Genomic DNA, 55,600 nt, shown 5'->3' with positions numbered 1-55,600 from the left:
CGCGTAGTGTGTTACTGATGGTAGGCTTTGTTACTTTGGTCCCAGCTCTCTGTAGGTCATTCACTAGGTCCCCCCCGTGTGGTTCTGGGATTTTGTTCACTGTTCTTGTGATCATTTTGACCCCACGGGGGTGAGATCTTGCGTGGAGCCCCATATCGAGGGAGATTATCAGTGGTCTTGTATGTCTTCCATTTCCTAATAATTGCTCCCACAGTTGATTTCTTAAAACCAAGCTGCTTACCTATTGCAGATTCAGTCTTCCCAGCCTGGTGCAGGTCTACAATTTTGTTTCTGGTGTCCTTTGACAGCTCTTTGGTCTTGGCCATAGTGGAGTTTGGAGTGTGACTGTTTGAGGTTGTGGACAGGTGTCTTTTATACTGATAACAAGTTCAAACAGGTGCCATTAATACAGGTAACAGTGGAGGACAGAGGAGCCTCATAAAGAAGAAGTTACAGGTCTGTGAGAGCCAGAAATCTTGCTTGTTTGTAGGTGACCAAATACTTATTTTCCACCATAATTTGCAAATAAATTCCTTAAAAATCCTACAATGTGATTTTCTGGAATTTTTTTCTCAATTTGTCTGTCATAGTTGACGTGTACCTATGATGAAAATTACAGGCCTCTCTCATCTTTTTAAGTGGGAGAACTTGCACAATTGGTGGCTGACTAAATACTTGTTTCCCCCACTGTATATACAGGGGGGTACCGGTGCAGAGTCAATGTGCGGGGGCACCGGCTAGTTGAAGTAGTTGAAGTAATATGTACATAGAGGGTAGAGTTAAAGTGACTATGCATAAAGTCAGTTCCATTGACCTCTTTTCCACATCTATACCACTTCGCTCTGAAGCCTGCAGTGTAGCCGACTCGTCAAACTGGCTATCGGAGGGTCTAATTAGCCCCTACACCCTCCATCATTTTCACTCCCTCAGCTTTGGGACACCTGTGCATATGGTTGAGGCATGCATAAATATGCAAATGAGGGGGTGAGCGGAAGGGGGTGATTTGGCAGTCAGCCGAAGAGAAGGAAGACAGGAAGGAGCCCAGGGAGGAAGCTCCTCCCTTATAACCGGCTACACAAAATACATACACACACACACACACATTTTGCCTGTCACACCAGTTTAAACTGATATCAAACATATTTTACTGGTGATAGATTTATCTACTATCATACTTGTAACCAGTACTAATAGGATCAACTAAATATTTTGGTGACACTGTTGGAGGAACAATGCGTTTTACTTCAAATGTCAAGTCATATGTTCTGCTTCTCATTGTTGGAATCTTCTTGCTTCTGGGGTATGTAAACCATTTTGACATGACTTCCAGTTTCTTTTTTTTCTGGGATTAAATTAGGGGCTTTTGTGATATATTTCCATATTAGATTGTAAGAGTGAGATGTAATTGTTTTGATATTTCTTGAATGTGAGTATGTTCTAATCTGTTAAGGGTTGGATGGATTTAAGAAATTAGATTTAACCAAGCGTAAAGGTATAACATACCTCTTGAAAACTGAAATGATAGGTTATGTAAGGAATAATCAACGAGGGGCTATGCGTTCTATGGAAAATCATTAACGACATGGAAGGTGTGTTCTACGGCGCGTTAGCGGAGTGGAACTAACTTTCCACAGAGTTGCATGATTTTCCAGAGAACGCATAGAGCCCCGAGTTGATTATCCCTTTTATACCATGGCTATAATTTAACACATTTGCCGCTCGAAATGTGTTCATTTGCAGGTAGAAATGTGTTCAACATCCACCGAAGTAGGTAGCAAGTTTACTAGATAGCTACAGTACTTTAGCTAACCAAACCATCAGTCCTAGCTTGCTATTATGAAAATGGAATTCAACAATGCCAATAATGTTTTCAATTCGACTTTTGCTTTCAAAAGCAGCTCAAACATAGAACTTGTAAGAATGACCTATAGCCATTGAATTCTACTGTGCTGAAATACTGCGCGTTATAAGGAAATAATGCACACTCTAGAATGCCCTTCAGAAACAAGTATTCAACAATGCCATGGTATAATTTACATTTTTGTACTTTAGCAGACGCTCTTATCCAGTGCATACATACTTTTTTTATTTCATACTGGCCCTCCGTGGAAATCGAACCCAAAAACCTGGCGTCGCAAACACCATGCTCTACCAACATCCCTGCCGGCCAATGGCTGTGTTATTTGACACTTTCTCCCTTAAAAAATATATATTTTTTAAACAGAAAATGGACACAGTTCAATGGATATTAATCATCAAAGACGTAAGAATATGTTAGGCTATAGCTGCATTGGGCGCATATGACTGAACTGCTCACTTATTTGTGTGTGTCTGCAGGTATACTGACGAGGAGGCTCACAAAGGTATATACAATTGGTATTGGTTTGTCTCATAATGTTATGCAGATCACATGTATCATCTACAATTAATTTGAATGAATTGTTTCTCTAAAACCTTATACAACTCAGTCACAGCAGCCATCTTCCTCCTCCCCTGCCTTTTCAATGAAGATCCCAGAGGCCTCTTCATTATGGGCAAGGTACTGTATGTGTATGAAAACCGTTGTCAAAAGTGAACCGTTTTTTAATTCATATAATTTTTACACAAACACCAAGATATGAATACTGTCCTGTGCACGTTTTGTTAATCATCTGTATAATTATATATTGTTTGTATTCCCAGACTTCACCCTCCCTACACAACTGATGAACATAACAAGAAACCTGTTCGATTACCACGCATTGCAAAATCATTCTGGCTATGGATAGTCTACAGAGGACATCAACATCAACACGCCAGAGGATATAGCTATTGGACTTGGGGCTGGGAGTGCACCTCATATTTAGATTGTTTATTCTGCTTTGCCACTACACTCTAAAAAGAAAAGGTTCCTGGAGTATCCATTAGGGATTCTTCAAATTGAAACTGTGGGGGAACCCCTATAAGTTATTTGAAGAACCCTTTAAAAGGGTCCTTCAAACAACTCCTTTTAATGGATCCTCGAAGAACACTTTGAATAACCTTTTGGGGGTCATTTTTTAACTACCCCCCCTCCCCTATTATTATTATTATTATTAATAATACGCATGACAATAAGAACAATAACACAATATTTTAGTTGTCAGCATTTATTATGATTTAGTGGCAAAGCAGAATTAAAAAATCAAAATATGAGGTACACTCCCAGCAGAGCCCAAGTGTATATCCTCTGGCATGTTGATGTTAATGTGTTGATATTCTCCGTATCCATAGCCAGAATGATTTTGAGTGCATTGTGATCGAACAGGTTTCCTGTTATATTCATCAGAGGTGTAGGGAGGGTGAAGTCTGTGAATCCTAAAAAGAGTAGTTATATAAATGATTAACAAAACAAGCACACAACAGTATTCATACCTTGGCTTTTGTGGTAAATGTGAATGAAAAAAACTGTTTTGATAATGGTTTTCATACACATACCTTGTCCATAATGTAGAGGCCTATGGGATATTCATTGAAGAGGTAAGGGAGGTGGATGGTAAATGTGATCTGCATAACATACCAATACCAATTGACATACCTTTGTACAGTATGCCTCCTCCTTTGTATACCTGCAGACACAAAAGTGAACAGTTCAGTCATCTGCACCCAATACAGCTAGCCTTCAACATATTCTTATAGCCTACATATTTTTACCTCTTTGTTGATTTGATATCCATTGAATGATCCATTTTCTGTTTTAGAAAGCCATTTTTACATCAGCAGATGTCACAAAGTCCTTATACAGAAACCCAGCCTAAAACCCCAAACAGCAAGCAATACAGATGTAGTCAGCAATAGGGGAGTGATTGCGTCCTAGAAGACCACAAAACATGTACATTTCTAGACATATTTGAAAAGTGAGTCAGGTAAAGAGCTTTCTTTTTTGTCTTAAAGGGGCAATATTGTATTTTGAGACAGGCTTGAATACGCTAAGTAGCCAATAGGCAGACGTTAGCATAACTTGTCTGATTCTCTGTAATAATGGTATGGGAATAATAATACATTTTATTTTTTAATGTGGGTTTTGCATCAAACAACACAAAAACATGTTCAGTCACCTCCTTGTCTGAAGGTCAAGTGGATAAACAGGTTAATGTCAAGCCCTGCATGTTTTTTTCAAAAGACTCATGGAATGTAGACCTACATTAAACACAACACATTGACTGCTACTGTAGGCTGAATGATAGAATAGCTATTTCCATGTTTAAATGCATTTCCTCCATTGCTTTTGATGGTAGGCCACTCTGGTAGGTCTACATTATGATCAAATAGCCACAGTAGCCTACTTGGCCACTGTTCAAACTGTAACTTAAAGCGGGTACAGTCTCAGTGTTCACAGTAAACAAGAGCTGGAAGATGCACATAATTTTCACAACGTTTAAAGTTTGTGCTCAGCAGACCTGAAATTAGCTCAGTGCCTAACTAAATTAGAGGGAACTTTCAATATTTGGTATTTCTCATCTCTTTATTTTTTCTTTGTTAAATATATGATAATACAGTGAGGGAAAAAAGTATTTGATCCCCTGCTGATTTTGTATGTTTGTCCACTGACAAAGAAATGATCAGTCTATAATTTTAATGGTAGGTTTATTTGAACAGGGGAACTTTCAATATTTTGAGGGAACTTTCAATATTTGGTGTTGAAAGATATCAGCCTAAAATGTATTTCTCTTCTCTTTCTTTTTTCTTTTTTAAATATATGATAATAGTAGCGTTAACTGTAGCCAATATATTAGGCAACTTCTTCACCTTATGCAGCAATAATATAATTGTATTGATTTTGTGTTGTATGCACATATTATATAATCTTGAAGGGGGTATACATAAGACATTTACTGAATCTACTTAAGACAATTTAGTTTATGAAACCACCTTTATGAGTACTGCATTATCATGCACAACAACCTTCATAACACATTTATTCAATATCATTCATAAGTCTTTTTCAAAATAAAAGTCCATTATCATGACATAACTAATTGAAGAGGGAGGGGACTGTTATGTCTGTTGTGATGAGTAACTTATTCATAAGACATAATAATTTTCAAAAAGGGTGTGAGGGTGATATGTGTAAGAATTTTTCAGGTAGGGTTATTTAATGCTGTGACGGTTGTGAATAACCATCCTGTTCTTTCCTTCTCCACCATGTTTTATTTTATGCTATGAAATGCGACACTGTTAAAAAGTTCCTGTAATTTTAAGGTAAACTATAGGCTACTGGTTGCAGTGAAAGTACCGTAAATAACAACAAGTTACAGAATTGTGTGTATTTGTGCCAATAGTCAGTGGAAGTGTTGTAACAGTTTAAATGGTTGATGGTTAGCACCACTTTTAACACTACCAGTTCTGCAATCTTTGTAAGAGCATTTGACAAAGAGCTGCAGGTGCTCAATCTTCAACAACACAATTATAAAACCAGTTAGACTGCTACACAAATTGGCACAAATACAACATATTTTAGACCATGCCCCCAAATATTCTAATGAGTCTCTGCCAGCACATTGCTCCCACCTACATTTCAAAGTGCAGTAATGATTATACCTTACATTGAATATACACTACATGACCAAAAGTATGTGGACACCTGCTCATCGAACATCTTATTGCAAAATCATGGGCATTAGTATGGAGTTGGTTCCCCTTTGCTGCTATAACAGCCTCTACTCTTCTGAGAAGGCTTTACCCTAGATGTTGGAATATTGCTGCGGGGACTTCCATTCAGCCACAAGAGCATTAGTGAGGTCGGGCACTGCTGTTGGGCGATTAGGCCTGGCTCGAAGTCGGCATTCCAATTCATCCTAAAGGTGTTCAATGGGGTTGAGGTCAGGGCTCTGTGGCCATGGAAACCCATTTCATGAAGCTCCTGACGAACGGCTTGGGCTGACGTTGCTTCCAGAGGCAGTTTGGAACTCGGTAGTGAGTGTTGCAACTGAGGACAGACAATTTTTATGTGCTATGTGCTTCAGCACCCGGCGGTCCCATTCTGTGAGCTTGTGTGGCCTACCACTTTGCGGCTGAGCCATTGTTGCTCCTAGACGTTACCACTTCACAATAACAGCACATACACTTGACCGGGGCAGCTCTAGCAGAGCAGAAGTTGACGAACTGACTTGTTGGAAAGGTGGCATCCTATGACGGTGCCACGTTGAAAGTCACTGAGCTCTTCAGTAATCTATGGAGATTGCATGGCTGTGTGCTCGATTTTATCCACCTGTCAGCAACGGGTGTGGCTGAAATAGCCGAATCCACTAATTTGAAGGGGTGTCCACATACTTTTGTATATATAGTGTATATATAGTGTATGTTGTATGCATGTTTGAAGAAATAAAAGTATATTTCTAAAAACAATGTTAAACATTAAGACATGACCACTTAAAATTACTAATCAGAACTACTTACACTTGATAAAACCTACAACATCTGTTCTCTATAAAATATATATTTGGATTTTCAAACTAGTTTTAATTGGGATGGGTGCTAAAGCATTTGTATCAAAAGCAATCACTTTTGCATGTGAAAACAGAACTCTGTGTTTTCACCGAAGCCGTGGGCTTTGAACGGGTCACCTAGCTCACGCCGGGAGGCAGCCCGGTTAAAAAAACGAATGCATTCATTTTTCACCCGGTGCAAACTCCTCCCACCGGGCAACCGAAGCCAGAAAATCGAATCCCCTCTATATCTTATGTGAAGTGTGCCAAAAACACGTTGGCACAATGATTTCACATGTGAAATTTCACTTGCACATGATTTCACAAATGTGAAGTATTCCAAAAACACATGGTTCACATGATTTCACATGTGAAATGTCATATTTTTAGTTTCATGGTTTCACATGTTGAAATGTTGCATCCCCATGTTACATTAATTTAGCTACACGGACTATCTGAGTTAACCTTGTATCCTTATTGACCTTTTATTTTTATTTTCTGTATGCGCACTCACAGGGCCCTACACACTCAAACAAACACTCAAGCCATCATCTTCTCACTCACACATACAGTGGCGTGCGAAAGTATTCACCCACCTTGGCATTTTTCCTATTTTCTTGCCTTACAACCTGGAATTAAAATGGATTTTTTGGGGGTTTGTATCATTTGATTTACACAACATGCTTACCACTTTGAAGAAAAACAAATATTTTTTCTGGTGAAACAAACAAGAAATAAGACAAAAAAACAGAACTTGAACGTGCATATCTATTCACCCCCCCAAAGTCAATACTTTGTAGAGACACATTTTGCAGCAATTACAGCTGCAAGTCTCTTGGGGTATGTCTCTATAAACTTGGCACATCTAGCCACTAGGATTTTTGCCCATTCTTCAAGACAAAACTGCTCCAGCTCCTTCAAGTTGGATGGGTTCCGCTGGTGTACAGCAATCTTTAAGTCATACCACAGATTCTCAATTGGATTGAGGTCTGGGCTTTGAATAGGCCATTCCAAGACATTTAAATGTTTCCCCTTAAACCACTCGAGTGTGGCTTTAGCAGTAGGCTTAGGGTCATTGTGCTGCTGGAAGGTGAACCTCTGTCCCATTCTCAAGTCTCTGGAAGACTGAAACAGGTTTCCCTCAAGAATTTCCCTGTATTTAGTGCCATCCATCATTCATTCAATTCTGACCAGTTTCCCCACAGCATGATGCTGCCACCACCATGCTTCACTGTGGGGATGGTGTTCTCGGGGTGATGAGAGGTGATGAGTTTGCGCCAGACATAGCGTTGTCCTTGATGGCCAAAAAGCTCAATTTTAGTCTCATCTGACCAGAGCACCTTCTTCCATATGTTTGGGGAGTCTCCCGCATGCCTTTTGGCGAACACCAAACGTGTTTGCTTATTCTTTCTTTAAGCAATGGCTTTTTTCTGGCCACTCTTCCGTAAAACCCAGCTCTGTGGAGTGTACGGCTTAAAGTGGTCCTATGGACAGATTCTCCAATCTCCGCTGTGGAGCTTTGCAGCTCCTTCAGGGTTATCTTTGGTCTCTTTGTTGCCTCTGATTAATGCCCTCCTTGCCTGGTCCGTTAGTTCTGGTGGGCGGCCCTCTCTGGGCAGGTTTGTTGTGATGCCATATTCTTGCCATTTTTTAATAATGGATTTAATGGTGTTCCGTGGGATGTTCAAAGTTTCGGATATATTTTTATAACCCAACCCTGATCTGTACTTCTCCACAACTTTGTCCCTGACCTGTTTGGAGAGCTCCTTGGTCTTCATGGTGCCGCTTGCTTGGTGGTGCCCTTTGCTTAGTGGTGTTGCAGACTCTGGGGCCTTTCAGAACAGGTGTATATATACTGAGATCATGTGACAGATCATGTGACACTAAGATTACACACAGGTGGAGTTTATTTAACTAATTATGTGACTTCTGAAGGTAATTTTGGTTGTACCAGATCTTATTTAGGGGCTTCATAGCAAAGGGGGTGAACACACATGCACGCACCAATTTTTTGAAACAAGTTATTTTTTTCATTTCCCTTCACCAATTTGGACAATTTTGTGTATGTCCATTACATGAAATCCAAATAAAAATCCATTTAAATTACAGGTTGAAATGCAACAAAATAGGAAAAACGCCAAGGGGGATGAATACTTTTGCAAGGCACTGTAACATGCACATACATTTATACTGAGTCTACACACACCCGCTCACATACAAGCTAATGCCACTCTGTTTATCTTATATCCTGTTGCCTAGTCACCTTACCCCAATACATACAGTCCCTTCAGAAAATATTCAGACACCTTGACTTTTTCCACATTTTGTTACGTTATAGCCTTATTCTAAAATGTATTCAATAAAAAAAAATCCTCAGCAATCTACACACAACACCCCATAATGACAAAGTGAAAACAGGTTTTTATAAATTTTTGCACATTTCTAAAAAAATAAACAACGTATTAACATAAGTATTCAGACCCTTTTCCATGAGACTCGAAATTGAGCTCAGGTGCATCCTGTTTCCATTGATCATCCTTGAGATGTTTCTACAACTTGATTGGAGGCCTCCTGTGGTAAATTCAATTGATTGGACATGATTTGGAAAGGCACACACCTGTCTATATAAGGTCCCAAAGTTGACAGTGCATGTCAGAGCAAAAACCAAGCCATGAGGTCGAAGGAATTGTCTGTAGAGCGCCGAGACAGGATTTTTGTCGAGGCACAGATCTGGGGAAGGTTACCAAAACATTTCTGCAGCATTGAAAATCCTCAAGAACACAGTGGCCTCCATCATTCTTAAATGGAAGAAGTTTGGAACCACTAAGACTCTTCGTAGAGCTGGCTGCCCGGCCAAACTGAGCAATCGGGGGAGAAGGGCCTTGGTCAGGGAGGTGACCAAGAACCCGATGGTCACTCTGACAGAGCTCTAGAGTTCCTCTGTGGAGAGGGGAGAACCTTCCAGAAGAACAACCATCTTTGCAGCACTCCACCAATCAGGCCTTTATGGTAGAGTGGTCAGACGGAAGCCACTCCTCAGTAAAAGGCACATGACAGCCCACTTGGAGTTTGCCAAAAGGCACCTATAGACTCTCAGACCATGAAAAACAAGATTCTCTTGTCTGATGAATACAAGATTGAACTCTTTGGCCTTAATACCAAGTGTCACGTCTGGAGGAAACCTGGCACCATCCCTACGGTGAAGCATGGTGGTGGCAGCATCACACTGTGGGGATGTTTTTCAGCGGCAGGGACTGGGACACTAGTCAGGATCGAGGCAAAGATGAAGAGGATCGGAGCAAAGTACAGAGAGATCCTTAATGAAAACCTGCTCCAGAGTGCTCAGGACCTCAGACTGGGGCTAAGGTTCACCTTCCAACAGGACAACGACCCTAAGCACACAGCCAAGACAACACAGTAGTGGCTTCGGGACAAGTCTCTGAATGTCCTTCAGTGGCCCAGCCAGAGCCCGGACTTGAACCTGATCGAACATCTCAGGAGAGACCTGAAAATAGCTGTGCAGCAACGCTCCCCATCCAACCTGACAGAGCTTGAGAGGATCTGCAGAGAAAAATGGGAGAAACTCCCCAAATGCAGGTGTGCCAAGCTTGTAGCGTCATACCCAAGAAGACTCGAGGCTGTAATCTCTGCCAAAGGTGTTTCAACAAAGTACTGAGTAAAGGGTCTGAATACTTATGTAAATGTGATATTTCTGTTTTTTATCTTTTATAAATTAGCAAAATTTGTTTTTGCTTTGTCATTATGGGGTATTGTGTGTAGATTGATGAGGGAAAAAAATATTTAATCCATTTTAGAATAAGGCTGTAACGTAACATAATGTGGAAAAAGTCAAGGGGTCTGAAAACTTTCCGAATGCACTGTAACTGTAGAACCTGTCATAGGTTCTACCTGGAATCAGAGGGTTCTTCATGAGAGGGTTCTAAATGGAACTCAAAAGGGTTCCCCTACAGGGACAAATCAAAGGGTTCTACGTGGCACCCAAAAGGGTTCCCCAATAGGGACAGATGACAGAATCCTGCAACCAGAGGGTTCTTCACCCCTATTTGGTGCCATGTAGTTGAACCTTTGCTTGAAATGTTCTGTAATACTTGACCGAGGGACGTTACAGATGTTGTATGTATGGGGGACACAGGAAGGGTTAGTCATTAAAAATTAATGTCAACACCTATTGTTTTACGATGAGTGAGTCCATGTAACTTATTGTGATTTGTTAAGCCAAATTTTACTCCTGAACAAATTTAGGCTTGCCTGAAAAAAGGGGCTAAATATTTATGCAACGACTATATTTTAGTTATCACATTTTTATTCATCTTTAAATATATATATATATACAGTACCAGTCAAAAGTTTGGACACACCTACTCATTGAAGGGTTTTTCTTTTTACTATAATAGTAAATATATAATACTATAATAAATATATATATTCCACTTTGACATTAGAGTATTTTTTATAATTTACTGTCCGCTTGCTGCACTAACTTACTGTGGCTATGCTCACCACAAAGAATGCTTAGCAATTGTCAACTAATGTTAAGCTATCTTGTAATCAGACACAGTAAGTTAATGCCAGCTAGTTGCAAGTAACTAACTAGCAGTTACTGTCTATTATGTTGCTGTGCATTTTACAATAACTTACTGACAGCTGTCAGTTAGGTAAAGTAAAATTCACTGTGGCTTCTGTTGCTGAGTTACAAACCATCTCAACGATCTCATTGCAAACAGACCATGCAAGCCATACAGATCATATCTGATATCACCACTACCCTCCATATTATTGGCCAACATGCAATCATTGGGAAATCAACTGGACTATCCTACCAACGGGACATTAAAACTGTAATATCTTATGTTTCACAGAGACGTGGTTGACCGACGACAATATATAATATAGAGCTGGCTGGGTTTTCCGTGCATCGGCAGGACAGAGCAGCTACGTCTGGTAAGACGAGGGGCGGGGGTGTGTGTCTATTTGTCAATAACAGCGGGTGCGCAATGTCTAATATTAAAGAAGTCTTGAGGTGTTGCTCGCCTGAGGTAGAATACCTCATGATAAGCTGTAGACCACACTATCTACCAAAAAAGTTCTCATCTATATTATTCGTAGCCGTCTATTTACCACCACAAACCGATGCTGGCAACTAAGACCGCACTCAACGAGCTGCAGAAGGCCATAAGCAAACAAGAAAATGCTCATCCAGAAGCGGCGCTCCTAGTGGCCGGGGACTTTAATGCAGGCAAACTTTAATTCGTTTTACCTCATTTCTACCAGCATGTCACATGTGCAACCAGAGGGGAAAAAAAGTCTAGACCACCTTTACTCCACACACAGAGACACATACAAAGCTCTCCCTCACCCTCCATTTGGCAAGTCTGACCATAATTCTATCCTCCTGATTCCTGCTTACGCGGATGCTACGCTACAGGACTGTTTTGCTAGCACAGACTGGAATATGTTCCAGGATAAATCCAATGGCATTGAGGAGTATACCACCTCAGTCACTGGCATCATCAATAAGTGCATCGAGGATGTCGTCCCCACAGTGACCGTATGTATATATCCCAAGCAGAAGCCATGGATTACAGGCAAAATCCACACCGAGCTAAAGGCTAGAGCTGCCGCTTTCAAGGAGCGGGACACTAATCCGGACACTTATAAGAAATCCCGCTATGCCCTCAGACGAACCATCAAACAGGCAAAGCGTCAATACAGGACTAAGATTGAATCCTACTACACCGGCTTGCAAACTATTGCGGACTACAAAGGGAAACCCAGCCACGAGCTGCCCAGTGACGCGAGCCTACCAGACGAGCTAAATGCCTTTTATGCTCGCTTCGAGGCAAGCAACACTGAAGCATTCATGAGAGCACAAGCTGTTCCGGACGACTGTGTGATCAAGCTCTCCATAGCCGATGTGAGCAAGACCTTTAAACAGGTCAACATTCACAAAGCCGCGGGCCAGACGGATTACCAGGACGTGTACTCAAAGCAGGCGCGGACCAACTGGCAAGTGTCTTCACTGACATTTTCAACCTCTCCCTGACCGAGTCTGTAATACCTACATGTTTCAAACAGACCACCATAGTCCCTGTGCCCAAGAAAGAGAAGGTAACCTGCCTAAATGATTACCACCCCGTAGCACTCACATCGGTAGCCATGAAGTGCTTTGAAAGGCTGGTCATGGCTCACATCAACACCATCATGCAGGAAACCCTAGACCCAGTCCAAATGACATACCGCCCCAACGGATCCACAGATGACGCAATCTCAATCGCACTCCACACTGCCCTTTCCCACCTGGACAAAAATAACACCTATGTGAGAATGCTGTTCATTGACTACAGCTCAGTGTTCAACACCATAGTACCCACAAAGCTCATCACTAAGCTAAGGACCCTGGGACTAAACACCTCCCTCTGCAACTGGATCCTGGACTTCCTGACGGGCTGCCCCCAGGTGGTAAGGGTAGGCAACAACACATCTGCCACGCCGATCCTCAACACTGGGGCCCCTCAGGGGTGCGTGCTTAGTCCCCTCCTGTACTCTCTGTTCACCCACGACTGTTTGGCCAAGCACGACTCCAACACCATCATTAAGTTTGCTGACTACACAACAGTGGTAGGCCTGATCACCGACACTGATGAGACAGCGGCCTATAGGGAGGAGGTCAGAGACCTGGCAGTGTGGTGCCAGGACAACAACCTCTCCCTCAAGGTGAGCAAGACAAAGGAGCTGATCGTGGACTATAGGAAAAGGAGGGCCGAACAGGCCCCCAATAACATCAATGGGGCTGTAGTGGAGCGGGTCGAGAGTTTCAAGTTCATTGGTGTCCACATCACCAACAAACTATCATGGTCCAAACACACCAAGACAGTTGTGAAGAGGGCACGACAACACCTTTTTCCCCTCAGGAGACTGAAAAGATTTGGTATGGGTCCCCAGATCCTCAAAAAGTTCTACAGCTGCACCATCGAGAGCATCCTGACCGGTTGCATCACCGCCTGGTATGGCAACTGCATGGCATCTGACCGTAATGCGCTACAGAGGGTACTGCGTGGGTACAAGCTTCCTGCCATCCAGGACCTATACACTAGGCGGTGTCAGAGGAAGGCCCAAAAATGTGTCAAAGACTCCAGTCATACACTGTTCTCTATGCTACCGCACGGCAAGTGGTACCGGAGCGCCACCCAAACTATTTACATTGACCCCCCTTTGTTTTTACACTGCTGCTACACACTGTTTATTTTCTATGCATAGTCACTTTACCCCCTAACTACATGTACAAATTACCTTGACTAACCTGTACCCCCACACATTGACTCGGTACCAGTACCCCCTGTATATAGCCTCGTTATTGTTATGTAATTTTCTTGTGTTACTTTTTGATTATATATTTTTTACTTTAGTTTATTTAGTAAATATTTTCTTAACTCTATTTCTTGAACTGCATTGTTGGTTAAGGGCTTGTAAGTAAGCATTTCACGGTAAGATCTACATACTAGGTAGGTACTAACAAGAGCACAGAGAGCCTAACACACGTCACAAACAGGTTCTTAGTTTGGGCTGAGGGGCAACATATTGAATCCCCATTCACAATAGATTTTTCTCCTCCACAATAGACAATGGAAACTGAATGACTGAGGCTTTCTTTTGAGCCTGGTCAAAAAGGAAAACCAAGGTTACACAATGATTCAACAAACAAAACAAACAAATAACTAGGTTCTGTTGCTGGGTTGAGGGAAGCACGAACTAAACAGTCATTTAACTTCTCAAGATTAAATCAAACTATTGAATACATCAACTAGGTATCTTGGAACACTTCCACACCACATACCCCTCTCTGAGTGGTATTGAAAAAAGACAATGGCTCTCTGAAACCACATGCCATTATTATTAGTACAGCATTTCTGTTAGTTAAAAGCTAAAAAGTGTCAACCTTAAAAAATGTGTTGCATTATTCAAGTGTGCAACATTATGATTAATATGGTTTAGTTGAAAAGTTCCGGTATACTTTCAATATCTTGCCTACTTTTATATACTACTAGATAGCAGGGGGTACTCAACTCTTACACTACGAGGTCCAGAGCCTGCTGGTTTTCTGTTCTACCTTATAATTAATTGCACACACCTGGTGTCACAGGTCTAAATTAGTCCCTGATTAGAGGGGAACAAAGAAAAAATGCAGTGGGACTATCTTCGAGGTCTAGAGTTGAGTTTGAGGGTACTATGGTATTCACGGTATGTTAATAGCTGCACATAGACATGCAGCATGAATGTGGCTTTGGCAACACCACATCCAAGGTAATGTAAGGATAGTGTCGTGATGTGACTTTCATTATTGTGATGACTATTATTTATCAAATCATTACCTACTATGTTTAATTGTTACTAGATTCAATTAATCATGCAACAATTAACTCATTAGGAATTTAGGGCACCACGGGAAAAGTTGTTTAACTAGTTACTGTTTCCCGAATTAACTCTAAAGATATCTAGACATCTCTTATCATTTAACAGTCATTTATTAATAATTTACCTCATAGCAGTCTCATTCTGAAAGTCGTAGACTCTTTAAGTCTGCACGAACCTGGATCTTACTGATCATTCCGTACCACACAAATGGATTTAATTATTGATTTACTAACTAATTAAAATGATAACACAAGATACAAACACATACATGTATAGGTTAGGGATTAGAACTTAATACAATGAAAATGGGTTCCTAGCGGATTAACACAATATGACACTTGTTACAACAGATGGCAAGTTAAAGAGAGAGAGAGGAAGCGAGAGAGGAAGAGAAGCACTTGTATACATTTGGGAACTACTCTCACAGTATTCCTAATACCTTGCCCCGAACTGCCAGCCCTTTTGGGTAAGAAGTAATGCATGTATTTACGTGTTGAAGGTCTTCGTCGTGTATCTCTGTTGGACCCAGGCCTTCGTGGAAAGGGGTCTTGGGCCTTCTCTTTTGGATGGGCCTTAGATGTAAGGCTCTGATTGTCCGCAAGAGGTCACAATGTCCTTCTTCTTAGTTGTCTGTTTACTTTCACTCGTTCTGGAAGTGGTCTTCTGAGGACGGCTAATCAGCCGTGTCGATGATCCCCTGTGGGGTGATGAGAGCAGTATAGTAGACGATGGTTTGAAGAGAGTAACAGGATGGTCCCACTTAAATGTTGAAATATATTGTCCCAATGTTCATTGTTGGATGTTGAAGTTTTTGGGAGGCAAAAAGTATCTGAAACAAAGGCATTCCTTTCACCATACTAGAGGGCCAGAGATATATTCTCCTCCTCTCTAATTTATGGCAGTGTTAAGGCGTCAAGATCGTGGGTAAGAGGGTCTGGTTGTTGTCGGCCAATAGCCAAGCCGATGTGAAGCCTTTAATCCTCACTCAGGGAGAGTCATGACAATAATGTAAAGCCTAATTTACACCCTACATAATACAATAAGATACGCAAATGTGTGCTACCCCGTATTTTGTAACTCCACGAAACTACGTAGGATTGCCATCTTGCGAATGTAATTGCGTCCTTGCATTGTGTACTTGCGTAAGTGTATGAATTATGTTTAAAATAAAAGTAACAAATCAAAATGTCGAAGAAAGGCAGTGCCAGCAACACATTTTGTAAGTGTAAAAATACCCAAAATATTTTCATGACAGACTTGAACTGATTCTCTCCTGCCTCCCCAAAGGTATGTCTACTTCAACTTCTTCTCTGAAAGGCTCAACAGGTAAGATCAAGTTCTGTTAATCTATTACAGCCTAATGACGCTATAATGTGACATGGAACATGAAAGTCACAATATTGTCTGATTCATATTAACAGGGTTTGGTTTGAGGCTTGAATTTAAGGGGAACGATATTTTATGGTTTCATTGTTTCCAACAGAGATATCCCAATTGATGAGGACCAGAAGAGTACCAGGTTAGTTGAGATAAACTGAGAAATTCCCCCAACAAGTCATGGTACTTGGTACTTTAAAGGTAGGATGGTACTTTTAAAGTTAGGATGTTAGGATTTTGGTAGTTTTGTTCTGTCACAATATAATCCATAAAATTGCGTGTAAACAGCTCCACACTCAGGCAGAAAACAACTTAATTATATCTCTATTTGAGCAAAATAAGTTGTTTTGTTTTGATCACAAGAAAATCCTAACAGTTCAGTTAAAGAGCGCCATAGACAGGCAGAAAAATCGGAATGTTCTATCATGAAGTGAGAACAATTAGTTTCCTTGGCTGATATGGCTGCCAGGGCGTTCAGAGTTTCATAACATTCATAACGAGGCTCAGTCCTGAAGACCAAGAGCTGAGGGGTTTGTGGGCCCAAGGAAAAAAGGGCCTTTTCTAAAATCATTTCCTGCAATTCTACGTCATTTTACATAACCGGAGACATTAAAATCATATTTTTTCATATCACACAAATGATCAAAATAACAAGCTACTCTGACAATTACATACTGAGATCAATAAAACGAACGACACATGTCTTAAATGCAACAAATAGCATAGGCCAATGAAAAGAGTGGGTACACAGATCTTAGGCCTACAATATGAAGAGGAAATTATAGTCCACCAACTTTCCAGTGGCACTCACCTATTCACACAGATTTTTCTCGCAATTGTATTTTGAAATATTGCCCAAATACCTTCTAGCTGCTGCCTGCTGTTCATTGACAGCCACAACTCAACAATCAGCTGTTTTATATTTGCCGCATGGGCTGCATTGACTGCTACTTAGAAATACTATAACAGTAAATTAATAAATGACATTCACTGATATAAATCTGTCTCCAAAATAATTGCATAGTTTTCACAGACCCACATCTCTGTGTGAAAAGTTGTCCTATGGTCTGTTTTGTCAACAAACTCAGACAAAATTCAAAGAAGTTAAAGATGAAATTGACTGCAATACACTGGAATCAAATATATTAGCATAACTAGGCTACACAGAACCACGGTGAACCCATTGTAAACAGTGGTAGGCCTGATCACCGACAACGATGAGACAGCCTATAGGGGAGGAGGTCAGAGATCTGGCCGTGTGGTGCCAGGACAACAACCTCTCCCTCAACGTGACCAAGACAAAGGAGATGATTGTGGACTACAGGAAAAAAAAGAGGACTGAGCACGCCCCCATTCTCATCGGACGGGCTGTAGTGGAACAGGTTGAGAGCTTCAAGTTCCTTGGTGTCCACATCACCAACGAACTATCATGGTCCAAACACACCAAGACAGTCGTGAAGAGGGCACGACAAAGCCTATTCCCCCTCAGGGTATTCAGACCCTCATGGAAAAGGGTCCGAATACTTATGTTAATACGTTGTTTATTTTTTTAGAAATGTGCAAAAATTTATAAAAACCTGTTTTCACTTTGTCATTATGGGGTGTTGTGTGTAGATTGCTGAGGATTTTTTTTATTGAATACATTTTAGAATAAGGCTATAACGTAACAAAATGTGGAAAAAGTCAAGGTGTCTGAATATTTTCTGAAGGGACTGTATGTATTGGGGTAAGGTGACTAGGCAGCAGGATATAAGATAAACAGAGTGGCATTAGCTTGTATGTGAGCGGGTGTGTGTAGACTCAGTATAAATGTATGTGCATGTTACAGTGCCTTGCAAAAGTATTCATCCCCCTTGGCGTTTTTTCCTATTTTGTTGCATTTCAACCTGTAATTTAAATGGATTTTTATTTGGATTTCATGTAATGGACATACACAAAATTGTCCAAATTGGTGAAGGGAAATGAAAAAAATAACTTGTTTCAAAAAATTGGTGCGTGCATGTGTGTTCACCCCCTTTGCTATGAAGCCCCTAAATAAGATCTGGTACAACCAAAATTACCTTCAGAAGTCACATAATTAGTTAAATAAACTCCACCTGTGTGTAATCTTAGTGTCACATGATCTGTCACATGATCTCAGTATATATACACCTGTTCTGAAAGGCCCCAGAGTCTGCAACACCACTAAGCAAAGGGCACCACCAAGCAAGCGGCACCATGAAGACCAAGGAGCTCTCCAAACAGGTCAGGGACAAAGTTGTGGGAGAGGGGGAATAGGCCCCCAATAACATCAATGGGGCTGTAGTGGAGCGGGTCGAGAGTTTCAAGTTCATTGGTGTCCACATCACCAACAAACTATCATGGTCCAAACACACCAAGACAGTTGTGAAGAGGGCACGACAACACCTTTTTCCCCTCAGGAGACTGAAAAGATTTGGTATGGGTCCCCAGATCCTCAAAAAGTTCTACAGCTGCACCATCGAGAGCATCCTGACCGGTTGCATCACCGCCTGGTATGGCAACTGCATGGCATCTGACCGTAATGCGCTACAGAGGGTACTGCGTGGGTACAAGCTTCCTGCCATCCAGGACCTATACACTAGGCGGTGTCAGAGGAAGGCCCAAAATGTGTCAAAGACTCCAGTCATACACTGTTCTCTATGCTACCGACGGCAAGTGGTACCGGAGCGCCACCCAAACTATTTACATTGACCCCCCCTTTGTTTTTACACTGCTGCTACACACTGTTTATTTTCTATGCATAGTCACTTTACCCCCTAACTACATGTACAAATTACCTTGACTAACCTGTACCCCCACACATTGACTCTGTACCAGTACCCCCTGTATATAGCCTCGTTATTGTTATGTAATTTTCTTGTGTTACTTTTTGATTATATATTTTTTACTTTAGTTTATTTAGTAAATATTTTCTTAACTCTATTTCTTGAACTGCATTGTTGGTTAAGGGCTTGTAAGTAAGCATTTCACGGTAAGATCTACATACTAGGTAGGTACTAACAAGAGCACAGAGAGCCTAACACACGTCACAAACAGGTTCTTAGTTTGGGCTGAGGGGCAACATATTGAATCCCCATTCACAATAGATTTTTCTCCTCCACAATAGACAATGGAAACTGAATGACTGAGGCTTTCTTTTGAGCCTGGTCAAAAAGGAAAACCAAGGTTACACAATGATTCAACAAACAAAACAAACAAATAACTAGGTTCTGTTGCTGGGTTGAGGGAAGCACCGAACTAAACAGTCATTTAACTTCTCAAGATTAAATCAAACTATTGAATACATCAACTAGGTATCTTGGAACACTTCCACACCACATACCCCTCTCTGAGTGGTATTGAAAAAGACAATGGCTCTCTGAAACCACATGCCATTATTATTAGTACAGCATTTCTGTTAGTTAAAAGCTAAAAAGTGTCAACCTTAAAAAATGTGTTGCATTATTCAAGTGTGCAACATTATGATTAATATGGTTTAGTTGAAAAGTTCCGGTATACTTTCAATATCTTGCCTACTTTTATATACTACTAGATAGCAGGGGTACTCAACTCTTACACTACGAGGTCCAGAGCCTGCTGGTTTTCTGTTCTACCTTATAATTAATTGCACACACCTGGTGTCACAGGTCTAAATTAGTCCCTGATTAGAGGGGAACAAAGAAAAATGCAGTGGGACTATCTTCGAGGTCTAGAGTTGAGTTTGAGGGTACTATGGTATTCACGGTATGTTAATAGCTGCACATAGACATGCAGCATGAATGTGGCTTTGGCAACACCACATCCAAGGTAATGTAAGGATAGTGTCGTGACGTGACTTTCATTATTGTGATGACTATTATTTATCAAATCATTACCTACTATGTTTAATTGTTACTAGATTCAATTAATCATGCAACAATTAACTCATTAGGAATTTAGGGCACCACGGGAAAAGTTGTTTAACTAGTTACTGTTTCCCGAATTAACTCTAAAGATATCTAGACATCTCTTATCATTTAACAGTCATTTATTAATAATTTACCTCATAGCAGTCTCATTCTGAAAGTCGTAGACTCTTTAAGTCTGCACGAACCTGGATCTTACTGATCATTCCGTACCACACAAATGGATTTAATTATTGATTTACTAACTAATTAAAAATGATAACACAAGATACAAACACATACATGTATAGGTTAGGGATTAGAACTTAATACAATGAAAATGGGTTCCTAGCGGATTAACACAATATGACACTTGTTACAACAGATGGCAAGTTAAAGAGAGAGAGAGGAAGCGAGAGAGGAAGAGAAGCACTTGTATACATTTGGGAACTACTCTCACAGTATTCCTAATACCTTGCCCCGAACTGCCAGCCCTTTTGGGTAAGAAGTAATGCATGTATTTACGTGTTGAAGGTCTTCGTCGTGTATCTCTGTTGGACCCAGGCCTTCGTGGAAAGGGGTCTTGGGCCTTCTCTTTTGGATGGGCCTTAGATGTAAGGCTCTGATTGTCCGCAAGAGGTCACAATGTCCTTCTTCTTAGTTGTCTGTTTACTTTCACTCGTTCTGGAAGTGGTCTTCTGAGGACGGCTAATCAGCCGTGTCGATGATCCCCCTGTGGGGTGATGAGAGCAGTATAGTAGACGATGGTTTGAAGAGAGTAACAGGATGGTCCCACTTAAATGTTGAAATATATTGTCCCAATGTTCATTGTTGGATGTTGAAGTTTTTGGGAGGCAAAAGTATCTGAAACAAAGGCATTCCTTTCACCATACTAGAGGGCCAGAGATATATTCTCCTCCTCTCTAATTTATGGCAGTGTTAAGGCGTCAAGATCGTGGGTAAGAGGGTCTGGTTGTTGTCGGCCAATAGCCAAGCCGATGTGAAGCCTTTAATCCTCACTCAGGGAGAGTCATGACAATAATGTAAAGCCTAATTTACACCCTACATAATACAATAAGATACGCAAATGTGTGCTACCCCGTATTTTGTAACTCCACGAAACTACGTAGGATTGCCATCTTGCAAATGTAATTGCGTCCTTGCATTGTGTACTTGCGTAAGTGTATGAATTATGTTTAAAATAAAAGTAACAAATCAAAATGTCGAAGAAAGGCAGTGCCAGCAACACATTTTGTAAGTGTAAAAATACCCAAAATATTTTCATGACAGACTTGAACTGATTCTCTCCTGCCTCCCCAAAGGTATGTCTACTTCAACTTCTTCTCTGAAAGGCTCAACAGGTAAGATCAAGTTCTGTTAATCTATTACAGCCTAATGACGCTATAATGTGACATGGAACATGAAAGTCACAATATTGTCTGATTCATATTAACAGGGTTTGGTTTGAGGCTTGAATTTAAGGGGAACGATATTTTATGGTTTCATTGTTTCCAACAGAGATATCCCAATTGATGAGGACCAGAAGAGTACCAGGTTAGTTGAGATAAACTGAGAAATTCCCCCAACAAGTCATGGTACTTGGTACTTTAAAGGTAGGATGGTACTTTTAAAGTTAGGATGTTAGGATTTTGGTAGTTTTGTTCTGTCACAATATAATCCATAAAATTGCGGTAAACAGCTCCACACTCAGGCAGAAAACAACTTAATTATATCTCTATTTGAGCAAAATAAGTTGTTTTGTTTTGATCACAAGAAAATCCTAACAGTTCAGTTAAAGAGCGCCATAGACAGGCAGAAAAATCGGAATGTTCTATCATGAAGTGAGAACAATTAGTTTCCTTGGCTGATATGGCTGCCAGGGGCGTTCAGAGTTTCATAACATTCATAACGAGGCTCAGTCCTGAAGACCAAGAGCTGAGGGGTTTGTGGGCCCAAGGAAAAAAGGGCCTTTTCTAAAATCATTTCCTGCAATTCTACGTCATTTTACATAACCGGAGACATTAAAATCATATTTTTTCATATCACACAAATGATCAAAATAACAAGCTACTCTGACAATTACATACTGAGATCAATAAAACGAACGACACATGTCTTAAATGCAACAAATAGCATAGGCCAATGAAAAGAGTGGGTACACAGATCTTAGGCCTACAATATGAAGAGGAAATTATAGTCCACCAACTTTCCAGTGGCACTCACCTATTCACACAGATTTTTCTCGCAATTGTATTTTGAAATATTGCCCAAATACCTTCTAGCTGCTGCCTGCTGTTCATTGACAGCCACAACTCAACAATCAGCTGTTTTATATTTGCCGCATGGGCTGCATTGACTGCTACTTAGAAATACTATAACAGTAAATTAATAAATGACATTCACTGATATAAATCTGTCTCCAAAATAATTGCATAGTTTTCACAGACCCACATCTCTGTGTGAAAAGTTGTCCTATGGTCTGTTTTGTCAACAAACTCAGACAAAATTCAAAGAAGTTAAAGATGAAATTGACTGCAATACACTGGAATCAAATATATTAGCATAACTAGGCTACACAGAACCACGGTGAACCCATTGTAAACAGTGGTAGGCCTGATCACCGACAACGATGAGACAGCCTATAGGGAGGAGGTCAGAGATCTGGCCGTGTGGTGCCAGGACAACAACCTCTCCCTCAACGTGACCAAGACAAAGGAGATGATTGTGGACTACAGGAAAAAAAAGAGGACTGAGCACGCCCCCATTCTCATCGACGGGGCTGTAGTGGAACAGGTTGAGAGCTTCAAGTTCCTTGGTGTCCACATCACCAACGAACTATCATGGTCCAAACACACCAAGACAGTCGTGAAGAGGGCACGACAAAGCCTATTCCCCCTCAGGGGTATTCAGACCCTCATGGAAAAGGGTCTGAATACTTATGTTAATACGTTGTTTATTTTTTTAGAAATGTGCAAAAATTTATAAAAACCTGTTTTCACTTTGTCATTATGGGGTGTTGTGTGTAGATTGCTGAGGATTTTTTTTTATTGAATACATTTTAGAATAAGGCTATAACGTAACAAAATGTGGAAAAAGTCAAGGTGTCTGAATATTTTCTGAAGGGACTGTATGTATTGGGGTAAGGTGACTAGGCAACAGGATATAAGATAAACAGAGTGGCATTAGCTTGTATGTGAGCGGGTGTGTGTAGACTCAGTATAAATGTATGTGCATGTTACAGTGCCTTGCAAAAGTATTCATCCCCCTTGGCGTTTTTCCTATTTTGTTGCATTTCAACCTGTAATTTAAATGGATTTTTATTTGGATTTCATGTAATGGACATACACAAAATTGTCCAAATTGGTGAAGGGAAATGAAAAAAATAACTTGTTTCAAAAAATTGGTGCGTGCATGTGTGTTCACCCCCTTTGCTATGAAGCCCCTAAATAAGATCTGGTACAACCAAAATTACCTTCAGAAGTCACATAATTAGTTAAATAAACTCCACCTGTGTGTAATCTTAGTGTCACATGATCTGTCACATGATCTCAGTATATATACACCTGTTCTGAAAGGCCCCAGAGTCTGCAACACCACTAAGCAAAGGGCACCACCAAGCAAGCGGCACCATGAAGACCAAGGAGCTCTCCAAACAGGTCAGGGACAAAGTTGTGGGAGGGGGAATAGGCCCCCAATAACATCAATGGGGCTGTAGTGGAGCGGGTCGAGAGTTTCAAGTTCATTGGTGTCCACATCACCAACAAACTATCATGGTCCAAACACACCAAGACAGTTGTGAAGAGGGCACGACAACACCTTTTTCCCCTCAGGAGACTGAAAAGATTTGGTATGGGTCCCCAGATCCTCAAAAAGTTCTACAGCTGCACCATCGAGAGCATCCTGACCGGTTGCATCACCGCCTGGTATGGCAACTGCATGGCATCTGACCGTAATGCGCTACAGAGGGTACTGCGTGGGTACAAGCTTCCTGCCATCCAGGACCTATACACTAGGCGGTGTCAGAGGAAGGCCCAAAAATGTGTCAAAGACTCCAGTCATACACTGTTCTCTATGCTACCGCACGGCAAGTGGTACCGGAGCGCCACCCAAACTATTTACATTGACCCCCCCTTTGTTTTTACACTGCTGCTACACACTGTTTATTTTCTATGCATAGTCACTTTACCCCTAACTACATGTACAAATTACCTTGACTAACCTGTACCCCCACACATTGACTCTGTACCAGTACCCCCTGTATATAGCCTCGTTATTGTTATGTAATTTTCTTGTGTTACTTTTTGATTATATATTTTTTACTTTAGTTTATTTAGTAAATATTTTCTTAACTCTATTTCTTGAACTGCATTGTTGGTTAAGGGCTTGTAAGTAAGCATTTCACGGTAAGATCTACATACTAGGTAGGTACTAACAAGAGCACAGAGAGCCTAACACACGTCACAAACAGGTTCTTAGTTTGGGCTGAGGGGCAACATATTGAATCCCCATTCACAATAGATTTTTCTCCTCCACAATAGACAATGGAAACTGAATGACTGAGGCTTTCTTTTGAGCCTGGTCAAAAAGGAAAACCAAGGTTACACAATGATTCAACAAACAAAACAAACAAATAACTAGGTTCTGTTGCTGGGTTGAGGGAAGCACGAACTAAACAGTCATTTAACTTCTCAAGATTAAATCAAACTATTGAATACATCAACTAGGTATCTTGGAACACTTCCACACCACATACCCCTCTCTGAGTGGTATTGAAAAAAGACAATGGCTCTCTGAAACCACATGCCATTATTATTAGTACAGCATTTCTGTTAGTTAAAAGCTAAAAAGTGTCAACCTTAAAAAATGTGTTGCATTATTCAAGTGTGCAACATTATGATTAATATGGTTTAGTTGAAAAGTTCCGGTATACTTTCAATATCTTGCCTACTTTTATATACTACTAGATAGCAGGGGTACTCAACTCTTACACTACGAGGTCCAGAGCCTGCTGGTTTTCTGTTCTACCTTATAATTAATTGCACACACCTGGTGTCACAGGTCTAAATTAGTCCCTGATTAGAGGGGAACAAAGAAAAAATGCAGTGGGACTATCTTCGAGGTCTAGAGTTGAGTTTGAGGGTACTATGGTATTCACGGTATGTTAATAGCTGCACATAGACATGCAGCATGAATGTGGCTTTGGCAACACCACATCCAAGGTAATGTAAGGATAGTGTCGTGATGTGACTTTCATTATTGTGATGACTATTATTTATCAAATCATTACCTACTATGTTTAATTGTTACTAGATTCAATTAATCATGCAACAATTAACTCATTAGGAATTTAGGGCACCACGGGAAAAGTTGTTTAACTAGTTACTGTTTCCCGAATTAACTCTAAAGATATCTAGACATCTCTTATCATTTAACAGTCATTTATTAATAATTTACCTCATAGCAGTCTCATTCTGAAAGTCGTAGACTCTTTAAGTCTGCACGAACCTGGATCTTACTGATCATTCCGTACCACACAAATGGATTTAATTATTGATTTACTAACTAATTAAAATGATAACACAAGATACAAACACATACATGTATAGGTTAGGGATTAGAACTTAATACAATGAAAATGGGTTCCTAGCGGATTAACACAATATGACACTTGTTACAACAGATGGCAAGTTAAAGAGAGAGAGAGGAAGCGAGAGAGGAAGAGAAGCACTTGTATACATTTGGGAACTACTCTCACAGTATTCCTAATACCTTGCCCCGAACTGCCAGCCCTTTTGGGTAAGAAGTAATGCATGTATTTACGTGTTGAAGGTCTTCGTCGTGTATCTCTGTTGGACCCAGGCCTTCGTGGAAAGGGGTCTTGGGCCTTCTCTTTTGGATGGGCCTTAGATGTAAGGCTCTGATTGTCCGCAAGAGGTCACAATGTCCTTCTTCTTAGTTGTCTGTTTACTTTCACTCGTTCTGGAAGTGGTCTTCTGAGGACGGCTAATCAGCCGTGTCGATGATCCCCTGTGGGGTGATGAGAGCAGTATAGTAGACGATGGTTTGAAGAGAGTAACAGGATGGTCCCACTTAAATGTTGAAATATATTGTCCCAATGTTCATTGTTGGATGTTGAAGTTTTTGGGAGGCAAAAAGTATCTGAAACAAAGGCATTCCTTTCACCATACTAGAGGGCCAGAGATATATTCTCCTCCTCTCTAATTTATGGCAGTGTTAAGGCGTCAAGATCGTGGGTAAGAGGGTCTGGTTGTTGTCGGCCAATAGCCAAGCCGATGTGAAGCCTTTAATCCTCACTCAGGGAGAGTCATGACAATAATGTAAAGCCTAATTTACACCCTACATAATACAATAAGATACGCAAATGTGTGCTACCCCGTATTTTGTAACTCCACGAAACTACGTAGGATTGCCATCTTGCGAATGTAATTGCGTCCTTGCATTGTGTACTTGCGTAAGTGTATGAATTATGTTTAAAATAAAAGTAACAAATCAAAATGTCGAAGAAAGGCAGTGCCAGCAACACATTTTGTAAGTGTAAAAATACCCAAAATATTTTCATGACAGACTTGAACTGATTCTCTCCTGCCTCCCCAAAGGTATGTCTACTTCAACTTCTTCTCTGAAAGGCTCAACAGGTAAGATCAAGTTCTGTTAATCTATTACAGCCTAATGACGCTATAATGTGACATGGAACATGAAAGTCACAATATTGTCTGATTCATATTAACAGGGTTTGGTTTGAGGCTTGAATTTAAGGGGAACGATATTTTATGGTTTCATTGTTTCCAACAGAGATATCCCAATTGATGAGGACCAGAAGAGTACCAGGTTAGTTGAGATAAACTGAGAAATTCCCCCAACAAGTCATGGTACTTGGTACTTTAAAGGTAGGATGGTACTTTTAAAGTTAGGATGTTAGGATTTTGGTAGTTTTGTTCTGTCACAATATAATCCATAAAATTGCGGTAAACAGCTCCACACTCAGGCAGAAAACAACTTAATTATATCTCTATTTGAGCAAAATAAGTTGTTTTGTTTTGATCACAAGAAAATCCTAACAGTTCAGTTAAAGAGCGCCATAGACAGGCAGAAAAATCGGAATGTTCTATCATGAAGTGAGAACAATTAGTTTCCTTGGCTGATATGGCTGCCAGGGCGTTCAGAGTTTCATAACATTCATAACGAGGCTCAGTCCTGAAGACCAAGAGCTGAGGGGTTTGTGGGCCCAAGGAAAAAAAGGGCCTTTTCTAAAATCATTTCCTGCAATTCTACGTCATTTTACATAACCGGAGACATTAAAATCATATTTTTTCATATCACACAAATGATCAAAATAACAAGCTACTCTGACAATTACATACTGAGATCAATAAAACGAAACGACACATGTCTTAAATGCAACAAATAGCATAGGCCAATGAAAAGAGTGGGTACACAGATCTTAGGCCTACAATATGAAGAGGAAATTATAGTCCACCAACTTTCCAGTGGCACTCACCTATTCACACAGATTTTTCTCGCAATTGTATTTTGAAATATTGCCCAAATACCTTCTAGCTGCTGCCTGCTGTTCATTGACAGCCACAACTCAACAATCAGCTGTTTTATATTTGCCGCATGGGCTGCATTGACTGCTACTTAGAAATACTATAACAGTAAATTAATAAATGACATTCACTGATATAAATCTGTCTCCAAAATAATTGCATAGTTTTCACAGACCCACATCTCTGTGTGAAAAGTTGTCCTATGGTCTGTTTTGTCAACAAACTCAGACAAAATTCAAAGAAGTTAAAGATGAAATTGACTGCAATACACTGGAATCAAATATATTAGCATAACTAGGCTACACAGAACCACGGTGAACCCATTGTAAACAGTGGTAGGCCTGATCACCGACAACGATGAGACAGCCTATAGGGAGGAGGTCAGAGATCTGGCCGTGTGGTGCCAGGACAACAACCTCTCCCTCAACGTGACCAAGACAAAGGAGATGATTGTGGACTACAGGAAAAAAAAGAGGACTGAGCACGCCCCCATTCTCATCGACGGGGCTGTAGTGGAACAGGTTGAGAGCTTCAAGTTCCTTGGTGTCCACATCACCAACGAACTATCATGGTCCAAACACACCAAGACAGTCGTGAAGAGGGCACGACAAAGCCTATTCCCCCTCAGGAGACTAAAAAGATTTGGCATGGGTCCGCAGATCCTCAAAAAAATTATACAGCTGCACCATCGAGAGCATCCTGACTGGTTGCATCACCGCCTGGTATGGCAACTGCTTGGCCTCCGACCGCAAGGCACTACAGAGGGTAGTGCGTACGGCCCAGTACATCACTGGGGCAAAGCTTCCCTGCCATCCAGGACCTCTATACCAGGCGGTGTCAGAGGAAGGCCCTCAAAATTGTCAAAGACTCCAGCCACCCTAGTCATAGACTGTTCTCTCTGCTACCGCACGGCAAGCGGTACCGGAGTGCCAAGTCTAGGTCCAAAAGACTTCTCAACAGCTTCTACCCCCAAGCCATAAGACTCCTGAACAGCTAATCATGGCTACCCGGACTATTTGCACTGCCCCCCCACCCCATCCTTTTTACGCTGCTGCTACTCTGTTAAGTATTTATGCATAGTCACTTTAACTCTACCCACATGTACACCTTACCTCAACTACCTCAACTAGCAGGTACCCCCGCATATTGACTCTGCAACGGTACCCCCCTGTATATATAGCCTCCCTACTGTCACTTTATTTTACTTCTGCTCTTTTTTTTCTCAACACTTTTTTTGTTGTTGTTTTATTTTTACTTTTTTTGTTTAAAATAAATGCACTGTTGGTTAAGGGCTGTAAGTAAGCATTTCACTGTAATGTCTGCACCTGTTGTATTCGGCGCATGTGACCAATAAAATTTGATTTGATTTGATTTGATTTGATTTGAAAAGTATAGGCTTTTAAAAGTAAATACTTTAAAGTACTACTTAACTAGTTTTTTGGGGTATCTGTACTTTACTATTTATATTTTGGACAACTTTTACTTTTACTTCACTACATTCCTAAAGAAAATAATGTACTTTTTACTCCATAAATTTTCCCTGACACACAAAAGTGTTAGTTAAATTTTTTATGCTTAACAGGACAGGAAAATTGTCCAATTCATGCACTTATCAAGAGAACATCCATGGTTATCCCTACTGCCTCTGATCTGGAGGACTTACTAAACTCCTGCTCGTCGAACATCTCTTTTCAAAATAATGGGCATTAATATGGAGTTGGTCGCCCCTTTGCTGCTATAACAGCCTCCACTCTTCTGGGAAGGCTTTACCCTAGATGTTGGAACATTGCTGCGGGGACTTGCTTCCATTCAGCCACAAGAGCATTAGGGAGGTTGGGCACTGATGTTGGGCGATTAGGCCTGGCTCGCAGTTGGCATTCCAATTCATCCCAAAGGTGTTTGATGGGGTTGAGGTCAGGGCTCTGTGCAGGCCAGTCAAGTTCTTACACACCGATCTCGACAAACCATATCTGTATGGACCTCGCTTTGTACACGGGGGCATTGTCATGCTGAAACAGGCCTTCCCCAAATTGTTGCTACAAAGTTGGAAGCACAGAATCGTCTAGAATGTCATCTACCAAACCCAGATTAGTCAGTCGGACTGCTAGATGGTGAAGCGTGATTCATCACTCCAGAGAACGCTTTTTCCAATACTCCAGTCCAATGGTGGCAAGTTTTACACCACTCCAGCCGATGCTGCTCGGCCATGGAAACCCATTTCATGAAACTCCCGAGGAACAGGTCTTGTGCTGACGTTGATTCCAGAGGCAGTTTGGAACTCAATAGTGAGTGTTGCAACCGAGGACAGTCGATTTTTACGCGCTTCAGCACTCAGCGGTCCTGTTCTGTGAGCTTGTGTGGCCTACCACTTTGCAGCTGAGCCGTCGTTGCTCCTAGACTTTTCCACTTCACAATAACAGCACTTACAATTGACCGGGCAGCTCTAGCCGGGCAGACATTTTACGAACTGACTTGTTGGAAAGGTGGCATCCTATGATGGTGCCACGTTGCAATTCACTGAGCTCTTCAGTAAGGCCATTCTACTGCCAATGTTTGTCTTTGGAGATTGCATGGCTGTGTACTCGATTTTATACACCTGTCAGCAACGGGTGTGGCTGAAATAGCTGAATCCACTCATTTGAAGGGGTGTCCACATACTTTAGTGTACTGCAGCAGGTAACTTCGATTGTAAACTACATCAAATCACATCCACTGCGCGCACGCCTGTTCGCAAAACTATGTGGAGATATGGGATCAGAGCATGACAATGTTCTATTTCACATTGAGACTTGATGCTTATCGAGGGGGAGTGTTGGAAAGATGTTTCGCATTGAGAAAGGAACTGTTGTCATTCACAATGGACTTGATTGACTTTGTTTAATAAAAAGAAAATGTGTCTCCTTGCCTATGTAGCAGATATATTTGGGAAACTGAACAAACTGAAATCAAGCATGCAGGGGAAAAACAAAAACGTTCTACAGATGAGTGACCGAATCAACAGGAGACAGGAGATAAGGCTGTGAGACATAGGTTTAATCCTAGACACATGAAAAGTGGGATGTATACGGAGGGTACGGGGCAACAGAAGATTCCTTTCCCATCGTCTCAACCCCACGGAAAGGAATTACGACATGGGTAACCGGGAACTACTTGTGGTGAAGATAGCATTGGAGGAGTGGAGGCACTGGTTAGAGGGGGCGATAGATAACCATGTCCGTGAGGCACAGCATTCCTGGGACGGATCTGGATGGATTAGGATGGGGGCGGTAGTGTATTGGTGCTTGAGGTCTAAGAACGCCTGGTCTGCTGCTGGAGACCACGTAAACGGGAACTTGTGAGAGGTGAGCGCTGACAGGGGGGGCTGTAGCCCCGGATGAACCGGCGGTAGAAATAGGCGAACCCCAGGAGGCGTTGCAGCTGCACTCTGGAGGTGGATTGCGGCCAATCCACCACCGCTCTCACCTTTTCAGGATCCATTTGTATGTTGCCTGCAGCTATGACGTATCCAAGGAAGGAGATGGTGGAGCGATGAAATTCGCATTTTTCCGCTTTGACGAACAGCTGGTTCTCCGGGAGAAGCTGGAGGACTTGTCTGACATGGAGGACATGTTCTTGAGCCGAGTGGGAAAACATGAGATTGTCATCAAAGTAGACAAATACGAACCGGTTCAAGATGTCCCGGAGAAAGTTGTTTTTACCAGGGCCTGGAACACAGCAGGAGCGTTGGTCAGTCCGAACGGCATCACCAGGTATTCGTAGTGCCCACTACCCATGTTAAAGGCGGTCTTCCACTCATCCCCTTCCAGTATCCGTACCAGATGGTAGGCGTTCCGGAGGTCCAACTTGGAGAAGATGGTAGCCTCCTGGAGAAGCTTGAAAGCCGAGGCGATGAGTGGAAGCGGATAACGGTTTTTAACCGTGATGTCATTCAGGCTCCGGTAGTCGATACACGGATGCAGGGTTTTGCCATTCTTCTCCACAAAAAAGAACCCTGCGCCGGCGGGGGAGGCAGAAGGACGGATACCCCCTGCAGCCAGGGAGTCATCAATATACGTCTCCATCGCCTTGGTCTCTGGACCTGACAGGGAATAATGCCGCCCCCGAGGAGGTGTAGTGCCCGGGAGAAGGTCGATGGCGCAGTCATCGGGCCGATGCGGAGGAAGCGAGGTGGCACGAGCCTTGCTGAAAACCTCCCGGAGGTCCTGGTACTCCGCAGGAATGGCAGAGCAGTCCGGGGCTTTTCCCAAGCCCACAGGAAGACGTCCCGGGTCAGGCAACGCCGACTTCAGGCAATGTGCATGGCAAAACGGGTGCCAACCCAGGATAGAACCAGTAGCCCAGTCGATCAGAGGATTGTGCCTCTGGAGCCAGGAAAACCCCAAAACCACGGGTGCATGCGAGGATTCAATGGGCAGGTACTGTATAGACTCACTGTGATTACCTGACACTCTCAGGTTAATGTGAAGCGTAGTGTAGGTGACTCTGCCAATATAGCGCCCATCCAACGGTCTGATGTCCATGGGAATGGAGAGGGGTTGTGTGGGGATTCCCAGCTCCGACACCAGGGTAGCGTCCATAAAGCTCTCGTCGGCCCCAGAGTCAATGAGAGATTGGACCAGTCACCCCACAACAGGGTAGCATGGAGAGGGGTATGAGAAATGGAAGATGGGAAACTCCCCGTACGGCTCACCAGCGTACTAGTACCTACTTGATGAGCCTGGTTTTTTAATGGGCAGGTAGATTAAAAATGTCCCATAGCTCCACAAAACATACAGCTCTGGGTGTTTAGTCTGCGTAAGCACTCAGCAGGAGACAATCTAGCCCTGCCCAGTTGCATGGGCTCCGGAGGAGACGACTCAACAGCCCTTGGTGACCTCCGAGAGAACTCGGGCGACATCGGACCCACTTGGAAAAGCACTTTTGGACCTACTTCCCAGTCTGTTTGATAGTGATCCTGGCTCAGTTAACGTGCCGGTAAGTGAAATCGAACAGCTGTTCTAGCTGTCATATGAACGAATGTTGCAGACAACGCATTCACGGGTCACTATGAAGGAGTTTTGGTTCCTGACTCAAATGGAATACCCTGCAGTCTTCTTCTGAGCATTAAAACTCATGGTACCCTTCGCCAGCTCTTATCTGTGTGAAGCTGGATTCAGTGCTCTCGTCTGCATTAAAACCAAATATCGATCCAGGTTGGATGTGACAGCAGGAATGAGGTGCGTACTGTTGACCACGCCCCCTGACTTTGAGAAGCTCCGACGCGACATGCATCAAGCACACATTAGTCGTGGTGAGATAAGAGACATTATGTCAGACTAATTTTCAATTGAGTGTCATAGCTCCACATTAAAAGTATGTGATGGTGAGTTGAGAAGACAATCAGAAATAATGTTAGAATGTTTTTCAATTGACTGCCATAGTCCCAAATAAAAAAGTAAAAATTGGCAGTTAATTACATAATTGTTTTCACATGGGGTCGTGGGCCAAAAAGGTTTGGGAACCCCTGCACTAATAGCTACTATCCCACTACTATTTATAATACAGTCACTACTACACTAGCCTCTAATTGTCTATACTAGCCTCTAACAATTTAAACTTCTAAACTCCTTCCGCTAACATAAAAATACTTCTGGACAGCTGAAGCGAGTCACACAATTTTTCTTCATGAAAAAGTACCCTTTCTAGTTTTTATGATCTTCATTGTGTTTGTTTTCTTTTTCTATGTTCTTCTATTCATACAGCCTGAGTAAGCCCATGTTCAGGAGCAGAGAACGGAACATGGTCTCTCCTGAAAAGTGTGTATCTGTATTTTACTCTACCATCATTCACCACAGCAGTATGGTATCATGCTATCACATCAATCCTAACAAAAATCTTCTGAAAAAGCACTGACAATCAATCAAAATAGTGGTTATTTTATGTCATAGCATTGTATATCAGCGTCATCTTTTATTGCCTTGCATGAATTGTTGATGGGATACTGTATGTGTTTAGTTTGTAGCATGGTGGTTGGGGCAGTAGTTCTATTCATGTATATGTTCTGTAGTAGTACAACTATTACAGGTCTATCTAATACGACCAACATCAGCCCATCTCTTCATTATAATTAAGTAATTAACTACGTTTTGTTCTCCCAGGCTATTGTACAAGCAGCCCAATGTCTTGGTGGGGTAAGCAGCATTTTTATCTTATGTTAAAGACATATTAGCTGACAAACTATGCTGTTAGTGTCTGACACATCAGTGTGGGGAAGTGTAGCCTAATATACCACACCTTGAAACAAAGGTCCTTTAATTGCCAGTACAATAGTGAAATATTGAGGTCATATCATGGCTCTGGTCAGTACAACACAGTCAGGCTGGACCTTGTTCTGTTTCTCTAGACGTACTGATGTGGTGGCAGTGACCCCATGGTTGGCGCCCATCGTCTGGGAAGGCACCTTTGACCCTGTGCTCGTCGACAATATATTCAAGCCCATGAACCTCACCATAGCAACCACAGTGTTTGCCGTTGGAAAGTGAGTACAACTTTTGACAAATATTAAAAAGGGAAGTTGAACTATCAATACTTTTCCAACACTGCAACTATAAGAACATAAGTACCTGATGTAATAAAATATAATGAGTTCATGATACATGCCTTGGAACACGTGAATAATTGTACTACTTCATGTATTATCTGCTAGACTGTATACTGGTCCGAAAGTGGTATAATGTCTTATGCAAATGATGATGCAGTTAAGGGAATACCTAGTCAGTTGCACAACTGAATGCATTCAACTGAAGTGTGTCTTCCACATTTAACCCAACCCTTCTGAATGAGAGAGGTGCGGGGGCTGCTGCCTCAATGACATCATCGGCGCACAGGGAGCAGTTGTTGTTGGGGTTTAACTGCCTTGCTCAAGGGCAGAACAGCAGATGTTTCCACCTTGGCTCAGTGACCTTTCCGTTACTGGCCCAACGCTCTTAACCGCTAGGCTACCTGCTGCTCCAGCAATTACAGAGGGTTGCTGGCATCAAAATCTCAGCTGCGAACTACTGCCGTTGTGTCCTTGAGCAAGGCACTTATTAATCCTTATGTTATGTATGTCTTTAAATACTGACAGATACGTCAGCTTTCTCCAAGATTTTCTGGAGACAGCGGAGAAGCACTTCATGGTCGGCTTCAACGTGCGCTACTATGTTTTCACTGATCGTCCCCACGATGTTCCTTCAGTGAACCTGACTCAGGGGAGACATTTGAGTGTGATCCAAGTCCCAGGTTCAAACCGCTGGCAGGAGATATCAGCCCGGAGGATGGAGATCATCCAGACCACCATCGAACATCAGATCAGCAGGGAGGCCGACTACATCTTCTGTCTGGACGTGGACAGCAAGTTCCACGCTCGCTGGGGGGCCGAGTCTCTTGGAAGGCTGGTTGCTGTGATACACCCAGGCTACTATGAGCAGACCCGTGACCGCTTCCCGTACGAACGGCGTCCAGCCTCGACGGCCTACATCCCCATGGATGAGGGTGACTACTACTATGGTGGGGCTATGATCGGAGGGTTTGTGGAGGATGTGTACACACTAACAAAGGTATGTCGGAACCGGTTTGAGGTGGATGCGGGGAATTCCATCGAGGCAGCCTGGCAGGAGGAGAGCCACCTCAACAGGTACCTGCTCTACAACAAGCCCAGCAAGGTGTTGTCTCCAGAGTACCTGTGGCAGGACTTCAAGGCCAAAACCAAAGAGGTCAAAGTCATTCGCTTCTCAGGGGTCATTAAAAACTATGCTGAAATTCGTCCCAATGTATAAAACTAGGAAGTGGATATTCGACCGGCAGAAGAAAAACTGAATTTAGTCATAGCGCTAAAAATTAATTGAGGTTAAGGTTAGGTTTAGGAACGAGGGTTAGGTTAAGTTTAGATATTGTTTGACTGAGGTTAATGTTTGGGTTAAGGTTAGGGAAAGGCATGATAATAATAATTTGGGGGTGCTTATATTTGTCTCCTGTGGGTGTTTCTTGTACAAATGTGTAATGGAAATGTGTTTCTTGCATATCCCAACTCCTCCTGAGACACCCGCAGGGAGTGGGGTCATGGCCAGGGTCACCATTGTTCATTTTTAACTTATAGGAACATGTTTTTTCATTTTCTATCTTATATTTCATTCTGTATTCTGTAGCCTATTTTTTTTTTTTTTTTTTTTATTTTTTTTTGGGGGGGATAAATAAATATGTAAAAAGATATAACACGATAGTATTAGTATTATTATTATAATAATTATTGTATGTTCATTTCTTGAAATAAATATTTTACCACTTTCCATAATGTTTATGTTGTCAGTACTTATTATATAACTAAGGTCCAAGGTAATGTTTTGATTTAGAGCTTTACACATTTGTGGGATTCACACTAAAATGTGAAATATGCTACCATACCCTCTAGTGGACGGTTATGGTGCATGAAATACTGCGAAATGAAATGAAACGTGTTGCATAGCCTAACTAAAAACAACAACTTTAGCGAACTAATCATCTGGCAACCACAGCAGGGTACCAGCAGAAGGGGAATGATTCATATTTGACAGATGTAGGACATTGCAACATGAGTCACACTTATCAGAACAGTTTCCTTTTTAAAAGGCAAAATGGAGGATGCACTTCATTGTGTAAAAACATCCTGCCAATGTCAGGGCAAAGGGGTAAATCCTTCATTACAATGAGCTCATAGAAAACTGGATGGGGGAAAGGGTTTCAGAATAGCCTGCACAATCACATTGTATTGGGTTACATGTACTGTCCTGAAAGCAAACAGAACTGAAACCAGTTCTGTCCTTTTAACCAGGTGAATGAGGAGAGATGACGTAGCCAACAGACGAGTTCATCATTACATGTAATAATAATATTGAGGGAGCCAGCCTAGCACTCAAGCATTTCACTGCACCTTTTATACATTCTGTACACTGTGTGTGAGACAAATACAATTTTATTTGATTTAATTTGATTTAATCTCCCAATGTATTAAATTTATATTTTAAAGCAAATAGTTGAGAATGGCATTCAAGCGATTGAATACAACAATTTATTAATTCTAAGCATCCATATATTCTCTTGTCTAGCACTAAATGCTACAGTATATGTCCCCATACATGAATTTTAAATACCTCATGAAGCTGGTTGCGAGAATGCCAAGAGTGTGCAAAGCTGTCATCAAGGCAAAGGGTGGCGACTTTGAAGAATCTCAAATATAACATTTATTTTGATTTGTTTAACACTTTTTGGTTATTACATGATTCCATGTGTGTTATTTCATAGTTTTGATGTCTTCACTATTATTCTACAATGTAGAAAATAGTAAAAATAAAGAAAAACCCTGGAATGAGTAGGTGTGTCCAAACTTTTGACTGGTACTGTATGTCCACATACATGAATTTTAAGCGTCCATCCACTCTAAAACAGTTGTCCTCACAACAGCACATAAGGGGGAAGAATGCCCCCTGCTGGCCTGTTGACATCACTTCAAGCAGATCCGAACATTTCTTTGTTCATGGGGTTGTCTCAATCAGATTACACTCTTACTGAAATATGATAGGCGAAGTTCTTAGAGAATAGCGAGTATTGTAGATTATAATGCAGCGTTAGACCGTTTTTATTTTTTGGGCATATAGCCAATAAAATATCCAGTTGGTATGAATCGTATTCATAGTAAGGTTTAGTTTATTGTCATGGTGTACAACATTGGCAGCTAAACGCTGAATTCCATTGTACAGTTCATTGAAATAAATAAACAAATAATTACATAAAAAAATCAATAATGTGAAATCATGAGATATATTCAAAAAATATATAAAAGTTATTTTTAAAACCATATGAGAACATGGCTACAAATGGGAATTCACGACAATTGAACTAACCATCTAAAAAGGTGACGTTTATGTTCTACCTTCTGGGATAGATGACGAAATGAAGTGGTACGTAAAAACAGTTGTTTTCGAAAGTGAAAGTGATTTATGGTTTTGTATTCACAGATGTCATCATCCCCGGCGACAGAGGCTGTCCCACTTTCATGGCTGGAAGGGTTCCTAATTGTTTAGCATTTTAGCTAACCCTAACCCTTTTCCTAAACTTAACCCAATTCTCCTAACTTGCTACGTTAATAATGACATTGTATCTAGCTGTTAATAAGAAATCAGGTCCACAAGAAGTTGTTTGAATTACCTTTTTATATGCCAATGTCAATTTGTTTTACAACGAAATACTGAAATGCCATGTAGGCTACATGTAGTACATTTCGATAACTGCTGGAGCAGCTCTGTTGAGTCCAACTATTATCATCATCATGTTATCCTTTCTGTAACAGAGTAGCCATATAATTAGTTACACTTTCCATCCCATGGGAGAGGGTATATAAAAAGTTAACCTTTAAATGCTTATACTGTAGGCTATCATGCCTACTTAATAAAAGTCAAATTGAACTACAAAAAAATACATAGGCTACTGTATTAAAAATACATTGCGTGAAGAGCACTGTGTACCTGCCATTATATTATTCTCTGTTTTGATTATGTATTGGTTCAAATAAGTATTTACATAGCCTATCATTTGAGCAACATTCTTGCACACACCTGCACACAGAAGACAAGAACGCAAAATTTCGTCAACAGCTATGCAAGGTGAAGGAATGGCATTTTCAATGCTCTTTCAGTTTCCCCGCTTGAAATGTCATTTTTTAAATATCCTTAGGGAATTACATATTACCTCATCCACGGCATTTCAATGAGGGAGACTATAAAGGTAGGTCACGTAAACCACCGTTAAGAAGTAGCGTTCAGGGATTTATAAACTGACTAGGCACATGGCAACTCTTAACGTGTCCTTTGTGGTGCATCTTCTGTGTATAATTGTTCTTAAGCCGGTTGTGTATGCTAAATACAGTGACCGAAAAGAGCAAAATGTATTATCTTTCTCAAACTCGCCAGACCATCAATGATATTGCCATGGTAGGTCAATTTCTTTAACCTGTTACAAATTGACCATATAGACAGAGACATATAACAAATATGGCTCTGAATATAGGCTGTAGCATATATACTGTTAGATGACAAGTTAAAGTGCATTCGGAAAGTATTCAGACCCGTTGACTTTTTCCACATTTTGTTACGTTACCGCCTTATTCTAAAATTGGTTAAATTGTTTTTTTCCACTCGTCAATCTACACACAGTACCCCATAATGACAAAGCAAAAACAGGTTTTTAGAAATGTTTGGAGATGTATAAAAAAATAAAAACTGAAATATCACATTTACATAAGTATTCAGACCCTTTACTCAGTACTTTGTTGAAGCACCTTTGGCAGTGATTACAGCCTCTAGTCTTCTTGGGTATGACGCTACAAGCTTGGCACACCTGTATTTGGGGAGTTTCTATCATTCTTCTCTGCAGAACCTCTCAAGCTCTGTCAGGTTGGATGGGGAGCATCGGTACACAGCTATTTTCAGGTCTCTCTAGAGATGTTAGATCGGGTTCAAGTCCGGGCTCTGTCTGGGCCACTCAAGGACATTCAGAGACTTATCCCTAAACCACTCCTGCATTGTCTTGGCTGTGTGCTTTAGGTCGTTGTCCTGTTGGAAGGTGAACCTTCACCCCAGTCTGAGGTCCTGAGCTCTCTGGAGCAGGTTTTCATCAATGATCTCTCTGTACTTTGCTCCGTTCACCTTTCCCTCGATGTTGCTGCCACCACCATGCTTCACCGTAGGGATGGTGGCATGTTTTTACCAGACGTGACGCTTGGCATTCAGGCCAAAGAGTTCCAGAGAATCTTTTTTCTCATGGTCTGAGAGTCTTTTAGGTGCCTTTTTGCAATCTCCAAGCAGGCAGTCATGTGTCTTTTACTGAGGAGTGGCTTCCGTCTGGCCACTACCATAAAGGCCTGATTGGTGGAGTGCTGCAAAGATGGTTGTCCTTCTGGAAGGTTCTCTCATCTCCACAGAGGAACTCTTGATCTCTTTCAGAGTGACCATCAGGTTCTTGGTCAACTCCCTGACCAAGGCCCTTCTCCCCAGCTCTAGGAAGAGTCTTGGTGGTTCCAAACTTTTTCCATTTAAGAATGGTGGCCACTTTGTTCTTGTGGACCTTCAATGCTGCAGAAATGTTTTGGTACCCTTCTCCAGATCTGTGCTTCGACACATTTCTGTTTCGGAGCTCTACGGACAATACCTTTGACCTCATGGCTTGGTTTTTGCTCTGATAAGCACTCTCAACTGTGGGACTTTATATAGACAGGTGTGTGACTTTCCAAATCATGTCCAATCAATTGAATTTACCTCAGGTCGTTTCCAATCAAGTTGTAGAAGCATCTCAAGGATGATTCATGGAAACAGGATGCTCCTGAGCTCAATTTCGACTCTCATAGCAAAGGATCTCAATGCTTATGTAAATAAGGTATCTGTTTTTTATTTTTAAAACATTTGCAAAAGTTTTAATGGTAGGTTTATTTGAACAGTGAGAGACAGAATAACAACAAAAAAATCCATAAAAACGCATGTCAAAAATGTTATAAATTGATTTGCATTTTAATGAGGGAAATTAGTATTTGACCCCTCTCAATCAGAAAGATTTCTGGCTCCCAGGTGTCTTTTATATAGGTAACGAGCTGAGATTAGGAGCACACTCTTAAAGGGAGTGCTCCTAATCTCAGTTTGTTACCTGTATAAAAGACACCTGTCCACAGAAGCAATCAATCAATCAGATTCCAAACTCTCCACCATGGCCAAGACCAAAGAGCTCTCCAAGGATGTCAGGGACAAGATTGTAGACCTATACAAGGCTGGAATGGGCTACAAGACCATCGCCAAGCAGCTTGGTGAGAAGGTGACAACAGTTGGTGCGATTATTCGCAAATGGAAGAAACACAAAAGAACTGTCAATCTCCCTCGGCCTGGGGCTCCATGCAAGATCTCACCTCGTGGAGTTGCAATGATCATGAGAACGGTGAGAAATCAGCCCAGAACTACACGGGAGGATCTTGTCAATGATCTCAAGGCAGCTGGGACCATAGTCACCAAGAAAACAATTGGTAACACACTACGCCGTGAAGGACTGAAATCCTGCAGCGCCCGCAAGGTCCCCCTGCTCAAGAAAGCACATATACATACCCGTCTGAAGTTTGCCAATGAACATCTGAATGATTCAGAGGAGAACTGGGTGTAAGTGTTGTGGTCAGATGAGACCAAAATGGAGCTCTTTGGCATCAACTCAACTCGCCGTGTTTGGAGGAGGAGGAATGCTGCCTATGACCCCAAGAACACCATCCCCACCGTCAAACATGGAGGTGGAAACATTATGCTTTGGGGGTGTTTTTCTACTAAGGGGACAGGACAACTTCACCGCATCAAAGGGACGATGGACGGGGCTATGTACCGTCAAATATTGGGTGAGAACCTCCTTCCCTCAGCCAGGGCATTGAAAATGGGTCGTGGATGGGTATTCCAGCATGACAACGACCCAAAACACACGGCCAAGGCAACAAAGGAGTGGCTCAAGAAGAAGCACATTAAGGCCCTGGAGTGGCCTAGCCAGTCTCCAGACCTTAATCCCATAGAAAATCTGTGGAGGGAGCTGAAGGTTCGAATTGCCAAACGTCAGCCTCAAAACATTAATGACTTGGAGAAGATCTGCAAAGAGGAGTGGGACAAAATCCCTCCTGAGATGTGTGCAAACCTGGTGGCCAACTACAAGAAACGTCTGACCTCTGTGATTGCCAACAAGGGTTTTGCCACCAAGTACTAAGTCATGTTTTGCAGAGGGGTCAAATACTTATTTCCCTCATTAAAATGCGTTTTTCTGGATTTTGTTGTTGTTATTCTGTCTCTCACTGTTCAAATAAACCTACCATTAAAATTATAGACTGATAATTTCTTTGTCAGTGGGCAAACGTACAAAATCAGCAGGGGATCAAATACTTTTTTCCCTCACTGTAACTACAGTAGGCTAAAATGGGTTCAATCAGCCTTTGGATGTGCATGGTCCTGACGATTTGCACCTGGCATAAAACCATCGGATGCACTTGATGAGGACACTTCCTCGGTCTCCAAGCATGTTACAACTGTTCAGCTACATCACCATAACGATGCTTCAGAAAATGGTTGTTGGTAGAGTACACCAGAAGAGTAATTAGCACTGAATTATCACAGTGAATTATTATAATGTTTGTTCATGTGTCAATTAATCCCATAAAGGATGGGTTGCCAACTTACGATTTGATACGAAAATAAAATACATGTCATGACTTCCGCCGAGGCTGGCCCCCCTCCTTGTTCAGGCAGGCTTCGGCGTTCGTCGTCACCGGCTTACTAGCCACTGCCGCTCCATATATCATCATTCCATTTGTCTTGTCTTGTCAATTACACACACCTGGTTCTTATCCCTTCATTAGTCAGTGTATAAGTGTTCCCTCTGCCCCCTTGTCCTTGTGGGTGATTGTTTTATGTGAGTTGAGTGTAGCTCGGTGGAGCTACTCGTACCTTGTATTGGTAGATATTTCCCCTGTGCCTGTATTTTGTTGTCGCTATCCAGCGCAACTGTGTACGACGGAATAAACTCTGTATTCTGTGATTTACCATCCTGCACCTGACTCCTTCTAATCACACTCATCACAATACAATTTCATTTCATTCAAAAATGTAATTCATGTAGCCTATAAACGTCAGTGGTGATAACCTCATTGGCTTATCTTCAATTGAAAAAATATACTTTACTCAACCCATATAACATATTGTGATCTATATTCTAGAAAGGTTTCTTTTGTGGGAAAATTGCATTTATTGAGTTAACAGTTTCATTGATTATTAATTATAAATTTTTTACAAAATGTGTAATACACCAAACATACTGCAAACCATTCAGATACAGCACATATGAGTACTATACCATACAATGTAAACACATACACACTATTCTAGATGTTACCCCAAATAACCTCATACTATTACAGTGGGGGAAAAAAGTATTTAGTCAGCCACCAATTGTGCAAGTTCTCCCACTTAAAAAGATGAGAGAGGCCTGTAATTTTCATCATAGGTACACGTCAACTATGACAGACAAAATGAGAAAGAAAAATCCAGAAAATCACATTGTAGGATTTTTAATGAATTTATTTGCAAATTATGGTGGAAAATAAGTATTTGGTCAATAACAAAAGTTTCTCAATACTTTGTTATATACCCTTTGTTGGCAATGACACAGGTCAAACGTTTTCTGTAAGTCTTCACAAGGTTTTCACACACTGTTGCTGGTATTTTGGCCCATTCCTCCATGCAGATCTCCTCTAGAGCAGTGATGTTTTGGGGCTGTCGCTGGGCAACACGGACTTTCAACTCCCTCCAAAGATTTTCTATGGGGTTGAGATCTGGAGACTGGCTAGGCCACTCCAGGACCTTGAAATGCTTCTTACGAAGCCACTCCTTCGTTGCCCGGGCGGTGTGTTTGGGATCATTGTCATGCTGAAAGACCCAGCCACGTTTCATCTTCAATGCCCTTGCTGATGTAAGGAGGTTTTCACTCAAAATCTCACGATACATGGCCCCATTCATTCTTTCCTTTACACGGATCAGTCGTCCTGGTCCCTTTGCAGAAAAACAGCCCCAAAGCATGATGTTTCCACCCCCATGCTTCACAGTAGGTATGGTGTTCTTTGGATGCAACTCAGCATTCTTTGTCCTCCAAACACGACGAGTTGAGTTTTTACCAAAAAGTTATATTTTGGTTTCATCTGACCATATGACACTCTAGCAAACTTCAGACGGGCCTGGACATGTACTGGCTTAAGCAGGGGGACACGTCTGGCACTGCAGGATTTGAGTCCCTGGCGGCGTAGTGTGTTACTGATGGTAGGCTTTGTCATATCCTGTAGGGAAGTGGTCACCAAAACTGTCTGCACGGTCCTGGAGACCAGCAGGAGGAGGTGCAGGCTTTTGTTCCAACACAGCACGAACACACCTGTTCCATTAGGGTCTTGATAAGATGTCATAGGTGGTTTCATCTTGAAATGTCATGTTATAAGCTAAAATATGAGATGTAGCCTAATTATTCTGATCTAGTGCTGATCTAGGATCAGGACCCCCTTTGTCCATTCATTATAATCTAAAAGGCAAAACTGATCCTAGTTCAGCACTCCTACTCTCTGAGACACTTAATGAATACAGGCCTTTGTGTTATTAGATATAGCCTTAATAGGCCTTATGTATGAATTACATTTAATCTATTGGGGACAAGCCATGAGGATGAATCATAAGAGTGACACGTGATACCAAAGAGTCAGAGAGCAATACTTCCCATCACATACATCATCAATTTATTGCCTGTAGTTTTACAATTCTAAGTTTAGGGGTGTGGGGAATTGGAACATTAGTAAGCATGGCAATAACAGTAGCAGAAATTTCCTAAATCCTGTTTTTGCTTTGTTATTATGGGGTATTGTGTGTAAATTGATGAGGGAACAAAACAATTTAATCAATTTTAGAATAAGGCTGTAACTTTAAAAAATGTGGAAAAAGTCAAGGGGTCTGAATAATTTCCGAAGGCACTGTATAAGAAAATTATAGCAAATTGCATATTCGTTATAACCTAATGATATACAGTAAACTCTTAGAAAAAAAAGTTTTGGATAGAACCAAAAGCTTATTTTTTAGTGTAGGCTATGCATATTTCATATTTCTTACCTTGAAATTATCGACTTGTTTGTCTTGCTTGTCAGGGAAAGTGATCTGAAGTTCTCGAGAGACTTCATCACATATAAACAAGATATTGCATTATTATTACTGTACATAAAGGAGTGACGGAATTAAATGAAACGTAGCAGAACATGAAATGTTGAAAAGATGACAACTGCTCAATGACCAGGAACAAGTGAATAAACATTACTGTATAGCCTACCATTTTCAGAAGCATCGTTATGGTGTTGCTGCTGAACACATGGAACATGCTCGGAGACCGAGGCAGTGTCCTCATCCAAGTGCATCCGATGGTTTTATTCCAGGTGCAAATCATCAGGACCAAGCACATCCAAAGGCTGATTGAACCCATTTTAGCATAGGTCTACTGTAGTTCTCTGTGTGTCCGCAATCAACCCGGGTGCACTTCCGAAAGATAGCCTACGTTGTATAATTCCGACAAAAAAAAGGTTTCCCCAGAGGATAAAGAGATCAAATGTTCTTCCTGATCGATCCCTTTCTCGAATTACCGAGCTCTGCCATGCTCCAATCTGTGTCGATAATTTATACAAAGATTCTGCACATTGTTCCAAAAGTGAAAGGTGGAAGTCACCGTACACTTTCATACCTCAGAGTATTGTTTTCTGTCTGGAGAAAAGGCACGGTAAGAACAGGTGCATCTCTCGAAGAATTGTTACATTCTTGATTTATTAGTTATTTTATCATGAAATATTGTCTTATCAACCAGGGGGAAAATATAGATGAAAAAAATAGACATGTGAATCCATTTAAGTCATGCTATGGCTTAAATATATAGCACCATATAGAACAAAACTGAGTTTGGCCTTTCACTTCGAAAACAATAGTATTTGATATTGTCTTTGCAAACGCAACACCTTTTCATCTGCACACAGAAACTATGGTTTCCAACTACGTTTTAACCACTTGCTTAAAGGGTAATTGTGGTTTGTGGAGCCTATATTGCGGGTGGTTTTGAATCTGGGCCTAAAGGCATGTGTGCGTAAAAAATATAAGTCTATCTGTCAAAGTATTCCATATTCGTGTGTTTGTATTGGATTTATAAATATTTTATTTATTTATCCAGATATGTGAGTTGATGGGACCTCTGCATCTATTATCTTTCCACTATAGAGACTGAAGTGTAACATCATGGTTTTAAGAGCGATTGCAATTCTCCACTGAACTAACATTCAGAATTTGGGATTATAAATATGTTGCATGATATAATAATAATAATAATAATATGCCATTTAGCAGACGCTTTTATCCAAAGCGACTTATTGTCATGCGTGCATACATTTTTGTGTATGGGTGGTCCCGGGGATCGAACCCACTACCTTGGCGTTACAAGCGCCGGGCTCTACCAGTTGAGCTACAGAGGACCACATGATATCCAGTATATGTGTACTTGATATTATGAATAACTATACTATACGAATCAACAATGTTTTACAGTGATATGATGTCTTAAAGTGTAGGAAAGTATGGCTGGAATTCAGGAATTCAGAGTATTGTAAAGGAGTTTATTGTTGATATGCAATTGTCAGGAGGAATAACATATTTTAATATTATTTAGGATAACATTTAAAGGAAAAAGTCGTTGGTTGCATCACACCACACAATTTTACAAAATTGCTAGCACAATTTAAACCAATATAAATCGTGTTTAGTCTTTTAATTAAATATTATAGCCTACATTTCAATTATTTGCAACACGGAGAAATAACATAAACATATCTTACAAGCTTACAGTGGCATAATTAATATATTCAACAAAATTAAATTTGTATGCAGAATTGAACTCAAAGTAATGCTACTCTCACACGTGTTTTCTTGGCATTTTTGTTTTAATGTAAAAATCCCTCAGGATGCTCCCAATTTCAGCTCTCACGACCTCCCATGAGCACAAGCTGAAACGCTGAAAGAAAATACGTGAAACAAATATGTTTTAGGTGAAAATAATACATAATACACCATAGGTATTAGGCCTACTCCACCCCTCTCAATAGTTTAGCTTTTGAAACACAGTAGAGAAACAAATGCAACGTATGAGATGTTTTACCTCATGTGAAAGAAAGTCGTCCAGCTGTTTGAAGTAGTTCTTAACCATATCTGCAATTGGAAGGTTTTGACGCAGACGCATGTCTCTGACCTAAAATAGTAAACAACAAACACCATTAATATAAATATCCATGCGATTACATGAATAATAATAATAATAATAATAATAATAATAATAAGAAGAAGAAGAAGAAGAAGAAGAAGAAGAAGAAGAAGAAGAATTGTGTAAAAAGCTACAGTTAACAAATTAAACATCACCAAGAACGTACACATTCCGAATAGGTCCTATTTTGTCGAGCAAGAAGGTGTTGGAGCTCCCTGAGTTTGATGGTATTCCATTTCACAAGTGTTAGGTTTTGTTGGAAGAGCTCGCTGGCTAGTTGAAACGCAAGTCTCAGTGTCCATAGCTTTTCCCCTTCCTGTAATCACAATAACACCCCGTGTAACATTTACATTACATTTACGTCATTTAGCAGACGCTCTTATCCAGAGCGACTTACAAATTGGAACCATGCAATTCAACTAGACTAACACTAAAATTGTAGCCACTCATGATTTCTTGAGCATCACCTCTATTGAAAGCGTTGGACGTTGGACCATTATCATTTCCGCCTCTTTGATACAGCCTCTTGGTCTCCTCTCCTATACCGCACACAAAATACACCATATCTCAATAAAACAACTGAATATATGAATGAATCAAGCTCCAATAATCTATTTGCAACTAGAATACATAACTTGTGATATCACAATATATATGCTACAGCCTATATTCAGAGCCATATTTAGTCTATGTTAGTCTCTGCATATTTCCATATACGTCTCTGCCTATATGGTCAATTTGTAACAGGTTCAAGAAATTAACCTACCATGGCAAGATCATTGAGGGTCTGGCGAGTTTGAGAAAGATAATATATTTGATATTTTCGATCACTGCATTTAGCATACACAACCGGCTTAAGAACAATTATACACAGAAGATGCACCACAAAGGACACGTTAAGAGTTGCCATGTGCCTAGTCAGTTTATACATCCCTGAATACTACTTATAAACGATGGGCTACATGCCCTACCTTTATAGTCGCCCTCATTGAAAAGCCATGGATGAGGTAATATGTAAAACAAGGAAAGTTCAAGTGGGGAAAGTGAAAGAGAATTGAAAATTCCACTCCTTCACCTTCCATAGCTGTTGACGAAATGTTGCGTTCTTGTCTTCTGTGTGCAGGTGTGCACAAGAATGTTGCTCCAAGCATAGGCAATGTAAATAATTATTTGAACTAATACATCATAAAACAGAGAATACTATAATGGCAGGTACACAGTGCTCTTCACGCAATGTATTTTTAATACAGTAGCCTATGTATTTTTTGTAGTTCAATTGGACCTTTATTCAGTATGCATGATAGCCTACAGTATAAGCATTTAATTACATACTTTTTATATTCTCTCTCCTAAGGGATGGAACGTGTAACTAATTGTATGGCTACTCTGTTACAGAAAGAAACACATGATGATAATAGTTGGACTCAATACAGCTGCTCCACTGCAGTTATCGAAATGTACTACATGTTGCCTACATGGCATTTCAGTATTTCAATCAATCATTCAAATGTATTTATAAAGCCCTTTTTACATCAGCAGATGTCACAAAGTGCTATTCAGAAACCCAGCCTAAAACCCCAAACAGCAAGCAATGCAGATGTAGAAGCATTTCGTTGTAAAACAAATTGACATTGGAATATAAAAAGGAAATTCAAACGATGTCTTGTGGACCTGATTTATTATTAACAGCTAGATACAATGTCATTATTAACGTAGCAGGTTAGGATAATTAGGTTAAGTTTAGGGAAAGGGTTATGGTTAGCAAAAATGCAAACAAATATATAATAATTTGTCAATTAGGAACCCTTCTAGCCATGAACTTGAGACAGCCTCTGTCGCCGGGGGTGATGACATCGGTGAATGCAAACCATAAATCGCTTTCACTTTCGAAATCAACAACCGTTTTTACGTACCATTGTATTTCGTCATCTATCCCAGAAGGTAGAACATAACACGTCACCTTTTAAGATGTTTAGCTCAATTGTCTTGAATTCTCTTTTGTAGCCATGTTCTCCTATCGTTATGAACATAACTTTTATATATTTGTATGAATATATCACGACTTCACATTATTTATTTGTTTATGTATTTATTTGTTTATTTACTTAAATGAACTGTACAATGCAATTCAGCGCTTAGCTGCCAATGTTGTTTACCATGAGAATAAACTAAACCGTACTATAAATATGATTCATACCAACTGGATGTTGTATTGGCTATAGGCCCAAAAAAGAAAAACTGTCTGAACCTGCATTATAATCTACAATACTCGCAATTTTTTAAGAACTTCGCCTGTCATATTTCAGTAAGAGTGTAATATGATTGAGACAACTTTATTAACAAATAAATGTTCTGATCTGCTTGTAGTGATGTAAAGAGGCCAGCAGGGTGCATTCTTCCCCCTTAGGTGCTGTTGTGAGGAAAACCGTTTTAGAGAGGATGGATGCTTAAAATTAATGTATGGGGACATATACTGTAGTAGTTAGAGCTAGACAAGAGAAGATATGGATTCTTAGAATTCCTAAATTGCTGTATTAATCTCTTGAATGCCATTCTCAACTATGTGCTTTAAAATATAAGTTGCATACATTGGGATATCAAATTAAATTAACTTATATCAAATTATATTTGTCACATACACAGTTTACAGAATGTATAAAAGGTGCAGTGAAATGCTTGCGTGCTAGGCCAGCTCCATCAATATTATTATTACATGCCTATTGCATGTATAAGCAATATGTAATAATGAACTCGTCTGTTGGCTACATCATCTCTCCTCATTCACCTGGTTAAAAGTAAAATACTGTCTGCTTTTGGTCAAATATGGCAGATACACACCTGTTTTCAGTTATGTTTGCTTTCAGGGCAGCACATGTAACCCAATACAATGTGATTGTGCAGGCTATTCTGAAACCCCTTCCTCCCATCCACTTTTCTGTGGACTCATTGTAATGAAGGATTTACTCTTTTGCCCTGACATTGGCAGGATGTTTTTACACAGTGTAGTCCATCCTCCATATTGCCTTTTAAAAAGGAAACTGTTCTGATAAGTGTGACTCATGTTGCAGTGTCCTACATCTGTCTATTATGAGTCATTCAAACAACTTATTTTTCATGAGTGTGATTAATAAAGCTCATCCCTTAATCTTCCTAAAGAATATATATATATACAGTCCTCACCATATGTATTTGGATTTGGACGTCTTGGGTTGACGGGATGAAAGGTGGGTCCTCCAGAGCTGCCTGTCCTCCATTGCAGACGCAATCTCCTCCTCCTCCAGTCCGGTGTAGGTCCTTAGCTGGTCCACGTATGTGTTCTCTGGCCTTCCCCTTCTGCTGGTACCATGCTGTGGTTGCCAGATGATTAGTTCACTAAAGTTGTTGTTTTTAGTTAAGCTATGGAATACATTTCATTTCATTTTACAGTATTTCATGCACCATAACTGTCCACCAGAGGGTAGGGTAGCACTATTTCACATTTTAGTGTGAATCCCACTAACTGTAAAGCTCTAAATCAAAACATCACCTTGGACATTGGTTAAATAAGAAGTAGTGTCACAACACAAACATTATGGACAGTGGTGAAATATTTATTTCAAGAAAATAACATATAATAATATTATTAATAAAAAAAATACTAATACCATTGGGTTGTATTTTTTGATATATTTATTTATTCTATTCCCCCTCACAGTAATCAACATGCAAAATAGATAGACTACAGAATACAGAATGAAAAACATGTTTTTATAAGTTAAAAATGAACAATGGTGATCCTGGCCATGACCCCACACCCTGCGGGTATCTCAGGAGGAGTTGGCATATGCAAGAAACACATTTCCATTACATATTTGTACAAGAAACACCCACATGTGACAAATATAAGCACCCCCAAATTATTATTATCATGCCTTTCCCTAACCTTAACCCAAACATTAACCTCAGTCAAACTATACCTAAACTTAACCTAACCCTCGTTCCTAAACCTAACCTTAACCTCAATTAATTTTTACCACTATGACTAAATTAAGTATTTCTTCTGCCGGTCAAATATCCACTTCCTAGTTTTAGGGGAAAGGAAAGGGGGATACCTAGTCAGTTGTATAACTGAATGCACTCAACTGAAATGTGTCTTCTGCATTTAACCCAACCCCTCTGAATCAGAGAGGTGCGGAGAGCTGCCTTAATCGACATCCACGGTGCCTGGGGAACAGTGGGTTAACTGCCTTGCTCATGGGCAGTTAGACAGATTTTTACCTTGTCAGCTCAGGGATTCGATCCAGCAACCTTTCGGTTACTGGCCCAACACTCCTACCCACCAGGCTACCTGGGACGAACGTCAGCAATGATTTTAATGACCCCTGAGAAGCGAATGACTTTAACCTCTTTGGTTTTGGCCTTGAAGTCCTGCCACAGGTACTCTGGAGACAACACCTTGCTGGGCTTGTTGTAGAGCAGGTACCTGTTGAGGTGGCTCTCCTCCTGCCAGGCTGCCTCGACGGAATTCCCCGCATCCTCCTCAAACCGGTTCCGACATACCTTTGTTAGTGTGTACACATCCTCCACAAACCCTCCGATCATAGTGTAGTAGTGACTGTATTATAAAAAGTAGTGGGATAGTAGCCAACTGTATTTAAAATAGAATCTTGTTTTCGGGCCCACCACAGCACAGAGACAACCTTAGTTAAAGTGGTAAATGATCTTAGAGCCAACACAGATGACAAACAGCTCTCTGTCCTTGGATATAAGTGCTGCATTCGAGGAGAAGCCTATTGGTTTTTAAATCAATCCACGATAGCGCACCCCAATGTCAGACACGCTTTTAAGTTATGGACCCAGTAGGTCCCTCAGGTCCTCTGGCACCGGCCTTTTACATATCCCAAAGCCTAGGACCAAGAGGCATGGAGAGGCACTTTAGCCTTTAGTTACTATGCCCCCAGCCTCTGGAATAGCCTGCCAGAGAACCTGAGGGGGGCCGAAACTGAGGACATTTTAAAAATATATCTTTGTAGCTTTGCTTTTCCTTAGGGTGATTTATAGTCGTTCAGTTTTTATAGTTATTCTTTAGTTTTTATCCTCTTATGTTTGTTGTGTAGTAAATATTTCATTTTTCATTTTAATTGTTGTTATTAGTTTTTTCCTGTGAAGCACATTTTGTTGCATTCCATGTCTGAAATGTGCTGTATAAATAAAGCTTGATTTGATATTAGTGACTGTAGCCCAGTAGTGGTAGCAGTAGCAGTAGTAGAGGTAGTATTGACTGTGGTAGAAGTAGGCGTAATAGTTACTACAGCCAGTTACTCGTGGTGGGTTGGTTCTACAATCCTGCCGAGTTTAATCAAATTTGACCAATAGCGGAAAGGAAGAGACAACGCGAGAGGCTTGACTCCGCCCTAAAATGTGTAGCAGGAAAATACAGCTAGAAGCAGACAAAGTGGAGATTTTTTGTACAGAGGTCAATAAGAGAGTGTCGAATTTGGTCAACATAAAATTGTACTGCTAATGTTCTACGTGAGGCTTATTTGATTGAATAGAAGTTTCATAATGTTTAGGTTGTTACAAATGCCCTGTGTAGCTCAGTTGGTAGAGCGTGGCGCTTGCAACGCCAGGGTTGTGGGTTTGTCTCCCATTGGGGGCCAGTATGAAGAAAAAAAAAATGTATGCAATCACTAACTGTAAGTCGCTCTGGATAAGAGCGTCTGCTAAATGACTAAAATATAAGTGGACGGATGTGGTATTCCGGCAACTTTGTAAAAAACTATTTTATGTCGAAGTTGTGCCTATTCGAAGTTGTGCCGAGTCAGTCTGTTATATCTGGTGTTATTCTCCTGTTGTATTCGGTGTCCTGTGTGAATTTAAGTATGCTCCCTCTAATTTCTCTCTCTCTCTCTCCCTCCCCTCCCGGAGGACCTGAGCCCTAGGACCATGCCTCAGGACTACCTGGCCTGACGACTCCTTGCTGTCCCCAGTTCACCTGGTCGTGCTGCTGCTCCAGTTTCAACTCTTCTGCCTGCGACTATGGAACCCTGACCTGTTCACCGGACGTGCTACCTTGTCCCAGACCTGCTGAAAGCCAAGTGACATTTACTCCTGATGTACTGACGTGTTGTAACCTCTACAACCAATGTGATTATTATTTGACCCTGCTGGTCATCTATGAATGTTTGAACATCTTGGAGAAAAATCAGGCCTTAATGGCCATGCACTGTTATAATCTCCACCCAGCACAGCCAGATGGGGACTGGCCACCTCTCAGAGCCTGGTTCCTCTGTAGGTTTCTTCCTAGGTTTCTGCCTTTCTAGGCAGTTTTTCATAGCCACCGTGCTTCTACATCTGCATTGCTTGCTGTTTGGGGTTTTAGGCTGGGTTTCTGTATAGCACTGTGTGACATCTGCTGATGTAAAAAGGGCTTTATAAATACATTTGATTGATTGATTGATTGATTGATAGTACAATAGTATAAGTTCAGTGCTTATTTTTTAAATCAGGAGGTGCTGTAACAGAAAGTGAGGATGAGAGGGGGGTGACCTGGGGAGGACTGAGATACCAGAACACATGAGACATCCAAAATCTCCTTTATAATACAGCATTGCATGTATGTCATCGCATTTGCGTAGTGGCATAGAGCAGTAGAGACACTTACAGAAGTTGCGCACGGGGGAACATTTTAAGTATGCTAGGGTACAGGAAAAATGTGGCCTTTTTATAAACACATTTCATGCAATTCTGCATCATTTTACATGAATCTTTTTCAATACCGCACAAATGATCGAAATGACAGGCTACTTTGACACTGACAAACTGAGAATCTGAGATCAATAAAAATGAACTTGTCTTGAATCCATCAATAGGTTAGGTATAGGTGTGTGGAAACACATATTGTAGGCTACAATATGAGGAGGTAATTATAGTCCTAAAAATGTTTCCAGTTTCACTGACTCACCCAATGATGTGCAGCTCACTTGCCAGTGCTGGACGATGAGTTTGTGTATTTTACTTTGTAAAATAATATTTGGAAGTTGATCAAATATTTTGGTAGTTTACTGCAGACAGATTAGTCTTCTCTTTCCCGCGATTGTATTTGCCGCGCGTTCCCGATTGTAGGCTATGCCTTGTTATTAGCCTACACACAATCCACAGCTTGTCTATTTTTTAAAGAATCTATTGATCCTATGTGGCTAAATTCTACGCCTTCTGATGGTGTGGTAGGCTATTCTGAATGATTTCTGAACAGACAGCAGTATTCTATAACTTTGGCAAAAAAAAATCTAGAATTTATCAGGGGTGCTGCAACTCCTCCAGAACCCTTCGTGAGGACATGATTCTGTAAGTCAATTAATGATGAAGTGCAATGCTGGAGAGATGAGAGTTGCAGGCTCATGTCTATCAGAGTAGAGAGAGGGCGAGAGATTATAGAAAGTGAATCTCATTCTAGTTCTTTGAGAGACACAGGCATGCTTCTCACACGGCCACGTGTTGGTCTCAAACATAGGTTGCAATGTTGCGTAAACCCTAAGCCCGGTCCGGCCCAACCAGAATCAACTCTTAGAATATCAGGACTCTACTTTGTCGCATTACGTTTTTTGGGAGGGGCAGGAGAATTAACGAAGCGGCAACTCTGATCGTTTTTACAATGCATACAATGAGAGGTACCAGATCTGGTCAAATAGGTTCCGGAACAAAACTGTCAAATTAAGTACTTCCCCATGGTGTGTTTGAAGAGCAGAAATTGATATCTCGCAAGATGCCCGAAAAACTGGCCAATCAGAAAATGACAAACTGCTTTACCATTTAATGTCATGATAACTCCATGCCACTTGACATCACCTTGAAACTTGTTAAAGACAAGTCCACTGAACATACGAGCTAGGAAAATACTTAGTAGAGTCAAAACGAACAATACCTCACAAGGCACAAACAGAAGGTATCTCTCAAAAACTAGAATGACATTCACTTTCAATCATCTCTCTCCCTCTTTCTAGTCTCATAGACATGAGCCTGAAACTCTCATCTCTCCAATTTTGCTTATAGAATCATAGGGTTCTGGAAGAGCTGCAGCACACCTGATAAATTATTTTAATTAAGTTATAGAATTAATGCTGTCTGTTCAGAAAGATACTAAATAATTCAGAACCGCCTACTACACCATTTGAAGACCTATAATTTAGCCACAGAGGATCAATAGCTTATAAAAAAATATATATACACTAGCTGTGGTTCATGTATAGCCCAATAACATGGCATAGCCTACAGTCGGGACGCACTGCAAATCTGTCAGTGAACAGCATGCAGACAAAGCAGGCCTTTAGCAATATTTCAAATAAAATCGCAGGAAAACACAGGTTGGAAAACAAATGGCTCCTGCTGAAAATAGAAGATTATAATCTGTCTGCTGTAGGCTACCAAAATATTTGATCAACAAAATGTTGATTACAAAGTAAAACAAGAAAGAAATCATTGGGTGAATCAGTGACACTGGAAAGCATTTTTAGGACTATAATTTCCTCCTCATATTGTAGCCTACAGTATGTGTATCTCCACACACCTAGGCCTTTTGATGGATTCAGTGCATTTTTATTGATTTCAGATTCTCAGTTGTCAAAGTACTATCAATGTCAAGGTACTGTAGATTGTCATTTGAATCATTTGTGCGGTATTAAAAAAGTTTATGCCAAAGTCTCCAGTCATGTAAAATGACGCAGAATTGCATGAGATGCGTTTATATAAGGCCACATTTTCCCCGGACCCTAGGCTACTACAAATATTCCCCATGTGTGCAACTTCTGTAAGTGCATCTACTCTACTGTTCTATGCCACTTTGCAAATGCAATGATAAGCATGCAATGCTTTATTATAAAGGTTATTTATTTTTGTCTCATGCTTTCCGGTACCTCAGAGCTCCCAGGTTTACCCCCGTCTCGCGCTCACTTTTTGTTCTTATTCTTATTTACAAATTAAGCACTGCATGGGGTCTATGACACCACCCTGAAGGTCCTTGGTGTTAATATCTCAAACA

At 40.9% G+C, this 55,600-nt stretch overlaps 2 protein-coding genes across 2 annotated transcripts; one reads left to right on the top strand and one right to left on the bottom strand.

The window, feature by feature from the left end:
- The first annotated feature begins 1,074 nt into the window (after window positions 1–1,074).
- LOC121550650 (globoside alpha-1,3-N-acetylgalactosaminyltransferase 1-like) lies at window positions 1,075–35,870 on the top strand. The gene is made up of 6 exons (XM_041862995.2): window positions 1,075–1,300; window positions 16,167–16,205; window positions 16,363–16,398; window positions 33,846–33,878; window positions 34,091–34,225; window positions 34,814–35,870. Exons 1-6 carry the CDS (start codon window positions 1,233–1,235, stop codon window positions 35,502–35,504), a joined length of 1,002 nt encoding a protein of 333 aa, XP_041718929.1. The 5' UTR covers window positions 1,075–1,232; the 3' UTR covers window positions 35,505–35,870.
- Window positions 35,871–46,239: 10,369 nt separating this feature from the next.
- On the bottom strand, window positions 46,240–47,494 carry LOC121550649 (interferon alpha-B-like). The gene is made up of 5 exons (XM_041862994.2): window positions 47,351–47,494; window positions 47,052–47,123; window positions 46,751–46,900; window positions 46,483–46,572; window positions 46,240–46,338 (listed from the first exon to the last, which is right to left on the bottom strand). The coding sequence occupies exons 1-5, from the start codon at window positions 47,492–47,494 to the stop codon at window positions 46,240–46,242; spliced, it is 555 nt and encodes a 184-aa protein (XP_041718928.2).
- Window positions 47,495–55,600: the final 8,106 nt, after the last annotated feature.

This window comes from Coregonus clupeaformis, chromosome 35, assembly GCF_020615455.1.
Source record: "Coregonus clupeaformis isolate EN_2021a chromosome 35, ASM2061545v1, whole genome shotgun sequence".
NCBI classification, from domain to species: Eukaryota; Metazoa; Chordata; class Actinopteri; order Salmoniformes; family Salmonidae; genus Coregonus; species Coregonus clupeaformis.
Note: the sequence above shows the minus strand (reverse complement) of the source record. Positions and strands in the feature narration are given on the sequence as shown.

Excerpts from the sequence above, each read along its gene's own strand:
- LOC121550650 (XM_041862995.2), top strand. The coding sequence starts at position 1,233 with ATGCGTTTTACTTCAAATGTCAAGTCATATGTTCTGCTTCTCATTGTT. Across the intron at positions 1,301-16,166 it reads GGAATCTTCTTGCTTCTGGG|GTATGTCTACTTCAACTTCT; the intron begins GTATGTAAACCA and ends GCCTCCCCAAAG. Across the intron at positions 34,226-34,813 it reads ACAGTGTTTGCCGTTGGAAA|ATACGTCAGCTTTCTCCAAG; the intron begins GTGAGTACAACT and ends AAATACTGACAG.
- LOC121550649 (XM_041862994.2), bottom strand. The coding sequence starts at position 47,494 with ATGGCAACTCTTAACGTGTCCTTTGTGGTGCATCTTCTGTGTATAATT. Across the intron at positions 46,573-46,750 it reads ATAGGACCTATTCGGAATGT|GTCAGAGACATGCGTCTGCG; the intron begins GTACGTTCTTGG and ends TTACTATTTTAG. Across the intron at positions 46,339-46,482 it reads ACGACTTTCTTTCACATGAG|CGTTTCAGCTTGTGCTCATG; the intron begins GTAAAACATCTC and ends ATTTTCTTTCAG.